Source organism: Calidris pugnax, unplaced genomic scaffold (genome assembly GCF_001431845.1).
Source record: "Calidris pugnax isolate Ruff unplaced genomic scaffold, ASM143184v1 scaffold15, whole genome shotgun sequence".
Lineage (NCBI taxonomy): Eukaryota > Metazoa > Chordata > Aves > Charadriiformes > Scolopacidae > Calidris > Calidris pugnax.
In genome coordinates this window covers 631,457-703,545 of record NW_015090774.1, presented here as the reverse complement: position 1 = coordinate 703,545, position 72,089 = coordinate 631,457, and the positions used below count along the sequence as shown (strand labels likewise).

The following is a 72,089-nucleotide window of genomic DNA, read 5'->3' as shown; positions in this document are numbered from 1 at the left end:
CAAAGATCTTGTCTCACTAAATGACTGCAGTAGGAGCAGTCCTGTACCTGAAATCAGATAAATTAATTTTAGATGGTTTTGTTTGGAATGCTACAGAGGATGATCTCCTGTGTAGTTATTTTTGTAAGCCTAGCATACGCATTTCCTAATTTTTAACAGTTTGGGTTCTTCAGTAGCCTTCTCTGAGAAGAGAAGACTCTAGGGAGACCTTATAGCGGACTTTCAGTACTTAAAGGGAGCTACAGGAGAGATGGGGAGGGACTCTTTATCAGGGAGTGAAGGGATAGGACAAGGGGTAATGGTTTTAAACTGGAAGAGGATAGATTTAGTTTAGATATCAAGAAGAAATGCTTTGCTGTGAGGATGATGAGACACTGGAACAGGTTGCCCAGAGAAGCTGTGGATATCTCATCCCTGGAAGTGTTCAAGACCAAGCTGGATGGGGCTTTATGCAACCTGGTCTAGTGGGAGGTGACCCTGCCCATGGCAGCTTGGAACCAGGTGGTCTTCAAGGTCTCTTCCAGCTCCTAACCATTCTATGAAAATGGTAATGTAATTTTGATGCTGGTGAGACTGAGGATGAAAGAGTGGCCACAGCATGGATTTTGTTTTAGAACTGCTGTAAAAGTCATATCATTTCTGAGCCCAAAATTTCTTTAATTAGAAAATCAAAAACATGACACTGCACTATCTTAAATTAACATAGCATGGGAGGTCTGGAATTAAGTATTCAGAGCTTTTCTTGACTGCTTCCATCTTTTGGGCAGTTGTTCTGATACATATCCCCAAATATGGGATATACATTAAAATTGTAATTTAAGTGTGGGTGTAGGAAATGTTTCTAAATTGTAATTTAAGTGTGGGTGTAGGAAATATTAGTCATATTAGTCATATTAGTTACCTGTTCTTAAAGTGTATAGTAGTTGGATACTTTTTTTTAATAAGATGATGCATATAGAATTCCTGACTACTTCATAACTGGTCAGAACGCTCAAAAGTGATTAAAACCTTGATATCCTATAATATTTTCAAAAATTGTCAGCAAAGGACTCTTCTGTTGCTATGACTGCATTTGTTCTACTGTAGAACACATTCTTACGTGTAAAGATTGCTTTCTTAATTTCATCTTGTTTTATTTTATGTCTCCATAGCATTTCTCATTGGGTGCTGTCCTCGTGTAGGGTTTGCAGAAAAGTATGTGTGAGTTAGGAGACAGATGACTGCCTTTTGGCTCTTAGTTGTTAGTTCCCAACAGAAAAAATGAATATTACACTGATTTTTGGGTTTATTAAGATTCTTCTTGGTTTGGGAAAGAGTTCTTCTGTTAGCAAGATCAATCACTGTGGGTTTTTTCTGGTTGGGGGTTTTTTGTCTGGTGGTTGGTTTTTTGTTTGTTTGTTTTAATTTCCTTTCAACTATTTAAACAGATATGTAATCTGGAAACTGGAAGAGTACTTTGAAGTTTTCACTCCACTCCCCTTCCAGGGAAATAACAAACTTAAGATGCCTTTGCTTCCTGCCACTCCTTTGAGATACAGAAAAGTGTTTTTATGGGACGACAGAGCACATAGCGTTGATTTATAGATTACTCTGATCACCTGACAACAAATGTCCTGTATATCAGGCTTCTTAGTGTCTCCTCTGTCTTCTCCAGAGACACTTCTCTGCACTGGAAGTGGTTCCCTCAGCTGACTCGCTTCTCTGCTTGACCTTTTATTTGTAGAGCTTCAAAGACAAGCAGGATGTCTAGTGTTTGAGAGCAGAAAGTGCCCGAGGTACTAGCTTGTGATGAAAACTGCAATAGCCTTATGTGCTTTTTCTCCTATTAATGTAACTGTTGCTGTGCTGTTCACCTTTACCAATGTAGTTCCTGCTTGCACTGTATTAATTAGATCTTTCACACTTTGATATATGTTTATTACTTTCTTCTATCTCCCTAGTCATAGCAGGTAACATGGTGCTTTAGCTGCCTGTTCGTTGGTTTTGTTTGGGTTTTTTGCTGGTGTGGGTTTTTTCGTTGTTTAATTTTTTTAGTGTCAGAGGCTTCTCTGTTAAACTGCTTTGTAGAAGAATTTTGGAAGTACCTTAATAATGGAAGCGTGATGGGTTAGTTGCACCTTTTTTGCTTTATAGTCTTTTCATTGAAGACTTGGGTATGTGAGTTGAGTCAAATTCCTTCCCTGTTCCAACAGCTCCCTGAGTATCATGTAGATTTTTGGTTTGTATTCTTACAGTGCGTTATTTCACTATTTCGGGGTTGGTTTTTTTTTTTTTTTTTTCAAAGATAATATCAAGCATTTTTGAGTCTGCTTTCCGAGGTATCTGGACTGAACTCTGGATCAAAACTATGATGCTTCGTATAAATAAGTTAAATGTAATATCCTCAGTGTTCTCATTAATCGTTTGTAATATCTCTTGGCTTTTTACAGTAGTCTAGGTTGAAAAAAGAAAAAGTTTAACTATTTACTGTGACTAGTGGTAGTTGGGAATCTGGTATAGGATATTTGGTTGCTTTTTCAGGATATTGGGTTTGGCTGACATTCAGCCGGTACCTTTTTTCCCCGTTTGCAATTCCTCTTGAGTAACTTCCATCTTTCCCCACTTGCCTTGGAGTCCCTACTTGGATAGGGCAGGGAATCTTTGGAATGAACTTGACATTAGAAAATGGCAAGTTGGCTGGTTAGTTGTCTGTTCACAACTCCATAAGCATTTGTGCAGCCTCTCTTGTATTAGTGCACTCTTTTAGTATCCGCAAAGGACAATCTGCACCAGACTGGGTCAGGCACAATACTGGTTCTCCTCTGGCTGTTGTAACCAGATAAAAAACATTTTTCCTGGCTCTTCCTTTTTTTTTTTTTTATTGCTGTTGCCAGCAATCTGTTTCCAAGGAGGAGTCTACTAAATGTGTCTGCATCACTCAGTTTCCTTTACTGAAACGAGACAGATCCTGCTAGCCGTATTTTAAGGTCACATGAACATACACTTTTAAGTTGTCTTGAATGTTTAACACAGCTCAAGATAGTGCATCCCTAGCATTGTATCCTGGTTTGTTAAGCAAACCCTTTTTTTAAAGGCACACAAGGAAATTTGTTGTCTATTGACCTAAGCTGTCCTCCCCTCCCGTTAATTGCAGGTAGTGGTGGACAAATTAGTTACTGACATGCTCTCAAGAAGTAAAATTTTAGTCCTATGTGAAGCTTATTGAATAGTTAAAATGCTGTTGATTTTAGTCTCCCACATTCTTGCTATTGCTGCTGTAAGGCAGTGTCTGTAACACGGTGTCAGATACGAAGCAGTTGGGGTAGTTGACTGTCCGGGAGTGTGGAGAATTAATGTACAGTTCCTAAGGATCTTGGTTGGAGTCCTCAAAATGAATCATTTTGGTGTTATGGCTCTTGCTTTATTGTGGAAGAAGTCTCTCAAAAGCAGTACTTCTGCAGGGGAGAAGATGTACTGTTTCAAAACAAGAAGAGAAGGCCTGTAGCATCATGCCTATCCTGTGACTGTAGGCACGTGCGTGCCAGAGGAGTTGGCACGTGGAGTCATCTTTGTGCAGAGATGATGCAGGGATTCTTTGTGTGTTTGGACTGGATCTGGGGAGTCTGTTGGTTTGGTTTGTCAGTTATTGATGAATTGATGAAACTTTCTATTCCATTGTAGACCAGGTTGAAAGCATTTTCTTAATTATTGGAAGATTTAGTATCTATAATCCACTGTTCTGACGTTTCTCTAAAGTGATTAAAAAGACATCCAAAGGGAGAATTATTTCTCTTATTCCAAGTAGCACGTTTGTAGTAAGATTAACTGAAGCTGTGGAATTTAATATAAAGAAAATTATCTCTTGTTTTATTTATTTATTTTTAAAGAGACGTTTACAGTGTTTCACCTTTATACTATAATAAATATTTCTGCTGAGGCTATTACGGGAAGATGTCTTTATTAGATGAAAAACCTGTATGTGGCTTCCAAACTTAGTACACTAACTGGAAGACCAAGCAGACTTCAGCTATGTCTTCAGTATGTATCAAAGATAATGAAGTGTTAATAAAAGAATTCACTACTCAGGCTTCCTTAGTTTGCATCTGTTAATGCTATAGAATCAATTCCCTCTGAGTTCAAGTAATTGCTTTTCCTGGTTGTGTTTCTGCCTGTTGTGTCTCTGAAAGAGAGATACTTTCAGTTTGGCGTGCTAACAGTAAGGATCTTTAGGCGTTCTTTGAGCAGTTTGAATTTTGAGTTTGGAGGCCTGGTCTTTACACAGAATTAGTACTTTTGGGGTCCAGATTTTCTAACTCTTTTGTTTTGATACATTCATAAACAAGTCTTTGTGATTGCTAACCGAACCGTGGTCTTTCTCTTGTTTGCTAATTATTTTCTTCTTTGTAATAAAGATTACTACATGAAGTGAAAAAAAAAAAGTTAACTATTAAAACAGATATACAACAGGAAGGGAACACAATAGACTAAAACTTACAGTTGTGCTACAGGGAAGGGTTTGTGTCTTGTGCTTTTTGTCTTCTAATGCTACTTTTATGGACAAGGCAGGAGAATTTTCTGTCTCCTTGCAAACCTCATTGAAATGTAGGAAAAATCAGGTGAATATAAAAGTAACAAAGATATCACACGGTGGATGAGCGTTTAGAATATAATTTTTGGTGCAGGAGGAAGGTAATGAACGATGCAATGAGTGGAAACACTTCTAGGAAGTCCCACTGTTTCGTTTAAGCTGTGCTGTGTGGCTTCCATTTATGATAGTACTGGCAGAGTGATACTAACAGGAGTTTCTGGGAGCATGATAATGAAAGAGGCTGTTTGTCATCTAACTTCTTTTTTGGCGTGTTCTTTGTACAGGTACCGTTTTATTGAGAACACCAAAAATTACTGTGTGGGAAAAGTTAATATCGGTTGAACAGTTTCAAATATAGCTTCTGAATAAATTATAAATTGTGATCTGATCTATTTGGGGAAAAATGGAGATGCTTCCGTTGTTTCCAGATATAAGCAACTGTATTTTCAAATAGGATATGCTTCTTAATATGGCAGTGTGAAATTTTTTGGGCTGTTAGGAAGCTTTTCTTAGTGGCTGTAAAATGATAAAAGATCAAGAAGAATTTTCACAAAAAAAAATGAATGGAAGAAATTAATTAGAAGAGAGAGTACATTTTAGATTGTAAATATTCTAAATAATTTTTTAAGGAAATGGGAATGAGTAAAGCCAAAGGGATCTGTCTTGCCCAATAGCAGATCTCTAGGGAAGAGTATAAGAGCAGAATAAGCATATGCCTATTCTGCTTATTCTCCAAAATGCTCTCCTAGCCTGCAGCATTTCCACCAGAGGTGTCTTTAATAGCTTTTGATGTGGTTGTGGTTTTTTTTCTTTCTTTTGTGAATTTGTTAGGCTGCTTTATGAACCATTGCATACTTCTGTGAAGTGGCAAAGAATTCCACCACTTCCCTACATGCCGAGTGAAGAATCAGCTTTTCTTTTTCTGCTTGTCACCTCACTTCTTTCATTATGACACGTAGGGACTACTGGAAAGCAAAGGATACTCTTCACTTTCTTGGTGCCGCTTGTGATTTTGCTGTCATCTGTTGTGTTGTCTTCTCCATTACATCTTTCCCAGACTGAAGAGTTCTGATCCATTTTGTTGCCCTGTAGAGGTATTTTGTACTGCGTCATTGTGCTCTTTTGTAATCTATTTCAGCTCTTCTATAGCCCTTTTGGACTTCTGGCACTATGTGAAGTATTTAAGGTATGGACAAGCTGTGGATTTATACAGGGGCTTAATGAAGCTCTCTCAACTGATAATTCTCATATCAGATTAATTTGGGGACTGTTAGTGCATGCTGAGCTCTTTCTTGAAACTTTATTATTACATTTGTGATTGGTAGTAGTCGAGTCAGAGCCCATTACTTTATAAGGTAAATTGGGATGGGTTCTGCTGCCCCCTCACCATGTGGTGTGATTCATATTTATCTGTACAGAATTTTAGCTTGTGTTATCACCCAGCTGCACGGTGCAGCTACCCAGCAAACCTTGTTGCTCTGGTTTTCATTCCTTCTTCTAGGTAACTTACTTAGAAGGCTGAGCCATTTGCCAATACGGGAAAGCTGTCTGCCTGACCTCTGCTAGTAACTCTTGATATTGGCCAACAGTTTGGCTGTACTTCACAAAGCTCGAGAGCTGAGTAGAGGAGAAGGATCTGAATTGGAAGTCCCGTTATCTGGTTTTTTTTGCTGCCAGCTGGCTGGATGTTTACGGTACATACAGCTTTGTAGCAGTTACAGTGGATGGTTACAGAATATGCGGATAAGCAGAGGAAAAAAGGATGTAAGGAAAAGATTTGGAGGCGGATTGAGGGGGCATCTCCTTTGCTTGGAGGAATGAGATGTTCCTTATTACAGAAAAAATGAATATTGGGCTCTTGGATGTTAATAAGGAGTGATGATCTTTGAGAAATGACAAATACAAGACTCTTTTTGGATAAAGAAGAGCATGGAATCAAAGTATGATCACATCTTGTCCTCCTTCCCGCCCCAACGATGAAGTTATTTCTGTGGGTTTAACTCTACAAGGCAAAGGAGGACTTTGCCTGAGTCTGTGAAACCTAGTATGTTTGTGTTATAAGGAATGTACAAAGCATGTGTTGCTGACACCTCATTGTGTTTACAAATAGAGCAACAACCAAACAAAAGGCCTGTAGGTAAGGGTTTTGAAAGCTTTATGTGGACATGAAGGTTTTGAACTGTTTGCTACTTTTATATTTTCGCTCATCTGTGCAAAAGAATGTGAACAGTTGTTATTTAGGGTACTACAACTTTAGCCTGCCACCTGCTTCACTCAAAAAAGAAGAGAAAAGAAACTAATTTTTTAGCCTTAACATTGGCTGGATTTTGCACCAGCTCCGTGGTGCTATGCACATTTGTACACATGGGGCATGCACATTCCAGCCACCTGTACTGAAAGTGAAATGCGTGTTTCATGATGATAACATTGAACTAACGAGAGACCAAGGAAGGGGATGTGGAAGCATCACTCAGTTAAAAATCACTAAAGATTTGCTCTCTCTAAAATGTTCTGTATTACTGCTGTGATTTTTGTATCTTTGTGACCTTAATATTTATTCTCCAAAGCATGAAATACACTTTATTTGATGTAAACTTCTCAGTCTTTTGTGCATATTCAAATAGAAAATAACTATTTTTCTTTATATAGGTAATAAAGCAGCTAAATGGAGTCTGAGCAGCTGTTTCATAGAGGCTACTATCGAAACAGTTACAACAGCATAACTAGTGCAAGCAGCGATGAGGAGCTTTTAGATGGAGCAGGTGTAATTATGGACTTTCAGACCTCTGAAGATGACAATCTCTTGGATGGTGATGCTTCGATTGGTAAGTTAATGTTAATTTCAGCTGAAAATTTTCTCTGGCTTGATTTTTTGTGTTGTTTTGTTTCATTTTTTTTTAATAAACAAAACTAACCCTTTTTCATAACTAAATAATGTTTCTCTTTAGTTGATCTGTCCTTCAGAGGCATGCTTTAAACCTGAAAGTGGCTATGTGCTTGCTTAACAGTTAGATTGTATGGGGTGACTTCTGATATAAGGCATATATTAATTTACTTCTGGCAAATGAGAAACTGACTGTCAAGTAGGGGAAGGATGGCCATTCTGCAGCTTCCTGGTCTTTCTTAGCTGCATCAGGATTTTGGAAGTCTTACTGTCTTCAGAATTTCTTTGGGGCAGAAATTAACAGTCTCTTTTAGTTGTTACTTCTAGAGATAAATCTATTCTGCTTGATTCAGCTTCAGATCTGTAAAAGTGTCCTGGTTTCAGCTGGGAAAGAGTTAACTTTCGTTCTAGTGATTGCTGTGAAAGGAATGTCAATAATATGTATTGGTTTTAGTTGTTGCTAAATGATGTTTACACTACTCAAGGACTTTTTTCAGCTTCCGATAGAAGCATAGACAGAACAATGAAGTGGATGATGAAATATTCCATACCATGGATGTCATGCTCAGTATATAAATGGGGATTAGCTAGGGGGCAGGAATCCACAGTCACTGCTTGGGACAGTGCCAATTCACTGGAGTGACCCATGTCGTTATTATTACTGGTATTTTTCCTTTTCTGTTGCTATTTTTATTGAACAGCCTTTATGTCAACACACAAGGTTTTTTTTCTCCATTTGCCCTCCTTTTTTTCCCCCTCTTCTTCACACCCTTCTTGCAGAGGGAAAAGACTTGTATTGTATGAGCTAGCAGCTGTGTGGATCTAGTTGTGGCTGGGGTTAAACCACAACAAAAATAAGCAAAAACCTTCTAAGTAGAGGTGTTAACACTGTAAGAGTTGAACTTTTGACTAGCTGAAAAGTTGCAAAGAAAACATTTTACTGTGAGCACAGTATCACAGTGTATCACGGAAGTGATACAAAGAGGAAAGAACTGGGAAGCTCCTCCTCTCTCTTTCTCTCTCTGTTTTCTTTTTTTTTTCTTTTTTTTTTAAATTTCACAGAATCACAGAATGATAGGTGACCCCAGAACAGGCTAACCTAGAGCAGGTTGCACAGGAACGTGTCCAGGTGGGTTTTGAATGTCTCCAGTGACAGAGACTCAACCACCTCTCTGGGCAGCTGGTTTCAGGGCTCTGCCACCCTCAAAGCGAAGAAATTCCTATGGATGGAACTTCCTATGTTCAAGTTTGTGCCTGTTACCTCTTACCCTATCACTGGGCACTGCTGAAAAGAGACTGATCCCATCCTCTTGACACCCACCCTTCAAGTTTTATAAGCCTTGATGATGTCCCCCCTCAGTATTCTCTTCAGACTGAGAAGACCCAAGTCCCTCCACCTTTCCTCATAAGAGAGATGTTCTATATAGTCCTCTATTCATCTTTGTAGCCCTTTGCTGTGCCCTCTCCAGAAGTTCCCTGTACTTGAACCGGGAAGCCCATTTTGACTTTTTTGATTAACAAAGCAGTTAATGGAATGAAAATGTTAACATTCTCTCAGCATGGTCAAAGAGGGAAGAGAAGGAGGGAAAGAAAATTATTTATGTTTAACATGGTAAACACGGTTAAATATATACTCTTGTTACTTTCTCTTATTTTTTTTTTTAAATCAAACTCAGCCTCTTGATTTTTTTTCTTTTATCATCCATTTCTCCCCAGTTACCATTCAGTTGTCTTCTGTCCCTGCAAAGTCTCCCTTCATGCATTTTCTCTTTGCCAGACCTAGCAATTGGATGTTGGCATTGTACTAGATAGTTGTGTCATATCATTATAAACATCCTTCTCATCTGTATTCCTTCTGTCTAATTAGACATGTCTTGAATGTGCAGTTAGTTAATTTGTATACCAATATAGATATTAAGAGCCAGGACACCTTCAATCTACATAAAAATTCCTTCTGCCAAAAAAAAAAAAGTTAACTATTAAAACAGATATACAACAGGAAGGGAACACAATAGACTAAAACTTACAGTTGTGCTACAGGGAAGGGTTTGTGTCTTGTGCTTTTTGTCTTCTAATGCTACTTTTATGGACAAGGCAGGAGAATTTTCTGTCTCCTTGCAAACCTCATTGAAATGTAGGAAAAATCAGGTGAATATAAAAGTAACAAAGATATCACACGGTGGATGAGCGTTTAGAATATAATTTTTGGTGCAGGAGGAAGGTAATGAACGATGCAATGAGTGGAAACACTTCTAGGAAGTCCCACTGTTTCGTTTAAGCTGTGCTGTGTGGCTTCCATTTATGATAGTACTGGCAGAGTGATACTAACAGGAGTTTCTGGGAGCATGATAATGAAAGAGGCTGTTTGTCATCTAACTTCTTTTTTGGCGTGTTCTTTGTACAGGTACCGTTTTATTGAGAACACCAAAAATTACTGTGTGGGAAAAGTTAATATCGGTTGAACAGTTTCAAATATAGCTTCTGAATAAATTATAAATTGTGATCTGATCTATTTGGGGAAAAATGGAGATGCTTCCGTTGTTTCCAGATATAAGCAACTGTATTTTCAAATAGGATATGCTTCTTAATATGGCAGTGTGAAATTTTTTGGGCTGTTAGGAAGCTTTTCTTAGTGGCTGTAAAATGATAAAAGATCAAGAAGAATTTTCACAAAAAAAAATGAATGGAAGAAATTAATTAGAAGAGAGAGTACATTTTAGATTGTAAATATTCTAAATAATTTTTTAAGGAAATGGGAATGAGTAAAGCCAAAGGGATCTGTCTTGCCCAATAGCAGATCTCTAGGGAAGAGTATAAGAGCAGAATAAGCATATGCCTATTCTGCTTATTCTCCAAAATGCTCTCCTAGCCTGCAGCATTTCCACCAGAGGTGTCTTTAATAGCTTTTGATGTGGTTGTGGTTTTTTTTCTTTCTTTTGTGAATTTGTTAGGCTGCTTTATGAACCATTGCATACTTCTGTGAAGTGGCAAAGAATTCCACCACTTCCCTACATGCCGAGTGAAGAATCAGCTTTTCTTTTTCTGCTTGTCACCTCACTTCTTTCATTATGACACGTAGGGACTACTGGAAAGCAAAGGATACTCTTCACTTTCTTGGTGCCGCTTGTGATTTTGCTGTCATCTGTTGTGTTGTCTTCTCCATTACATCTTTCCCAGACTGAAGAGTTCTGATCCATTTTGTTGCCCTGTAGAGGTATTTTGTACTGCGTCATTGTGCTCTTTTGTAATCTATTTCAGCTCTTCTATAGCCCTTTTGGACTTCTGGCACTATGTGAAGTATTTAAGGTATGGACAAGCTGTGGATTTATACAGGGGCTTAATGAAGCTCTCTCAACTGATAATTCTCATATCAGATTAATTTGGGGACTGTTAGTGCATGCTGAGCTCTTTCTTGAAACTTTATTATTACATTTGTGATTGGTAGTAGTCGAGTCAGAGCCCATTACTTTATAAGGTAAATTGGGATGGGTTCTGCTGCCCCCTCACCATGTGGTGTGATTCATATTTATCTGTACAGAATTTTAGCTTGTGTTATCACCCAGCTGCACGGTGCAGCTACCCAGCAAACCTTGTTGCTCTGGTTTTCATTCCTTCTTCTAGGTAACTTACTTAGAAGGCTGAGCCATTTGCCAATACGGGAAAGCTGTCTGCCTGACCTCTGCTAGTAACTCTTGATATTGGCCAACAGTTTGGCTGTACTTCACAAAGCTCGAGAGCTGAGTAGAGGAGAAGGATCTGAATTGGAAGTCCCGTTATCTGGTTTTTTTTGCTGCCAGCTGGCTGGATGTTTACGGTACATACAGCTTTGTAGCAGTTACAGTGGATGGTTACAGAATATGCGGATAAGCAGAGGAAAAAAGGATGTAAGGAAAAGATTTGGAGGCGGATTGAGGGGGCATCTCCTTTGCTTGGAGGAATGAGATGTTCCTTATTACAGAAAAAATGAATATTGGGCTCTTGGATGTTAATAAGGAGTGATGATCTTTGAGAAATGACAAATACAAGACTCTTTTTGGATAAAGAAGAGCATGGAATCAAAGTATGATCACATCTTGTCCTCCTTCCCGCCCCAACGATGAAGTTATTTCTGTGGGTTTAACTCTACAAGGCAAAGGAGGACTTTGCCTGAGTCTGTGAAACCTAGTATGTTTGTGTTATAAGGAATGTACAAAGCATGTGTTGCTGACACCTCATTGTGTTTACAAATAGAGCAACAACCAAACAAAAGGCCTGTAGGTAAGGGTTTTGAAAGCTTTATGTGGACATGAAGGTTTTGAACTGTTTGCTACTTTTATATTTTCGCTCATCTGTGCAAAAGAATGTGAACAGTTGTTATTTAGGGTACTACAACTTTAGCCTGCCACCTGCTTCACTCAAAAAAGAAGAGAAAAGAAACTAATTTTTTAGCCTTAACATTGGCTGGATTTTGCACCAGCTCCGTGGTGCTATGCACATTTGTACACATGGGGCATGCACATTCCAGCCACCTGTACTGAAAGTGAAATGCGTGTTTCATGATGATAACATTGAACTAACGAGAGACCAAGGAAGGGGATGTGGAAGCATCACTCAGTTAAAAATCACTAAAGATTTGCTCTCTCTAAAATGTTCTGTATTACTGCTGTGATTTTTGTATCTTTGTGACCTTAATATTTATTCTCCAAAGCATGAAATACACTTTATTTGATGTAAACTTCTCAGTCTTTTGTGCATATTCAAATAGAAAATAACTATTTTTCTTTATATAGGTAATAAAGCAGCTAAATGGAGTCTGAGCAGCTGTTTCATAGAGGCTACTATCGAAACAGTTACAACAGCATAACTAGTGCAAGCAGCGATGAGGAGCTTTTAGATGGAGCAGGTGTAATTATGGACTTTCAGACCTCTGAAGATGACAATCTCTTGGATGGTGATGCTTCGATTGGTAAGTTAATGTTAATTTCAGCTGAAAATTTTCTCTGGCTTGATTTTTTGTGTTGTTTTGTTTCATTTTTTTTTAATAAACAAAACTAACCCTTTTTCATAACTAAATAATGTTTCTCTTTAGTTGATCTGTCCTTCAGAGGCATGCTTTAAACCTGAAAGTGGCTATGTGCTTGCTTAACAGTTAGATTGTATGGGGTGACTTCTGATATAAGGCATATATTAATTTACTTCTGGCAAATGAGAAACTGACTGTCAAGTAGGGGAAGGATGGCCATTCTGCAGCTTCCTGGTCTTTCTTAGCTGCATCAGGATTTTGGAAGTCTTACTGTCTTCAGAATTTCTTTGGGGCAGAAATTAACAGTCTCTTTTAGTTGTTACTTCTAGAGATAAATCTATTCTGCTTGATTCAGCTTCAGATCTGTAAAAGTGTCCTGGTTTCAGCTGGGAAAGAGTTAACTTTCGTTCTAGTGATTGCTGTGAAAGGAATGTCAATAATATGTATTGGTTTTAGTTGTTGCTAAATGATGTTTACACTACTCAAGGACTTTTTTCAGCTTCCGATAGAAGCATAGACAGAACAATGAAGTGGATGATGAAATATTCCATACCATGGATGTCATGCTCAGTATATAAATGGGGATTAGCTAGGGGGCAGGAATCCACAGTCACTGCTTGGGACAGTGCCAATTCACTGGAGTGACCCATGTCGTTATTATTACTGGTATTTTTCCTTTTCTGTTGCTATTTTTATTGAACAGCCTTTATGTCAACACACAAGGTTTTTTTTCTCCATTTGCCCTCCTTTTTTTCCCCCTCTTCTTCACACCCTTCTTGCAGAGGGAAAAGACTTGTATTGTATGAGCTAGCAGCTGTGTGGATCTAGTTGTGGCTGGGGTTAAACCACAACAAAAATAAGCAAAAACCTTCTAAGTAGAGGTGTTAACACTGTAAGAGTTGAACTTTTGACTAGCTGAAAAGTTGCAAAGAAAACATTTTACTGTGAGCACAGTATCACAGTGTATCACGGAAGTGATACAAAGAGGAAAGAACTGGGAAGCTCCTCCTCTCTCTTTCTCTCTCTGTTTTCTTTTTTTTTTTCTTTTTTTTTTAAATTTCACAGAATCACAGAATGATAGGTGACCCCAGAACAGGCTAACCTAGAGCAGGTTGCACAGGAACGTGTCCAGGTGGGTTTTGAATGTCTCCAGTGACAGAGACTCAACCACCTCTCTGGGCAGCTGGTTTCAGGGCTCTGCCACCCTCAAAGCGAAGAAATTCCTATGGATGGAACTTCCTATGTTCAAGTTTGTGCCTGTTACCTCTTACCCTATCACTGGGCACTGCTGAAAAGAGACTGATCCCATCCTCTTGACACCCACCCTTCAAGTTTTATAAGCCTTGATGATGTCCCCCCTCAGTATTCTCTTCAGACTGAGAAGACCCAAGTCCCTCCACCTTTCCTCATAAGAGAGATGTTCTATATAGTCCTCTATTCATCTTTGTAGCCCTTTGCTGTGCCCTCTCCAGAAGTTCCCTGTACTTGAACCGGGAAGCCCATTTTGACTTTTTTGATTAACAAAGCAGTTAATGGAATGAAAATGTTAACATTCTCTCAGCATGGTCAAAGAGGGAAGAGAAGGAGGGAAAGAAAATTATTTATGTTTAACATGGTAAACACGGTTAAATATATACTCTTGTTACTTTCTCTTATTTTTTTTTTTAAATCAAACTCAGCCTCTTGATTTTTTTTCTTTTATCATCCATTTCTCCCCAGTTACCATTCAGTTGTCTTCTGTCCCTGCAAAGTCTCCCTTCATGCATTTTCTCTTTGCCAGACCTAGCAATTGGATGTTGGCATTGTACTAGATAGTTGTGTCATATCATTATAAACATCCTTCGTGCAAAAGAATGTGAACAGTTGTTATTTAGGGTACTACAACTTTAGCCTGCCACCTGCTTCACTCAAAAAAGAAGAGAAAAGAAACTAATTTTTTAGCCTTAACATTGGCTGGATTTTGCACCAGCTCCGTGGTGCTATGCACATTTGTACACATGGGGCATGCACATTCCAGCCACCTGTACTGAAAGTGAAATGCGTGTTTCATGATGATAACATTGAACTAACGAGAGACCAAGGAAGGGGATGTGGAAGCATCACTCAGTTAAAAATCACTAAAGATTTGCTCTCTCTAAAATGTTCTGTATTACTGCTGTGATTTTTGTATCTTTGTGACCTTAATATTTATTCTCCAAAGCATGAAATACACTTTATTTGATGTAAACTTCTCAGTCTTTTGTGCATATTCAAATAGAAAATAACTATTTTTCTTTATATAGGTAATAAAGCAGCTAAATGGAGTCTGAGCAGCTGTTTCATAGAGGCTACTATCGAAACAGTTACAACAGCATAACTAGTGCAAGCAGCGATGAGGAGCTTTTAGATGGAGCAGGTGTAATTATGGACTTTCAGACCTCTGAAGATGACAATCTCTTGGATGGTGATGCTTCGATTGGTAAGTTAATGTTAATTTCAGCTGAAAATTTTCTCTGGCTTGATTTTTTGTGTTGTTTTGTTTCATTTTTTTTTAATAAACAAAACTAACCCTTTTTCATAACTAAATAATGTTTCTCTTTAGTTGATCTGTCCTTCAGAGGCATGCTTTAAACCTGAAAGTGGCTATGTGCTTGCTTAACAGTTAGATTGTATGGGGTGACTTCTGATATAAGGCATATATTAATTTACTTCTGGCAAATGAGAAACTGACTGTCAAGTAGGGGAAGGATGGCCATTCTGCAGCTTCCTGGTCTTTCTTAGCTGCATCAGGATTTTGGAAGTCTTACTGTCTTCAGAATTTCTTTGGGGCAGAAATTAACAGTCTCTTTTAGTTGTTACTTCTAGAGATAAATCTATTCTGCTTGATTCAGCTTCAGATCTGTAAAAGTGTCCTGGTTTCAGCTGGGAAAGAGTTAACTTTCGTTCTAGTGATTGCTGTGAAAGGAATGTCAATAATATGTATTGGTTTTAGTTGTTGCTAAATGATGTTTACACTACTCAAGGACTTTTTTCAGCTTCCGATAGAAGCATAGACAGAACAATGAAGTGGATGATGAAATATTCCATACCATGGATGTCATGCTCAGTATATAAATGGGGATTAGCTAGGGGGCAGGAATCCACAGTCACTGCTTGGGACAGTGCCAATTCACTGGAGTGACCCATGTCGTTATTATTACTGGTATTTTTCCTTTTCTGTTGCTATTTTTATTGAACAGCCTTTATGTCAACACACAAGGTTTTTTTTCTCCATTTGCCCTCCTTTTTTTCCCCCTCTTCTTCACACCCTTCTTGCAGAGGGAAAAGACTTGTATTGTATGAGCTAGCAGCTGTGTGGATCTAGTTGTGGCTGGGGTTAAACCACAACAAAAATAAGCAAAAACCTTCTAAGTAGAGGTGTTAACACTGTAAGAGTTGAACTTTTGACTAGCTGAAAAGTTGCAAAGAAAACATTTTACTGTGAGCACAGTATCACAGTGTATCACGGAAGTGATACAAAGAGGAAAGAACTGGGAAGCTCCTCCTCTCTCTTTCTCTCTCTGTTTTCTTTTTTTTTTTCTTTTTTTTTTAAATTTCACAGAATCACAGAATGATAGGTGACCCCAGAACAGGCTAACCTAGAGCAGGTTGCACAGGAACGTGTCCAGGTGGGTTTTGAATGTCTCCAGTGACAGAGACTCAACCACCTCTCTGGGCAGCTGGTTTCAGGGCTCTGCCACCCTCAAAGCGAAGAAATTCCTATGGATGGAACTTCCTATGTTCAAGTTTGTGCCTGTTACCTCTTACCCTATCACTGGGCACTGCTGAAAAGAGACTGATCCCATCCTCTTGACACCCACCCTTCAAGTTTTATAAGCCTTGATGATGTCCCCCCTCAGTATTCTCTTCAGACTGAGAAGACCCAAGTCCCTCCACCTTTCCTCATAAGAGAGATGTTCTATATAGTCCTCTATTCATCTTTGTAGCCCTTTGCTGTGCCCTCTCCAGAAGTTCCCTGTACTTGAACCGGGAAGCCCATTTTGACTTTTTTGATTAACAAAGCAGTTAATGGAATGAAAATGTTAACATTCTCTCAGCATGGTCAAAGAGGGAAGAGAAGGAGGGAAAGAAAATTATTTATGTTTAACATGGTAAACACGGTTAAATATATACTCTTGTTACTTTCTCTTATTTTTTTTTTTAAATCAAACTCAGCCTCTTGATTTTTTTTCTTTTATCATCCATTTCTCCCCAGTTACCATTCAGTTGTCTTCTGTCCCTGCAAAGTCTCCCTTCATGCATTTTCTCTTTGCCAGACCTAGCAATTGGATGTTGGCATTGTACTAGATAGTTGTGTCATATCATTATAAACATCCTTCTCATCTGTATTCCTTCTGTCTAATTAGACATGTCTTGAATGTGCAGTTAGTTAATTTGTATACCAATATAGATATTAAGAGCCAGGACACCTTCAATCTACATAAAAATTCCTTCTGCCAAATTACCTAGAGAACACCGGAGTGATGAAGTCAAGCACTTGATAGTTAGGAAATTATTAAGTGAACAACTGGCTTCCACGTGTAATATTTTGTTCTGAGTATCTGGCACTTTTAATAAGGTGAGTGCCTTGCTTGTCTAACATAATATTTGCAACCTGTATTGAAAGTCTGAAGCTACTCTGATTATTGTTTAAATAAATCCTCTACATCATTTCAAGCTTTAAGGAGAAATAATTTTGCAGTAAAATGAATAGTTTCCAAGCCAGTGTTATGCCCCTTACTTCTTGTGAAATTAGATTTGTAAATTGAGTCCAAACAGATGAGGTGGTTGTTTTGTTTGCACTGTCACAAGCAATGCTAATTGCTGCACATGCCAGCAATCCCTATCTCATTCTAATGCTGAAGTATTAGAATGTGCATTAGAACATAAATATTAAAGTATTTTCTTTCCTGTAGTTACATTTTTTGCTAATGGTCTCTCTGCTTGCCACAGTTCTGGTCACTCAGTAAGAGGCAGCAGTAGTAACAAGCACTATTATTGTTTAAGTGAATGGTGATTTATGTCTCTCTATGCATGGAAAATATTCTCTTGTACAGTAAATCTAGTAAATATCTTAGCATTAGATCAGAGTCTGGTGCAAATTTTCTTTTCAAGGTGTCCAGAAAAATTTTAAATAAACTTACATGCAGGAGGTGAACATCTGTGTTTCTCATTCCTTAGGGCTCAGAACTTGTAACGTGGCTTTTCTTGTGTGTTTTTAATTCAGCAAATCTCATTGACAAGACCAAGCAAGCACTTTCTTGCTGGACTGCACGTGCACTTTTTGTAGTCTTCTAGCATTAACTGTTTGGTTTGTTTATTTGTTTTAATTATTATTATTTAAATATTCTTATCCTTTAATTGTCTCTGAATGTATTTTTTTTCTGTTGAGTCTAAGTACAGACAAATTCACCATACAGAATCTGGCCCACCTTCTGAGGAAGGGCAGGACCACCCTGGTAACTGGAAGATCCTGTGTTTCTCAATGCTGCAGGCCCCCCAGAGCCTGATGTGAAGACAGAGGCATTAGGACTCACTCCATGCTTTAGCTGGTGAACCCTGCCAAAATCAGGAGCCCTGTTTAAACATATAGTTTTTGTTTTAAGTCTGTAGGGCTGGAAGAATTTATGAGCCTGGTTTCTTAGCAACATGAACAAAATGGCAATAATGTATCTGTACTTAAAATGATTGCAGAAATAATGTAGTTAAATTGGAAGCTGCGTAGCTGCAGACTGTAAGCTTGGAGTACAAATGAGCACAGACATGAACCTACCCAGTCTGCATAACTTGCTATGGACAATACAGTGTTCATCATAATTTTACAGTTTATGTAATGACATATAGAATTACAGATTTTAAAAAATCAAGACCATGCAATGAAGAGGAAACAAAGGATTAAGAAATTATCTTTTTTTCTTCTTTTTGTTTGGCTAATGAAAATTGAACCATAAACTGCGCATACACCATGCAAATAAAAAGCTAACAATATGGAATTTCTAAAGTAATTATAGTCTTTCCCACTTGTTCAGAGGGCAGTAAGTTAATGGAGGAAGTCTGCTCATTTCAGTAGGGTTGGTAAGTCCCTTGGCTGTCAGGACCGCAATTCTATAAAGGCTGCACAGTACTGCTATTCACATTACCACTCATACTTAAGCACTTAACTGAGGCTTACAAAGCTATTGAGGCTGTTATTCAATGGTGAATATGCCTTCTGTTGAAAGCATGTGGAAATTGGATGACATTGGGAAAGAATACTAATGATATATACTACTTGTCTTATGTGGGAAAATCTTTTATATTACATGGGACTAAACAAGTGAATGTTAACAAGAATCCGTCTTCAGAAAGTCTTTCCACCTAGACTTTTAAGTATCCTTAATATTTAGTTGAAAGAGATTTGCCTTTTTAGTATCACCTCTGATTTGCAGTTTGAATGGGTTTGTGTAGATCCATGGGGGGGATTCACGGTTATGTTAAAAACAATGCTGTCCAACAATCTTGTTTCTCTTAACACCATCTGAAAGCATGTATGTTACCCGTCCTTCACTGTGTCATCTGAGAAGGATATAGAAATTGTGAATACGTAGTATTATCTACCAAATTAATATATAAATATATATGCATAGTATTTATATGATAATTATTATTAGAGTACATCATATGTCTGTTATGTTCACCAGTAACTATTTTCTTTGCATAAATTTCAGACTTTTAGTGGCAGCATTACGGAGAACAATAGGTATCATGAAATGGTGAATTCTTTGAGCATAGTGTGTTTTAACATGCTAAATAATTAAATTGCTCTGCATGTGGAGGCTTGGATGGCTGGCACAAAAGCCCTGCCTGGAACGGATACTGCCTGTCAGCCATGGTCAAATCTTGCTTTTGTTGCATATCAAAATTAATCTCTTTGTAGTACTGAAGTTAGTGTTTTTCCTTGTTGAACTGCTGTCTAATGAGAAATATGTGACATTATACTGATAACAGAAACATCTGTCTCATTGAAGGGAGGATGTCTTATCAGTGCTTGTATATAAATGTACTTTCATGTATGCAATCTGTGGAGATCATTTTCATCATTACTTATCTATGTCTTATTTTTAGACTGTGTGGCCTGCTTCTTGCTAGGTCAATTTAATCACATTATACTTACCATTGAGAAGCTATCAGTTCTTTAATAGTTAAGTCATATAAGCTAAGACTTACTGTTTTAAATTCTACAGGAGATCTATACTATTTAGTTTTTTAAAAAATTGTTACTCTTGGATAGTTCATTGTTTTCTATCACTTCAACAGGGGAAAAGAAGAATTCTTTCTAAACAGAAGTGAAATCTCTAGAACTGAGATATATTATCAGATTAATATTTTACTGGGGAATATGAATGAGAAGGTCTAATCTATTCTTCTCTCAGCACTGGCTTGCCTCGCCTGTCTCTAAAGTTCAAGACACAATTCTTGGCTACTGGCTGGGCTTGAAGAATGTAACAAGTCTTTTCAAAAGTTCAAACTTCTTCCTTTTATGACTCAGGGTTAGCCAACTAGCAGGTGAAACTGAGAGGTCTCTGTAATTGAACTCAGAATTGAAAGCTATTTCTATAAGCTAACTGCATCAGTTTTCACTATTTTTTTTTTTTATTTAAGTGTAGGGCAAGCTCAAGCAGGAGGTGGATTTCTGTAATGTTGTCAGACTCTGCAAATTTTTTAAGGCACTGACTGAAATCAGATGATTAAACCTTATTTGCAGTAAAAATGGTTTGCAAACAAATGATCTCACTGGTGTTTACATCTCAAGGTACTTTGATCTGTCTGTGGGAGTCTGAGTCCTGAATGAGCTTGGTGTTCTTTTCAATAGCTATAGCAATTCCTGATTCAGTTGAAGGAGCTTAGTTGCTTATATTGTGACTTCAGTGTGGAGACAGTTTACAGTCTGGCATATGGTGTTAGAATAAAATTGGCAATAGTTAACCTTAATATGACAACCTGTAAACTGGTAATTCAAAAGCTGCTGCTGCAGCCGCTACTATCTCCTTGCAGTGATAGCAGCACCACTAGAAAAAAGCGTATGCCAACAGGTCATGGTGTAAAACACTGCAGCTCTCTGCTCGTCCCCGTGAGGTGGAGTCCTTTGCCTAAAGAGAGGGATCAAAACACTCCATTTTCACCACTCTAAATATATTTAAAATATGATGTAGTGAACTAATAATATGGCATTATTTGAGGAATGGAATGTAATTTTCAGCAAGTGCAGGTTGTTCTGTATAATAAATAAATTTGTACCACATCAGAGATTAATTGTTCAAGCCAGATCCAGATAGTTAACTTTTCTAACAACACATGAATGCCCTTTCACATGTACACTTGTTTCTATTTAGCTATCACGGCTTATAAAGAAAAGAAAGAATAGAAAGTTAATAATAAAATAATTTATTTCCTGCATAAAGAACTTAAGTTCCTGTTACGTTCTTTATGCGCGGAAATTTCATTAACAGATTCTTCCTGTTGTCCACAGCTGATAGGAAGAAGTGTCTTCAAAGTCATTTTGCACCAGTGGCATTGTTTGTTTTGCATCCATGTGCTATAAAACTGACTTGACTGAAGAGTCATTATGACAGTTTGACATATCTCTTTCCTAAGTTATATATAACCTATCTTCCAAGTGAGCAATATTTGCATTAAAGGGCTCATTGTTCTTCTTAAGGAATATATTTGCTCTCAAATGATGCCATACAAATTGAAGCATGAGATAATGTGACTCTGATCACAATGGCAAACATAAGGCACAGCTAGTTTATTTTAAATAGTTAAATTGCCAGTAACTGGTTATAATTTACCTCTTTTCTCTTAGGTTGTAGCTACAGCTGTAGACATTCTGCTTGTGCTCCATACTACTAATGCAGCTGAACACAGAATATCTGACAATACAGAACCATGTTTTCTTTTACTTTTTTTATTAGCAATGCATGAAATTAATTTTTGTCCATCTATCTGGGACACAAGTTGCTATACGTTATGTTTACATGGATGACTGGGCTAATTAACAAAGTTCTTTTATCAGGGATTTCAAAATTCCTGGCAGAAAACAAAAAGAAATAAATATAATTGACTGGAGGATTCTTAAGTTAAGTAGAAAAAATGTTTTATCTTACTTACTGGACATCATTATTGAATGAGTGAGTTGTAGGTGTTTGAAATGTCTTTTGCATCTTATCTGTGTATCGTGACAGTGATTTTTCTGAACTCTGATCTGTTTTTTTAAAAAACTTTATTAAAATTCACTTGATACTGTTTTAATTGAACAGTCTGTAATGATGTTACAGGGTTAGTCTGGATTGGTGTGGCGCTAGACTTTGGGGGGTGGAAATCATGGCAGTATATATGTAGAGTTTCAGAAACCAATTAGTTCCTTGTTCTCTTAAATGTTTAAAATGAAATAGTGACCATTTCAATTTCTCATTAATTCCATGGTTAGTTATTTGCTGACTTGTTTATAGGATAGGAGAATTGTGTTGGTTTTAGAACTGAACGTTACCAAGAATCCTCAAATAGTCTCACTGGTCTTTCCTGCTAAAGTTGTGTTTACAAAATTTGTTTTCATCTTCCAAAACACACAAGCATTTGCATTTCCAGCCTGATACTCTGGAATATGATGAATCATAATACTAGTAATTCGTTCTTTCCATCTTCCTGATATTACATAATCTTGTTGGTTTCCTTCTGCAGCTCTGCTGAAGTGCTTAAAGCACCCTGGCTTTCTTACCAGATGCTGCTGAGGCAGCTATTACTGATTTGACAGCCTGGTGCAGTGTATGTATAAGTATGTCCTTCTCCCTTGCATGTTGTGGGAATTGTGTAAGATGAAGGAATGAAAGCAGAGGAAATGTGATGGCATACATGTAGGTAGAAAGAAGAGTTGGAAGCATACAATAAAATAATTAAGTCTAATATGACTGTAAAGTCCTTAGGTACTAAATAAACAATTGTCACTACAGCTTTAATAATACTTCATTGATTCATTTTCCCTTTTATTTGTTCTCTCAATTCAGCCAAAGTAGATACAGTTTTAACCAAATTGATGTCAGGCTGTACTCTTGCTTTCTGCCTTTGAGAATATTCTTGCTTACCAGCTAATAAATGCATTTTGAAGTGAAAGCTTTTTGTCTGCTTGGATTAGACAGAAATGTTATTCTGGAAGACGTTATCATGATGTACCTGAAACAGAAGAACAGCTGTACTGGGTCAAACCACAAATCCACCTAGCTCAGCTTCCTGATAGGGGTCAAAAGGCAGCACTTAAGGAAGGATAAGAATGGAGTGAGTAAGTGATAGTTCCTCTGAGTACTTGTACAGCAGGTTTGTGTGGCTGAGGGCCTCTTTCAACTGTGTGGTGGCTGTTTTAGAGTTTTGGTCCTTATCACTGGATTTTTCTTCCACTGACTTTTTCTTGAAGCAATTCTTTAGCGTTCATACTGTCGTTTGGCAAGCTCTAACAGCTTAGCTACTTTTTATGTGAAGAACCACCTTCTTTTCTTTATTTTGAACCTAAATCCAAGTCTACATACTGCTGAGAGCAGCTATAACTGCTAGAGTAATGCCTAGGCTAACTCCAGCCTATGTGTCTTAGCATGAACTGACACACGGACTTCCTTGTCGCTCATCCTTGTGCAGTATAAATGCTTCTGCTTTTTGTTGTTGCTGTTGACAGTTGCAGCTGTGAAAAATCTTTCTGGTGATAAATAGGGGGTTCAGGACATTCTTTCTGCTGGTACATAGAGGTTAAAGGGGTTCTTATTGAAATGAAACTGCTGTTGCTATGAAAAGATTTTATATGAAACTAGGACAGGGTGACCTGTAACTAGGATGGCTTGATTGTCTTGCTCAATACACAAATGCACATGATCTGATAAATACTGTGATACGTGCCAACACACATACTCTGATAAGGCCATATACGCGTAGAAACTAACAGGGATTAGCACATAGACTGGGACAGGTGATAGTCCCTCTTCCGCTTTGAAGAGGAGAGAGGAAAGAATCATGCATTAAAATTCCAAGTTTCCCACCAAAAAAGCTGCATCAGAGCAGTGATTTTAATCACAGAAAATCAGTGAGCAGGTATATTTATAAATCGCCAGTGAGAGGTATCAAACTGTTTAAAGTTCATGTTTTGCTACACCTATATACAATATATCCTCATAAGCGAAAATTTCTTGTTGTCCTTGCCCTTGTCATTTGTAGCAGTCTTGATCCTCTAAAACGGTAACTATCTTAAGAGCTCTTTTATTGGAAGAGAAGGTGAAAATTTTATTTCCATTGCTATTTACTTCTTTTTCTCCTCAGTTCTCTCTTTTCCAGGTTAAGAAGTTCTGGTTTTCTCAGCTGGACCTTGCAGCTATCCCAGGCTTTGGATCCTTTTTAGTGCCCCTTTCTGAACCTATTGAAATATCTGTAACTTAAGGGGAGGGATCAGAACTTCATACAGCATTTGGAAGATGAGCATGTCATGGAAATAGAGTAGCAAGTCTCATTCTTACCACTACTAAGAATTGAGCTTGTAGTTTCGTGGAATTCAAATATGCCTGGAATAGTACAGTTCATTCTTACCACTACTAAGAATTGAGCTTGTAGTTTCGTGGAATTCAAATGGAATAGTACAGCATTATCTGTTAACAACATATAAAATTGCTGTTGGCACTGTGTTCACACACCTGATGTATGACTGGAAAAAATGTAATATTCTTGAAGATAGAAAGTAAGCTTAATGTATATGGCATATCTATGGAGGAATACATGTTGGTCCTATAATTTTATCCCCTGTACATACTTTGAACAGTAAGTTGGAAATAGTGGCCAAAAATAAACAACCCTAAAACAGAATAAGGGTAATCTAGCAGATAAAACCTAGTTCCTTATATGCGCTTAGGTAAGAGGGAAACCAGAATGATCTCAGTAGCAGAATTTTGGCTAGTCCTAGACAAGGGAGAAGTAAACTTTAGGAAAGCTGCTAAGTAAGCCAGGATCACTTCCTACTAAGGATGGCAAATCTTATTGTTGATGAGTTCTAACAACAGTTTTAGCAGATTGGAGCATGAGGAAAGGACATGTATGCAGAAGTGAAAATGCAGCAGGACTTTCTTTCTTAGTAAAAGCCTAAGCTGTAAAGAAAAAGAACAGAAAAAAGATAGAAAGTAGTTAAGAGTCTCTTAGAGAATCAGAGAAAGCAACTTGTTTGCAGAAAATAGCCTGCTTTTCTTTCCAAGTCCTCCTTGCGTGATAGTACAGTAAAAGCAGATGTTGTAAATGTCAATGCAATGCTGACCAATTAAAAAAAAGAAGGAAAACAAAGGTAAAAAATCCACCTCTCACAGCTGATAGCCATATGTAGTCTGTTGATGTCAAGGATTTTCTTCCAGCATCATGTGCTCATAGATCAAGAAGAGTGTGATGGATGACCCCAGAAAGAAGTGAAAAGAAAACTGAAGAGAGTTATATTGCCTTCAATGTTTTGGGCCAAGATGTCAAAGCAGTCTTTAGGGAACAAACACTTGGGTTTTTTCCTGTTTGTTTTTGGTCTTAGGTGTTAACATTATATCACAATTTCTTTATTTCCCTTTTTTTTTCTGTCTGTTTCTTTCTTCTCCTGCCCAAAAGTTTTGCATGGCAGTGGGGAGCGTTTACTGGTGTTTCACTGATTGGAAGTGAAGGTTCAGCTGCCCTGGAGGGAAGTCAGTCTCAGAATTGATTACACAACATGCTTGCGGCTATATGACCTGTTCCACTGCATTCTGTTTGCTGTTTGGCTTTGCCTTCAATTACTGTCTTCCCTGTCTGGACAGTGAGTAAAAGCACCACTGGAAATTATATGGTACTGTAGGAGAATAATTCAAGAACCTGTGGTTGGCCAGTGAAAAAGCAAGCTTATTAAGCTAGATCCTGGAATATAAAGTGATCTCTTCTGGGTGAAATGATTGTGAGAAAAATTAAGTAACTAATTTGTGGGAAACAAACAATTAGTAAAAAAGAAACCGTGATTAAGAAGGTTTTTTTTTTTTCTGTATGATGCAAATAGAAAAGAATCGGATTTTGTATTACTGCTAAGCACATTCTTCTGGGTTTTTTTTACTCCTGTTTTATTTAAACTCCATCTGCCTTGAACTAGTCAGCAGCATATGTTATAAATTTGTTTTCTTCTGCTTTTACATTGTATTTGGTCTAAATTTTTTCCTGCTATTGTCTGTCTGCCTCATTGAGGCTTTTGATGAGGTGGCAATGGAAACAGCTTAATGGAGTCTTCTGTAGATAGTTTGGTACAGAGCTGGGAGCATTTTGCTAACAGTGCTGTGATCAAGCACAGAGTCCGATATAGTGCTGACGAATGAAGTTTGGGAGTCAGTAATTTAAGATATTAAAAATACTTTTTATTTTCTGTGTATTAATTTGAAGCTAGGTATAACTGAACTTTTTTTCCTCTCTTTTTTATTTATTTTTCTGTGATTACATCTTTGAGTTATTTCATCCAGGACTATGTCTGGGTACCGGAACTGGGAGAAGGATGTTTGTCCTTCTTTTATTGTCTTTAGTGCTCCCACTGCTGGCTCTGCGTGACCCAGATGAGAAAGTTGTATGATTTTATGCAGAATGAACCAAGACTAAAGGGGCTGCAAGATCAATAAACTGAGACAAGTTACCTATGAGAAGTCAAGCTGGTAGAGGGATTACACTTGGGTTTAATTTGGCCACATGGATTGAGAAAAAGGGTAAATGAAAGAAGAAATTGGAAAAAAGGCAGGAGGATAAAGCTGGAAAGAAAAGGAATGGAAGGACATTACTAATGGGACACAGTAGGTTTTGAGACACTTTGTATATTCTTTGGGCACCTTGTTGTAAATGGATACTTCCAGGCCCAACCTTCAACTGAGGGTGCATACGAGTGAAATTATTTTCAGAGTAGTTGGAGAAGGTAGCTGTTTTGAGGAGTGCACTATTATGTAGCATTTTTCAAGAGAACATTATCTTCTAGCTCCGCTGAAGGAGAAGGTTTAGTTTTGAATAATAATAGGAAAGAAAATGACAGTTAAGAGTCACCAAAATCTTTTGCATCAGTCACACTAGCATTTACAATTATCAGACACATTTTTGGCATCTCTTGTTACTTTACTGAAATCATTCAGCATCCCCGGTCTTACATTTGGAATTTTATAAAAGACATAATTTTAATTTTCGTTATCTGGTCAATGAAATTATATATTCTATCATCAAAATAAACCAGGTAATTGAAGAAATTGAGAGAATAAGTTTGGTTTATATGTAATAAGGTGCTTGGCTATCTTCCTTAAAGCTAGCTTACTTTTTAATATGAAATAGTGGAAGAATGCTTCGGAGTTAAGGTCCTCCCTCCAACCCTGGGTGAGCAGGCCCTCATACCTCTCTGATACTCCCCTTCTTTTCATTGGCCTTGTTCTGTCACCTCAAAATACCTTTCCCTGGGTGTATCCAATTTGTCTAACCTTTGACATGTTTTTATATTTTTAGGTACTTTATCTTGAATGTGTTTCTTCCCTCCCTAAAAGGGAAAAGATAAGGTGTAGAGGTAGGGTTAAGGTGTCTTTCTTCATTTTCAGTATGCTTTAAAGGTGTGTCACACATATATACACTGTGATACTTCTAGAACAATGGACTTCTAGCCCTTTTCTGCAAAGACAGATGCATCTAAATGATGGTTAACACTGTGCCTGTTGAGAGCAATGGGAGCACTCAGATGTGTGAGGTTATTTGGGCATGGAGGATTTCTGGGATTGAGGCCTTAGTCTATAATTACTCTGATGAAATCTCCTTGGAAGTAAGCTGCTGTACAAACCTGCTGCTTACATAGGAGCTATTCTGTGTACTAAATAGGCCATTTTTAGGGGTTCTCAGTTACTGAAAATAAGGCTATTGTAAAACTAAGTTTAGACATCACAACAAGTCTTTATAATGTTATGTGCTCTGTATTACCTAAAATACCTGGTTACCTAGAGACACCATTTCACTAACTACAATTCTAAAATTTGCTGAACTTCACAACAGAAATAACTGTCATACTCTTTTGAATATAAAATTACCAGGCAGTTACAGTCAGACACTATTTCAAGCCAGGTAGAAAAAGAGTAATTTGGAAAGATGGAATTGTATAGATTTTTAGATATTAAAAAATGACTGGCTTAACTAGGTCAGGTTAGCATGTATAGTATCTTGTGCTCTGTCTTGCTTAAGAAAAAACAAACCACCAAACACTTTTCATTGTGTTATAGGAAAGGAAATGTACACAGTGGCAGGGTAATGAACAATGAGAACACAAGCTGCTGGTAATTGAGAAGGGAAAATGACTGCTCTGCTTTTTAAGACTAGACAAAGAACAAACTGTATTTGGCAGCCAGTCTATAAGCAGTGACCTTGGAAGAGCTATTACAGTTTAATATTAGGTAGACTCTTGAAATTTTATATAGCAAATATGAAGTTGTAACTGTTTTACACCGCAGACTTCTTGTCATTATTTTCCCTTGTATCTAAAGTTTATCAGATATGCCCTCCAACTAGTCAGGCCCTTCAACTTTTCCAACTTGGACTGCATTTTAGACTTGTGTAGAAATTTTGCATGTGCCTTTGTCCAGTGAATAAGTTCAGGCCAGCAAATTAGCCATTTGTTTGCTGTAATCGATTTTCATTATCAGTTCTAAGACGTTCCAGGCCTTCATCAAACTCCTAAACTAGTGGTAATCTTCCAGACCATGTTAATACAAGGCCTTTATATCCTTTATTTCATATTCTTTAAAATACAGAGTTGAATTTATAGTGTTGTCTTCTATAATTGACATAATAAATGCACTAACAGCTTATTCTGTAATAATTCTTCCTTCAGGTTACAAAAATTGTTGTCGTATTTCTTTCTGCTGTGAATGACTTTTTATTTAGAGCCTTAAGATAAGATTACAGGTTTCTTTCCAGGTGCTGTTGAAGTAAGGAGTTGAGAATGCTCAGGAATTTCTGGTTTACTTCTTAAGTCAAAGTAACGTGGATAATTTGAAGTTCAGAGGTGCTTAGGTTTGTTTTTTCACAGGCAAAAATAAGTGGTGAGAATGCGTAATGGCTCTGAAAGTCACACTTTTGGATGTTCAAGATCTTAAAGATGCAGTTGTTCTTGTTGAAAAGGTGATTGTAGGAGGCTAATTGTCAGAAAGCATTTCTTTGCACAGATGACAGCAAATGGAGATGTCTCTTTAGCTCAGTAGAAGACACCAGTATTTTAGAACTGAGTGTCTGTGGCTCGAGGGTTCCCTTTGTTTTGAAGATCAGAGAGTCTATAAGGTTTTAAAATAAATTTTGCTATATGCTCCTATCTTTGGGTTTTTTCTTCTTTGTTCTCACTTGTTTTGCCACCTATAGAGATACCAGCATTTTCTCAGTGTTTGTATTGGTGCCATATTTTTCAGATTTCACATATTGACAGGTCTGTGAAGTAAATTCAATACTTCTTTATGTTCTACTCTGTGCTCAAAAAGATCATTTACGGTACACAGCTTGTAACGCTGGCTTTGGCTTATAAAATAAATAACTTCCTTAAGAACATACAAGGAAAATTATTTAAGAAACTAGTGCATTTGAAAACTAAAATAATTGTCTGTCTGTTACACTTGGAGAAGTGAAAAGGCATACATCGTAACATTAATTCCTTTCCTTGTGTCCTGTGACAGCTGAACTGAAGCCGGGCCTTGGTGTTACAGGGAAGTGTCAACAGTCTCAGTCACTTCACCGAGACCCCTCAGTTACGTAAATGGTGTGTTTGTGTGTATGCACATACTTCTGTAGAAGATACATTAAAGTCTTACGCTGAGGCAGTACAGCTACTGACTTGCATGGCCATTTTCAGCTCTTGAGAGCATATTTTTTTCCTTTCATGTAGTTTGACAAAAATTAATCCCTGCAACTTAAGTAATAGTGTAGTTAATGTATTACACATTTTACTGAAGCAGAACACTTAAAATGACTGAGAATAATAGATCAGGGAACAATAATTTTCTATTACCTGCCGGAGGGGAAAAACAATATGCACATCTTACATAAGTATTTCATTACAACTGAACTAGCAATGGAAATCTCATGTAAAACAGTTTTCTTATCTGTAATCGCAAGATGGGACCAGTACAAGATCATACAGTAAACATAAATTAATTCATGGATATGATATATAATAACATCTGTTTCAAATGCAAGCAATAATGTAGTCAGTTTACGATTTCCTGTCTTGGGATACTGATTATTTGAAGTGCTTGGGTTTCTCAAAGCTGTAGCAGTGACTGTGGGATGCTGTATCACATGAACGCCTTGGTTGGCATTCATGGGGGTTGTTGCCTGGTTTGAGTCTGTGACTTCTAAGGGACTTGGAGTATTTTGTCAATATGTAGTGTAACGCAAGCTTAAGTACGGACCTATGTTTAGTACATTTGCTTTTTTCCCCTCCGGAGCTTTTTGTTATGAATAGGGATATTATGTGGTTGTAATACCGGAATAATCATCACAAAAAAAATTGGAGGCATCAGACCATTTTAGTGAGATATGTATCTTGCTTTAATGTTTTTGATTTCATGTGTTCCAATCTGACGTTTGCTTCTGTAGAACTGAAAGTTCTCCAACGTGAATGTGGGGAGAGCAAGCCCCCCCCCCATCTCCTCCCGGAGCAGAGCGCTTGGCTTGGCGCAGGTGACGTTGTTCTTCCTCGGTGGCAATCGTTTCCAGGTTTGAAAAGAATAAAGAAAATTACCGGGAGATAGACTTCCTCACCGCCGGGTAATACAGGGATTGGGATCTTCTGTGTCCCTTCCAAACAAAATGTGGTGGCAGCTGTTTGAAAAGCTCCGGGAGGGCGGACGAAGTCAGTCCGAGCCTCTCCCGTGTGTTCAGCTCCACGCACCGCCGTGAAGGTTTGCCGGTTCACCCGAGCCGGTGAAACCCACCCCCGCTTCACTTGTTGAAGCGGCCGGCGGTTGTGGCAGCTTCACGTGTGCGAGTGAACTTCTTCCGTCGTCGCTCGTACGCGTGTCCCCACCACGGTCCCCTCTGACGCGGCGGGGCGGGGGCGGAGCGGGGCTCAGGCCCCGGGCGCCCTCTCGGGGGTACCTCCCGGTGAGTTACAAACGGGCTCTTCTCTCCGCCCCGTCAGCAGTTAAATACGTGACTCCGCTCTCCCGTGTTGACGACACAGCCCGCGGGACCGCGCAACCCCCGATCCCCCCCCACAGGTAGCGGGGCCGCGCCCGGGGCCGCCCCGCGGGGCCGCGCCCGCCCAGCCCCCGGCAGCGGCTGCGGCCGCCCCGCGCTGACATCAGCGGCGGGCACAGCCCGGTCCTGCGCCAAGGCGGCGGCGGCGGCAGCGGCGCGCAGGCCGGATCCCGGTCAAACATGGCAGCGTCCCCCGCGGCCGCCCTTGTGTAAGCGATGCCGCGGCCCTTCTGAGGCGGCGAGGCGGGCTGCGGCGTCCATGGAGGTCTCTTCGGATCCGTATCTGCCCTACGATGGCGGGGGAGGCGACGGCATTCCGCTCAGGGAGTTGCATAAACGAGGTAACGCCGAACGGCCGTGCGAGCCAGTCGTTTGCCTGCCTGGCTGTGGGAGAGCGCTGCGCCGGCTTAGAGCAGGGTGTAAAGGCTCGTTAATTACCGCAGTGCTTTGTTGGGCCAGGCTGGTGCCTTTGCCGGGAGGAGGATCGGGTCCTGGCTGGCTCCCGGGCTGTCAGGGATTGTTGTCGCTGTGGGCAGATTAGTCCTGCCTCACATCTCATCGGCTTGTGACTCCATCTTCGATATGTGGCAGCCTTTCTTATTTTAAATAGAACCATCTCGTGCGCACAAAAAAAAAAGACCCCCAAAATCGTGGTTGTGACTGACCATGACCAAGTCGGCAAGAGTTAATTAAAGAGGCTATTTTCGAGCCTTTCGCTAACTTGAATAGGAACAGTGTTTGTCTGGCTTTGAAGTTTCCGTACGTGCTTTGAGACTTGACTCTTTGTTGACGTCTTTGATATGTGAAGGGAAAGCTCTACAACTGGCATATGTCAGTTACCCCAGTATTGATGAGCTCTTAAGAAACCGGAGCTTTGTGGTAGGTTCTTTACACTGTTGTTCGCAAGGAAGCAGATCTAAAAAGAAAACACTGTTATCAGTGTTCAGGGGAAAAAAATCTTTTGAGTTTGCCTTTTGTTTCTTACTGCAAATTTAAAGCAGAATACATTCTATAAAGGTTTGGTTTTGTACTGAGAGAAGTTGTAGTAGGAATAAATTAAAGTTATGCCTTCAAATTGTGAGGATATAAGTCTTTTTTTTTTCTTGATTGGATTTGATGGTTACACTTCAGTATTTAAAATCAGTAAACATGGCAAATTCTCACTTTAGTTCTGTTTAAATTGGCTGATCTAAAATTAGAAAGTTATCAACATCTATGGCTGCTGGTGATGGCATTAGAGAGGAGGTAGGCTGAGAATAAAGATATGATTAACGTAAGATGATTTCTTTTTCTCTCCATGTTAATTTATTGTTTTACCTTGCCTTGTAAACTCTTATTTCTATAAATATATAGATTAGGTCACACTTTTCTATGTTCTACTGGTTTTATCTGTGTTTTAGCAGGGTTATTTGTTATCTTTCTATGATCCTTAGGATATTTTTCAGCATATGTTAAGAATATCAACAAGTTCTAATGTGGTTTAGAGTATTTTAAGCAAGCAAATTTTTCTCTGCCCAGATTATTATTATTATTATTATTATCTGAGTCCGATTTTAGAATCACTTCTGAGAGATTGAATTTTCTTAGAAAATTTGCAGGGTGTGAACTGGGGATCTTATCAATATATATAAATACCTGAGGGGAAGGTACAAAGAAGACTGAACCAGGTTCTTTTCAGTGGTGCACAGTGACAGGACCAGTGGTAATGGGCACAAACTGAAACATAGGAGGTTCAGAAGGTTTCCTCATAACATCAGGAAACAGTTTTTTATTGTGAGGATGACTGAGCACTGGAACAGGTTGCCCAGAGAGGTTGTGAAATCTCCTTCCTTGGAGATATTCAAAAGCTGTCTGGACATGGTCCTGAGAAACCAGCTGTTGTTGGCCCTCCTTGAGCAGAGGCATTGGACCAGATGACCTCCAGAAGTTTCTTCCAACTTCTTCACCATTCTGTAAGCATAGATTAGTAAATAGTTTTAAAGGTGAAAACTGCAAAACAGCTTTATTATTACACTTTCAAACTTTGCAAATTGTGGTTAGATATTGAAACCTGATCAGCTGTAAATTCTTGGAAATTACCAAATTTTAGTTGATTCTTACAATACAACAAGTAGAGATATTTGCAGTGCAAAATGGCATATTGTGATTAAATATACAGTTTACAAATATTGGAATGAAAACAGTCAAGGGTTCAACTAGGTGTTCCCCTTGTGGTGATGCCACTTGGAGTATTCCCAGTTGTGACTTGTCACTTTTTGCAGTTTCACTGAATTCCAATATGGCTTGTACTTTCTATATTCTAATACTGTATTTCAGAATCAGTGTTACTGGTGCTTCTTTGGTTTGCTACAGTGAGTTTTTGTTTAAAAAACAAACAAGCAAAACCCCAACAGTGTTACCGTAATCTCCTGCAAATCTTAATTTGTCAAGTGCATATGACTCATAAGAAAATTGAGTCTCCAGACCAGTTTGTTCCACAGATTTAATCAAAATTTGTGTGTATTTCCTGCTGATTTCCAATACCACACTAATCTGTTGTTATCATCTAGCTATCAAATTGAGGCTTAAAATGCTAACAGGCAAACCCAGAAATTTAAAGTAAATTCTTGAAATTTCTTTATTATCTGTGAGTATAGAAAAGGATACTACCAAGATTTTTTTTCCTCTCATGTAGATTTCAGAGCACTGTAATAACAACCTAGAGAAAATGGATAAAGCTATTTTGAGATAATGCTTAATTGTTAAAGCCTGTGGAATTTTTTCCCTTATTCGCTTACTGACAGCTCTTCTGTCCTGCAGAGTAATGTTCACGTCATGCAAAACTGCTTTGTAACATCAAAGCATTTGTTGCACTAATTGACTGCAGTGTCTCACCCAAAGTGGCTCTACCCCAGCAATGGTGAAATGACTGTTTAAATCATTAGGGGTCTTTGAGGTTTAATCTCATCAATGAGATGAAATACAAAGTATTATAATACATTATTATTAAAAGCCTGACCTGTTGGTTTGCATTAAGAAGATGGTGTGGCTTTTTTAAAATGCAAATATGCTGTGAAACCATCAAATTGAAAGATTTTAAAATAAATATGGATTAATTGTGTTTATCTTTTAATATTGATTACTTATCATTATCTCTTTGAGAAGAATACAGATATTATTGAATATTTCTTATCAAGACTTCCTTAAACTTGCTCTGTTCTGAGACTTCTCTTTATGTGGTACTAAATGCATTGTTTCCAACCTCCTTATCCTCCCTGATAAACTGAAATAAAACGGCAAGAATACAGTTCACTTCCACTCTCTTCTCTCGTAACCAAAAGGGTTAAAATTACCACTACTCTGCTCAGAAGGGGTTTTTAAGTCCTGATTTAGGATTGCATATATGATAAGTAGCTGACATGTACGCTTTCTCATAAGAATTTGTTATATAGGAAACCATATGCTGGAATATATGTTGTGTAAATAAATTGTGTTGCTCAGTTCTTTGCTCTTGTATTTATTTTTTCTATCATTATTGCTAGCTGGACCCACTTTGAAAGTTCTAAATTATCAGTATCTTGCTTGTCTTCCAGCCACTCACAGACATGCTCACACTCTTTGATTCCCCTCTTCCCTTTTTTTTTTTTTTTTTCCCTAAATAAGCATTCATTTTACCATTCTTTAAAAATTTGAGATATGAGCAATAGCAGTACATTGATAGTAGCCAGGCTGCCAGCAGCAAGATTTGAGCCTCAGCAAGCACTAGAGTCGTTAACTCGCTTTTATTTGTTACGTATACATAAGCACATCATAGATTTTAGATTTTGGAAGTCCTCAAGCAAAATCAATTAAATGCTGTACCACTAATAATCTATTTGAGTCAGTAGCCACGAGATGTGAAAATTACGTATATAAAGAGCACACCAAATTTACTCATAACTTAGTTCTAGTAAACCTAATCTTTTTTTGAGAGACAAAATAACTCACAATTTCATTTACTGGGCACCAACCATCACTGCATGTAGGTACAGTTCCTAGTGCTTAGACTGTGCTATTAACAGCAACAGGGAAGAAACTTCTTCCTCTCCCCCCAGCCCCACATACCCGTTCACCTGTTATGATAAGTTGTGGGGCAGAGAACATTTAATAATATCCTCAGAAGAGTTTGGGTCAGATGCATTCTGAGCCAGTGGTGATTTACCACTTAGATCCTCGAAGTGGTAAAAGTTATACTTTTGTATTTGAGGCTGCAATTCTGCTTATGGGCCTCTTGTGTTTAAGAATTAGTAGATAAATTAAAAGCTGTTAGAGACTGAAATTCTTACAATAACCTTTGAAGTAAATGGGCGTGAAAGTTGTGTACACACGCTCAGAGCTAGAGTTGACCCTGAAATTTTATTGGTAACAGAATAATAAAATTAATTTTTAGGCTGATTACAAGCTCATTACAGAAAATGTGATCAAGATGATTATAGTTGTTTAACGTTGAGAAAAAAGCATTACTTGGCGAAACTTAACATGGCTGCAGCACTGAATTTCTGCTGCACTTTGTTTTAAGGTTCCTAGTGTAAAAAGGGGATAAGGATTTTTAATTACAAGTTTAGCATGTTTGACTTGGGTGGTTAACAGAAAGTACCGTGAGGTGTAACTCCAGGCAGTTAGTTACACATCACCTGTCTGCCTGTGCTGTATGACTGATAAGGTTCTCTATTAAGCATGCATCTCTCAATTTTGGAAATAATTTTGAGATGTACTATTATCTGAGATAGTAGAAAGCTTGTGAACAAACCAAGATTAAGCCTTTCTTGGGCCTCAATGTGGCCTGATTAGGATAATCATATTAGCAGAATTATTATTTTTGTTGCATCCTGTCTTTTCCCTCCAAAACAAGGTATAAGTAGGTAGCTCTTACATACATGCAGCAGCAGTGCTTGGAAATCTTAATTATCTAAATTTCTGCTGTTCTGACTCATATTGCCTTGGTCATTGCTAGGTGATAGATTACTTCCATTTTGTAATGTTTGCTTTATCTGACTTCGTATGTTTTTATTTTTTTTTATTTTTCTCATCCCCCTGCACAGTTGTAAATTTAGTAGTAGGGATCCCCAGGGCTTCACTTGTGTATCTGAAGTCCCTACGTGTTACAGATAGAACAAAATAAATTTAGTCCTTTTTTTTTTTAATTATGCTATACATATTGAGCAATACTTGACCTCCTCACTGCCTCCTTAGTTTCCTGTGCGTTTGCAGGAGATGCAAGTCTTCAAAAGTCTTGATTTCACTCTGAGGTGCTGCTATTCAGCTTTCATTTAACTCCTACTTTTTAAAAGGTTATTTTTAAACCCAGATATTGTTTTGACAGAAGAAATGGAAAGAAGGGGATTATCACTCAGTACTTCGGTAAAGCATTTTATTTCTTTTCCCTGTTCTTCAAATCTGGTTCAGAGTCTTCCTGTTGCCCACCTATTGGATTTTTTCAAGCTGATTTTTTTCAGTTAGTGTATATATAGTTTTGTCATTTTTGTATGCATTTTGACAGTAACGCAGAGATCGATTTGTGCTTTTAAGCTTTTGATGCAGTTTAGAAGAGCCAACTGAAGAAACAGGCTGAAAATTCATTGTTACACACAAAGGGGAACATATTACTTGATTATAGAGACTTTAACAACATTGATCGTCAACAGTAGGGAATGATAGCACTCTGGCACAGCGTGCTGTGCTTCTGATGCTGAAATTTAAAAATTACTTCTAGCCAGGAAAAGACAATAGTGCCTAATGACTCTTCTTGAGTGGTTACAGACGAATTTAAATAACTGATGATTGTTTCTTGTCTTTTTTTTAAATTGAAAGCTTCATATTTTGGGCTCTGAATATGGAGACAGAAAGAAGCTCAGGCATTAACACGTGTCCCGTGTATACAAATCTTCTTTGTTACAAGTGTAAGTGATCCTTGTGGCGTGCGTTGCATCAGGGTGCTCCCCCGCCTCCAGTCCCCTTGCCATCTAATACCCAAGGACACACGGGTGAAGCAAAGCCTTGGATTAGTATCTGGCCTCCGGAAAGCTCCGGCCCCTGCTGATTTTAGCACTCAGCAGGTTTGGATGGTCATGTCAGGGAGAGCTTATTCCAGCCTTACTTGTAAACTGATTAGCTTCATTTACACTCAACAGAGCTGCATTTTTAATTTTCCCCCCTTCTTTCATGCTGCTTGGAGTAGCAGAAAGGAAAGCCATTGCACTGCTGTCAGCCAGAGGGGCAGCTGCTGAGGGCAATACCGTGTCCTTGTGCTCCCTCTTGAAAAAGGGATGTGTGAGCAGCAGCAAACGAGTGCGTTCTTGCTGTAAGACTTAGCAATTATGTAGCTTGTAGAGAAATACCTTTGAGAAATTGGCTCCTATTATTGCTTTGCCATTGACTCCAATATTGACATAGTTTATCTGTTGTTGTATTCACAACTCGGAAATGTTTTTAAATGTAGCCACCTTTGGGAGTTTTGAGCTCTGTGAAATGGATGTTACTGTATAGTGTCTGGATATTAATATTTATATAGAAGTTTTGAATTGTTTCCAGCAGAAAGACGTAATTAAAATCTAACAAGACCCCAAGGGTACATTTATATATTTCAGTATAACTAGCCTGACAGCTTGTTGCTGTGGAAAGGGGTGAACTTGCTCATCATTCCCTATCTCTTCTCTCCGTTCTTGCTCTTGCACTGTCTCTATTTCTTGTCTGACAGCACAGAAGCTTGATTCCACTTCTGTGTAATGGCAGATCTTTTTGTTGTTAGTTTTGTCTGCTTAGTTGGATTAGCATGATTACTTGGTTTACTGTGCAGTTGGATCAAAGGGTGATGAGTGGATCCAAGGGTGACAATGGGAGTGTATGACCAAGAATGGGAGGGAGAAATAGGGGGAGCAAGATCTCCTGCTTGGATGGCAGCAGTCTGCTAGGTCAGCTCAGCCTTATTGCGTAGTTATGTCCTGAGAGTTATGTCTCATTTCATAAAATGGAGTAAGCAGATATATGCTCAGTTTGAGACAGGGTTGTATTGAGACAGTGACCTGCATTCGGAAGATGTCTATCATATGCTGTATAGCATAGAGAAGGGGTCTCAAACTTTATCATTAAATTGGTCCCTTTTTAACTCTGTTAGCCACCCTCTTGAGCCTGTTCATGTCCAAGTTCTATACCTTATTCTCTATGGAGGCTAAAGCTGTGTGGCTTTGTTCTGTAGATGATACTGGCTTATTGGCCAGATGGTTTCACGTGGTGGGTGACCACATAAAAATCTACTGTGCACCCTTTGATTAACCAGGATGCAGCATTTGCCTTAAATCTTGATGAAGGTGGTGAGACACTGGAAGGGAAGTCATGGATGGCCCATCCCTGGAAGTGTCTAAGGCCAGGCTGGATGGGACTTTGAGCAACCTGGTCTGGTGGGAGGTGTCCCTGCCCATGGCAAGGGGGTTGGAACTCGATGATCTTTAAGGTCCCTTCCAACCCAAACCATTCTATGATTCTGTGTTTCTCTTTTTATATTTATAAGAAAAGAGTGAACACTACACACAAGGAAAGAGTCAAGAATGACTGTTGAACAGTTTGGCAGGCATCAGGATCTTCAAGTATGTTCCAAAACCCCTTTCTTGTGTGAAACTGCGTTTAGATATCTGTGAAGCACTAGCTCTCTCATTTTTTTAATTCAAGGTGTTTTAAGTGTACTTTCAGTGGGATTTTTAAATCACAGAGTGTAGAAACTGGAACCCACTGCCTCCCGGGAAGAGAGAACACCAAGAAGTGAGAACCCAGGTCCACTGGCTCTTCATTTCTTTGTACCAGGGGGAGGGGGAGGATAGTGGGACCCTGAAGATCTCCATGATCTACTTTGTTCCTTCACTGGAGACTTGTTCCAAGAGATCTGTGAAGTGAAAAATGTAACAGCGTATCAATGTTGGCAACTCATGTTTTGATTTGTTAGTATTGTAAAATGTATTATCTTGAAAATTTTTGAACTGTACCATAGTGAATAGTCAGTAACGGTGTGCTTGTGTTTTAAAGACATTAGTCCTTGCAGACGTGATCTTTTTCTTTTTAAATTAATTAGTTAAAAATTTACTAGGTATCTTTCTTTAAAAAACTGTGACTTTCATCAGCTGTTTGTTGCCCAAGGTTGCTTTCAAATCTGAAAGAAATCAACTGAGTTGCAAAGGGACACAGGAGTAGGGCATCACTACTAGAGGAGGAGAGGCAGCCTTTGAAAATGCTACGTGTAGCACCTGAAAAATGCTGTGTGTAATCTACATAAATCAGCTTTTTGTCATGTTTATCATAGTTCCAACATCAATCCAGATTGAAGACTGTTCGTATGAGGCACATGTATAGAATATGAAAGAAGAGATATTCCTTGCCTCAGAGGGAACATAAGGCAAGGAGGACTCTCTAATGTATAAAACAACTTGTGTGAGTGTAGCAAAATATTAGTTCTGTAATTTCTTTGTTCCTGCTTTACATCAGGAGGTACTAGCTAAGCAGGAGGCTGGATCAGTGTTGGGAGCTAACAGCCATTCAGTATAGCTTCATGTTCAGAGGGTAATGAAGGAGAGTGGTATGGTAAGAGACTGCTTTTTATATCAGGTAAGGTGTCCTCTCAAGCAGTTTTGGATTGTATTTTTTTCATTCTCATTTAAAAAAAACCAACAAACCACAAAACAATCCCCCCGTTTCTTCAGAGATGAGAACTACTTTTATGGTGTTGGAATTTACTTCTCTAACTCCAGTTTTGTCCATTTAGCATTTTTGTTTGTTTTTGCTGTACATCATTCCAATCAGGTGTCCCAAAGTACAGTGTTTTATTGTTAACCTTAATGCTTATTACAGGGTTTTTCTTTCAACATGATGCAATATTATTTATTATTTTGTTGGGGTTTTTTTGTAACAACTTCACTTGAAGCAGCTCTTCAGCACTACCAACGCTCATTGCTGAGAAAGGATTGTGCTGAAGGCTTAGAATTACATGTGTGGAAGGACAGCAAAAATCAGCTGCCTTCCTGGAAGGTAGTTCAGGCAAGACCTATGGTGACTGAATCACCTAAAAGAGACAATTTCCTTTCTCTGCAGAATCATGTTGCTTTTATTGTCTAGAAGTTTACTGTCTGCAGACTTGCGGTCTGTGCTTGCAGCAGCTCACTAGTTATGTGTTGAGAGTACAGGATTGTTAAAGATGCTGTTGGAGAAGACCGTGCTCGTAAAGGGATGCCAGCTACCTTAGTTTTGCAAGGTATGGAAGGATTGTGTTGAATTTGCTTTGTAAGGTTTCCTGTGAGGTGTATTGAGCCTCTGAGAGGATCAGTTTATTACTATTTGCCTCCCTGTAGTAACATGGGTTAGTTTGGACTAACACTAATAATAAAAATTCTGCCTCCCACTTTTACCATCTGCTTCCTGGTCTAATAAAGCCTTAGGCAAACTCATATGTAACACAAAGAAGGCTTTACTTTGTTCACAGCTGCAGAATGGCTCAAGTGTGTACACATGGAAATTGGAGGTGTTCTATTATAGGTAGAAGCTGTGCCTATATACCTGGTGGGCTAAGGACTTATTGTGATTTTTACAGAATCACAGAATCTTCATGGTTGGAAGGGACCTTTGACATCATTGAGTCCAACCACAAAAAAAAAAAAAAAAAAAAAAGGCAAACCAAACCAAAAAAACCCTAACACCACACCACACCCACCCACAAACAGACACAAACCAACAATCCCTGGCACTAGAGCATGCCCTGAAGAGCCATATCTACATGTTTCTTAAATACCTCCAGGGATGACGACTCCACCAACTCCCTGGGCAGGCTGTTCCAGTGCCTGACCACCCTCCCATAAAGTAATTCTTCCTAATATCTAATCTAAACCTCCCCTGCCACACTTTAGACCATTTCCTCTGGTCCTGTCATTATTCACTTTCAGACACATTATTCAAGACTAAGGCTGCTTATATTTTGATGAAAGCACTTGCATTGAGTTGTAGCCTGAGATAATCTAGAAACCTGAAGATTGGTGAAAAAGGGGAAGATGAAGGGGAAATACTTTGTGAACACTGGTAATGTCCAGAAGGCTACACTTGCTAAATGCTACAATTTATCAGAGTAATGATGATTTTCTGCTTGGATGTTAGGATATTGTGATGAAAAATCGATATTATGGTAAGGATTTTATCAAAACCTATTCAGTTTAAAATAAATTCAATAACATTTCGATGAAACTGGCAATGAATGATGAGAATTTGCATGTGTTTATGCTGATGAGAATCATTATCGTCATAGCTGGAAGGAGCATTTTACGGTGTGAAATGCTAGAGAGGGAAGGGAAGAAAGGGCAGTGGAAGTTTGGAAAAGTGTTGAGTATCAGCAAAGGTATATTTCTGTAAATTCTCCTTTAGAATAGTTATGAGCTACATAGATCATAATACTTACTGGAGAATGTCCTCTCCCACTGCTATCTTATCCTACATACAGAGCGTCAGATTTTGTACAGCTGTCCTCTTCAAGGTCCTCTATAGGTTCTACCACATGCTAATGTAGAGTATCACTGCTGCCTTTTTCTCACTTGGTACAAGAGTCTATGCAGCTGCCTCAGGCGTTCATGGCAGCTGTCTTCAACAAAACCACTTTTTTCAGTTTCACATCTCATCCTGTGTTACCTTCCCTGTCATACAATCATCATTTACATTCCAATGTTTGGTGTACCAGCAAATGCTGGCAAAGTAGGAGCCTGACATATTTTCAGTGGGATTTTTATTGTATCCAGGCAATGACCATTCTTTGTGGTTTACTCCAAGTCCTGCTTGGGGTCTGGTACAGTGAGGGTGCCTTCCCTGATGGCATCCCTGGAGAGAATTCCAATTCAGCACCTTGTGATATACATAAAATCATCTGTTACTGTTTGTGATACATTTATAATTCTCAACTCTCCTTTGCCTTGTGTGGCATAGCATTGCGTGCTCCTTATATAGCTATACCAAGCTATAGCTTCATATATAGCAGGGCATAAAACCACCTCCCCCGGGGCAAAGGCAAGCTTTTGTCCTACCGTGATCACTCAGTGTCAGGACACTGCTTGATCACATTGTTGCTTTGTCAGAGATTAATAATTAAACTGTGGCTGAATTTATGCCACCTTGCTTTGCGAAGGAGCTTAATTTCATGCAAAAATGACATTTTCATCATGTATTCTTTTAGTTTTGAGACCTAAACTAATGATTACAGTGTGAATTTTGTTACTGTCTCTTCCACAAGATTGGCTTGCCCTTTCAGCTAGACACACCATGTATCTTACACTTCCTTTCTAGTTATAAGAATTGGAAATGGCAGGAGAATTGAATCCCTTATCCTAAAGCAAGGTGTTCACAATCACCGCTATTAGCAAATCTGATTTAATTTGTTGTTGTTAGCCTTTTATTAATGGAAGCATAGGTAATGCTTCTTTACATCTGCTTTAAGAGAGACTAGCAGCAGCTCTGGGAAGAGATTTACAGGGTTTAGCTATGGTGAATAGATGAGGGAGAGTTTAATATGGCATAGACTGGGGATAAAACCAGTTTTGAGAAAGATTATAGCCAGGCCAGCATGAGAGAATGGTATTGGCATTGCTGAGGAGTTGTGTCCCACATTTGCATTCACTTCTTTTACTTTAAGATTTTTTTTAATTAAAAAAAAAATTAATCTTTTTATATAATTTTATAGAATTTTAAGCTTTTCTATATGTAATGAATAGTACTTCGTGTGTTTTGAAAATCTTAGATTGCATTTTGTCTTGATAGGATTTTTGTATTACTTTCTTGCGTGTTGTCTTTCACCACTAGGAAATTGTCTAAATTATGCACTGATTATGCACTGCAGGCATAAACGAAGCCTCTCAAGCAATAGAGGGCTGAGGCACACCTTCGGGTCTGAGTATAATGTCAGGTGTCACACTGCTGCTGCTAGAGCTCAGACTTCACAAATTTAAAGGGAAAAAATTTACTTATGTATAAATCTAACTGTCGGTTGTTGGTGCAAGCTGGGGCTGGTGAACTCGGCATTTGGAGCATTTGGAAATTTACACGTAGGCTCTTTGAAGACCGTATATTATTATTTTTTTTATAGAAGTTGGAAACTTCTGCTGACAACACCAAGAAGCTGAGCCTGAAATTAAAAAAAATCAACTCAAAACCCCTAAGAAAACCCAACTCAACCCCCTCCCCGCCTGGTTAACCATCCCAGTGTCAGTCTAGTGAAAAGAGTTCTAGTCCCTGCCTGAACTGCTAGAAGTCTTGGCTATTATCTTTAAGAATAGAGATTACTGTGGTATGCCATATGCTGTTAGCCAAATTATTTCGTTCTTAGTCAAACAAGTGAGAGTAATCGCTCTTTAAGCCATTGTCTTAATTGACCTCATTATAAATGTTCCTATTATAGCAGTTAATGTTACAGAAGCAGTTTGTGTTGAATGGGCAAATGATGGCCATACTATACTTAGGCAACCATCCAACAGAAAATTATACTTAGGGTCTGTAAACATATTGCAGGAACTCAAAAAAAGCCAAGATATTACAGAACTGGTGGCATTTGAAAGCTTAAAGCAATAAAACCTTCTTGCTCACTTGTGAAGAGGGAAGAATTCTCAGTACTCTCCTTGCTTTTCTGATCACTGAAAGAAATACTGTTGGGGATGTTGCTATCCCTTCTGCAAGCTGTTTCTGAATGAACTAGCTGGTTTTTACAAATTAGTAGACAGAATTTTGTTTATATAGTTTTTCCAGCTTTTCATCACTGAGGGCTGTTCTGTGAGTTACCTGAAATACATAATTTTTTAAAAAAATTTGCTTGGCTTGCTGCTACTTTTTAGCTGCACTGATAATCTGTTGATAATGTATTTTAGATTTGGTTTAGACATGAAGGAGAGAATAGCAATCAATGGTATGTGTATTTAAAAATAACTGGTGACTTACGGAAGTGTTGTGAACTTTATATCTAATCATCTAGTTTTGTTTTCTTACAGTCAAATTTTCCTCTTGTAGCTCATAAACTGAAATAGATTTCAAGTTCAATTTGTGTCGAAGGTGCTCATTTTTTCCACTTTGTTCTACTGAACTTTCTCTGGACTCTGCACACTAAACAGAACAACAATTTGAGTACTTCATTCATATTTAACCAAGGGAAATACAAAGTGACTAATAGGCAAATTTAGCCTACAGATGAGTGACAGAAAAAAATAGTGACACGCAACATTGACAGTCCTAAATGAAAGCAAAATATGCAAATTATAGGAGGGGTCTTAATTATTTGTTCAGAAATTGTATATGCTGTAGTTATGAATGCTTCGCTTATTGTAGAATTAATTAATTCCTGTCTTTTCTCTGACACAGGAACTCATTATACAATGACAAATGGAGGAACTATCAACAGTTCAACACATTTACTGGATCTTCTGGATGAACCAATTCCCGGAGTAGGAACATACGATGACTTCCATACCATTGACTGGGTTCGAGAGAAGTGCAAAGACAGAGAAAGGCATAGACGGGTACTTGAGATAAATAATAATACTTAGAAAATAATTTTTGGTGGTTGTTGAAATTAAGGTCTGATCTAGTAACACATAAAATATGTGCCTACTTTAAATTTGTAAGCAGTTACATCAGCTAGAACTACTTGAATGCTATTACAGAAGCACCGTTGCATTGATACCTGCAGTCCAGCTCAGTATTTTAACTTGGGAAGGAAACAGTAATTTAATAGAGTGGGAGTAGTTCTCTGTCACCCAAGTGACATTTTAACAATACTGCCTTTTTGCATCCTGGTTTATTTAAGGCTATTTTCCAGGGTAGATCTATTTGTAATAGTACAATAGTGCTTATAGTGGTACTTGTACAGAAACATGAGCACTTATATATATTGCTTTTATACTGATGCCAGTGTATTTGTGCTACTCCTACGTAGTGCTGCTGTTGTTTGGATTATGGAAAGTGAAAATTCTCATATCTAAAACACTTATATCAGCATATATATGCTTAACAAAAAAGTAGTCTAAATATGTATGGAAAATGTCCTTTCCACAGAACTTGCTCTTCTCTGTTGACTTCTTCAGAAGCTCTTCAAAGTTCAGGCTGTTCATTTTTATCAGTGGGCTCTGCAATGAGTTCTTTCCTGAAATGGACTCAAGTTGTATTAGTCAGCAACGTGCTAGATCGTGTCATTCATGTAATGGACTTCTTTAATAGCATTTTAGGAGGAAGTATGCTATTTACAGCTTTACTGCCAAACTTTTGGGATACTTACATTAATTAGCCTTAAAACAGAACAGATTTGGAGATGTGGTTTCTCCTAAAATATTTTTAACTGATTAAAATTAATAGTTAAAAATTAATTGTAGTTGTACGGAGGTGTCAAGGGAGAGGTTCCTTCCTGTACAACATTGTAGTGTTACTCTGCTTTCTTTGGAAATGCCATTTTTGACTTTCTGGAAGCAAATGTAGGATGTATATGCTGATTTACTTTGACATGGTTAAAAAAAATAATCTTACACTAGTTTAAAAACCAAAGCATCCACAACCGCACTCTCTAGTGCTTTTTTAAGGAAAAGAAATCCTTGGACAGTGAATCTGAGAACACATACCTTGTTTGGATGCTTTTAATGAAAAGTAAGAAGGTGTTTTCTGTGGAATGCTTTATTTCATAATTTGATGTCTAAGCAGTAATTAACACAATGCCATCTTTACACTGCCGATGTATAGGTTAGTGTCTAGTGGATATGCCATCGGATAGAACACTGGGCTGACCGAATCCTGGCAAGGCAGATCACACCTGGAAATAGATTATCTAGGGTGAAGTCTCACAGCTGTTTCTCATTTTAATGTCTGAGACCAGAAAAGCCAGACAAGACAGTTCACAATTTATAAATACAGCCTGAATGATAGGAGACTGGCCGTGTCATCAAATATGTAGGAAGGAGTGAATACTAGTTCATGGGGGTTTTGAAAGACATGCTACTGTAGAAACAACTTTTTTAATAAAAAAAAAAAGGTTGAGAATCTCATAAATGTAGAGGAAAGTATAAAATATATTTATTCGCTGCTTCAGGCGTGAAATTTTTTTCTAGATTTCCGTGTCTAGTATTGTGCTTTCTAGGTTTGTGGTTGGGATTTTTTTTTTCCAGTTGGTTTTCTTTTTTGCTGTTTGTTGCACAGACTTTATCCCTCCTTTTACAGTATGAAAAAAATCATATGAATAGGATCCAATTAAATAATCATAAAATAAATTACGCACAAATTTCAGCAAAGTGCCCAAAGTAAATAAGGCTGAACTAAGAATGACTATTTTTTCAATACAACAACTTTAGGTGTCATTAGTAATAGTTGTCTAGAAGTATTATAGGGTAGTATCCAGTTTTTAGTTTTGTTTTATCTTTCTGTGGTTTTTAGTCTAAAGATAAAAGAAAGCTGTTGATATTTAAAATAGAAGTTTAGCAACTTGAATTATATGGAGTAGCTTATCAGTAGTACACTAAAAGCTTATTTGAGGTACAACAAAAAATAATTAAGATTTAGGAGAGAAATAATTACAATTAAATTTTTTAGACTCTGTCAGTTGTTTGATGTCTGAATAACCAAGCTGATTATCTATGTAAAGCACTAAATACAAGGCAAATGCCTGTAGTTTCAAGAGAGGGGATATTTGCCTGCAGCTTGCATCGTGCAGTTTGTACATCATACTGTTTTTTTCTCCTATTCATATTCCAGAAACACACACAAGTGTACATAATGATTTCTCTTTGCAGATTAACAGCAAGAAGAAAGAATCAGCATGGGAGATGACAAAAAGTTTGTACGATGCATGGTCAGGATGGCTAGTAGTCACACTAACTGGTCTGGCATCAGGTAAATTGAAAAACAGGGGATTTCTTTCTATATGTTTGTCAGCAAGTGTAGTTACTGTGCTTTTCACTTGTGTGTTATCCACCAGCCTGGGTAAGAGCTGGTTCAGACTGCGACTGTAATTCCGTGAGGGAAGGGAAAGGTTGATTATCTTGATTTGAGGGGAGGGTTTACTAATCAAACAGAAAACAAAATCCTCACTAATTTAGTGAGAGTTTCTCAGTGTTATTGAACTTCCACCTACTAAATTGTCAATGTTCTTTCATCCTGTGATTGAGATTTTCCTTTTCTGTGAAATTTTGCTTTTTTTCCTGTAAGATTTCTTGTGAAAGTGTATTACTTGATTGTGCTAGATGGGTTTTCTGCTATGAATTTGGGTTTGGTTGTTGGTTGGTTTTTGGTTTTTTTTTGCTAGGAACTTTACTGGACCCATTAGCTTATTCCATATGAACCAAAAAGTAGCTCCTGGTATGTGTATAGTTTTAGTAAACACACCTGCTTGTAAAGCATGTGTATATACTTGAGCAAAGTCTAGCTATATGTTTATGCCATACCTTTCTAGAGGTTGTTACACAGAAATCATTAGCTTTAATGGGTGGAGTTTGGTGGCCCCTAATTCAACTCTGTCTTTTCTTTTTAACGTATTTTAGGATGAGTTTTAGAGCTAAAATCATCTGGTAGTTTGTTGCCCCACTGTCATGTGGTGCTGCTTTCTATCAGCATAGTTTGGAGGCACCAAAATGTGCAGGAGTGAGAAAGCACAAACTTTGTGCCCAGTTTTTCCAAAATAAGTATTTCAGAAGGAGATATTAGATTAAATGTTAGGGAAATTAGATTAGTTGCAGAGTATGGCTATGCCTGTTAAAAAGGCATGGTAACTGTATAATTACTACTTCGATATATACATAATCACTTTCACAAATCACATATAAATTAATATATATGCAAAGCTTGTAGCATGTTTATCTACCTCTGAATGTACAAACTGGGAGTATATAATCACTGGAAATTGCCTGTGATAATTTGGGTGGGACTGTGCAGTGTTGTATTTCCACCCCCCAAGCTGCTGTGTATAATAAAGTTGCTTTACTCTCTGAGCAACAGAGAGAGCAAATTCTGGCCATGAACATTCCTAGGTTTTTCCATTTTGATTGCTCTCTGTTGTGTGTGTCTAGTGAATCTTAAATGGTACAGCCTTGATTTCAGTCACAGGAAGATCTTATGTTTATGTATTTTCATTAGCATGGTTTAAATTTAGTTCTACTGAAATACTGCCTTTGACTTTGGTTGGCCCAGAATCTCAAACTGAGGATCTGTCAGATTAGTAAATATAAATTAGTAAATCTGAGGTAATTCTCTACTACTGACTTACACAAGTAAATTGTGTCTGTCTCTAGACAGCTATTTCTAGTAGTGATTAATACCTTAAAAATATTAAATTATAACTAATTAACAGTTGTACGTGTTCACAATAATACTGACTTTACGAGTAGTTCTTCGGTATTCTGCTACCATGAAAAACGGTTTTGCTTTTGTAAAATAAAGGGGTTTTAAAATTCATCAAATCCTTTGAAACCATTTCCTAAGTAATGCCTATTTTTCAAGGACTCTTCAGCAAGTTTTCTGCATGTAGTTACAATACACAATCCCTTTTAAGCTTTGAGTTTGTGAACTGCTTAGTACCTATGCTTCCTGTTACTTGCAGTAGGAATTTTAAATGATTACCATGTTAGAGAATTGAGTCATTTTATATATGGATTGATTACGTGAATGTCATCAGGGTATATTTGGTGTTTAATTTATGTTGTTCTAAAACTGTTGTTGACAGGGTAAGAATTATTTTCTCCAAATATGCTGTTCTGTACAAAACGTAGTAGAATAGTTCCTGAGTTCTCTGAGGCATGGCAAGGTAATTTTGTCAGAAGGTCTACTGTAATTTTCATTACAAAAATATATTTTTAGAGCTTTAGACTCTAAACTTCCTAATTTCAGTGGACTGTTAGAAAACTGTGGCTTAGGAAAAAAAAAATTAAAAGATGCATTTAACTTGGGAAATATGCAAGGTACTAGATTCTTCAGCAAATACTCATCTTACCATATTGCAGATAGGATATATTCCTGGAAATCAGTAATATTTTAAATGTCTATTTCTTTAGGTTTTCTGTAATTTCAATTTACATCAATTAATACCAGCACATTTCTTCATTTTAGATGTGTGTGTTAATCCCGTTTACCAGAATATTAATACAAAGCTATTTCTACAACAGGGGCACTGGCAGGATTAATTGACATTGCTGCTGACTGGATGACTGATTTAAAAGAAGGCATTTGCCTTAGTGCTTTGTGGTTTAACCACGAACAGTGTTGTTGGGGTTCAAATGAGACCACATTTGAAGAGCGAGATAAATGTCCGCAGTGGAAAACATGGGCAGAACTAATAATTGGGCAAGCGGAAGTAAGTATGTACCCATTCTTTGATGGTCGTGCTCAACAGCCAAACTGAACATGGGGAAAAAATAATGGTCTTAAGGTTAGGGTACTAAACAAAGATTTGGGTTGTACTGTCTGCTCCATTTTTTCAGCATTTGAATTGATTAATAAGGTTATACTGTAATAACTGTGCATTTCATGCACTGCAAGGGGGCTTGGAGTGTTGCAGATGTAAGGAAGTTACGGGAGTCTAGAACTTAATACATCAGAATTTCTATTCTTGATCATAGCTATACATAAAGAAGTGAAAATGGAATTTGTGGTGTTCTCTGACAAATAAGAATAGATTGGTCTTATTTTTTCTACCACAATTTTTTTTAACTAAAAATATTTACTCAGTATTCAGTAGATTTTAGCAGCTAATAGCTACTGAAAAAAACCACCTGTGCTTTGTTTTATTTTTTCATTTTAAGGTGAAGTGTTAGAACATTTTCTCCCTTGTATAACCCAGTCTTTGCGGATGTGTGGATATTGTGACAGATATTGGCTTTTCAAACAAAAGTCTCTCTTTCTTGGCTTGGTAATAGTTACTTGTCCCTCAAAATGTGTGCATTAAGTGTATTTGCAAGGAGGAGTATTTTTGGGTTATTTTAAGTAGTGATTTTGCTCCTACATCAAATTGATATTCTGACTGTTTGTTTTTTTCTTTTAGGGTCCAGGTTCATACATAATGAACTACATAATGTATATTTTCTGGGCTTTGAGCTTTGCCTTCTTAGCAGTTTCTCTGGTGAAGGTGTTTGCTCCTTATGCCTGTGGCTCGGGGATACCTGAGGTGAGGTCTAACTAATAAATACCTTCTAGATGTTTTACTTCAATGTGAAAATTCCTGCTGCCCTAGAGGGTCAGGGGGAGGGCAAAAGGGAGCAGAGCACCCTTTGACTTTCATGAAATGCATTAATACAAGTATTCAAATTGAAATAATGTAATTGTGCAAATTTCTTGCTGAGAAAAATACCTCAAATTTTAGAGAATCTCTTGAGTTTGTAGAATTTGCTGCGTGCTTCTGGCTGGATGTTTTAAAGAAGCATTTAGCTTAAGAGCACAGACTTCTGAAGAGTGATTTCCAGCTCTTCCCCTAGTACCCACCCTCCCTGCAGTGATAAGAGAGTGGTGGTTCAAGAACACGGGTCTTTTGATACAGCAATTGATCTTTTGTTGCACTGGCTTTAATTGCCTTAACTAGCACAAACCATCAGTCAGTCACAAAGTAAGATGTGTGATACCCTCAAAACCTCATTGTTTTTTACAACTGCCATCTCCTACTATACACAGAATAGAAGGGAAAAACCCAAAGTCAAACCCAAAGTCTGGTCAGTCTCACCTCTCCAGTCATTCTGGAACTATTTCTTGATGTATGTGTCTTGTGGAAGTTGAAGGACAGATCCTGCCTCCAAATAAGCCTGGAGTAGTTCTGTGCTATTATTCCAGAAGAGATTTCATCCTAAATTGGTTACCAAATTTAGCTAACCTTTACTTTCTAGACACAGCTGCCCAGTGTTTTGTGTGCATCCTATTTATAGAGATGTTGTTCTTTCCTATGATAACTATATTATTTCCTATATTTGGGCATATTTCCCAGGCTAATAATATGACACTGCTAGGCAAAGTAACACCTTAGGCAAGTGGCACATCTTTTCTACTGGAAAAAGGCTGATTTTTTACATCTTTATATGAAGGAATCTACTGTCAAATTTTTATGTAGAGATGGTAAAACACAAGGAGAAAACAGAGAAGGGTAAAATTGGCACAAATGTGATATTGCTACAATAGATGACCTTGAGTATAGTTTTTGCAGGTTTATTTTTCCTTTGGGAGTTTTCTGAATTTCACATGATAATGTACATCATAAACCAATGAATGCAATCTCTGAAGGCATTGCAGATTAATTTTCTACTAAATATCATTGATAATGTTGTTGTATGTTATTGTCCAGTGTTTTAGAGTTAAGTTGCAAATGGAAAGCTTCTGGCAACTAAATGGATTCAATGTAGCAATCTGAATAATACATGTTTTAAAGTGTGATAAAGTTAGTAATTTGAAAAGGATATTTTTGAAGTTATGCAGCTAAAATGATAAATTATTTGTTTTCTGAGAAAAGCAGAATACTGTAACAGATACTAATTTTTCTTTCTTCCAGATAAAAACTATTTTGAGTGGCTTCATCATCAGAGGTTACTTGGGGAAGTGGACTTTGATGATAAAAACAATTACTTTGGTGTTGGCTGTCGCATCAGGTTTGAGTTTAGGAAAAGAAGGTCCCTTGGTACATGTTGCCTGCTGCTGTGGGAATATTTTTTCCTACCTCTTTCCAAAGTACAGCACAAATGAAGCTAAAAAAAGAGAGGTAGGTTCTTCTAAAAAACATTTCTAGAATGTATTGAATATCCATGCTTAAAACTGATTTGTTTAAAGGATGGTATTTGTTCTCTCAGTATTTAGGCTTGGATTATCAATAGTTATTTATTGTGTTAAGGACAATGTGTTATCCATAGCATTCTCCAAGGTAAATTATTTCCATGTCAGAGTAAGTTTGTGTTTGTCCCACCTCAGAGACCGTTTGATTTTACATAAATTCTTTCTGTTCTTGGCTCTACATTTTGGTAATTGATGGGTGCCTTCAGTTGTAAAGAGAGCAGAGGACCCGTGAACAAAGTATTCCTGGAAAAGGGCTGGTGACAGCAGTGTTTCTGTTCGACTTCAGTTTGTTGTTGGTGGTGAGAGTGTGGTGGGTTAGCCTTGGTGCTCACCAAGCCGCTCTCTCACACCTCTTCCTCAGCAAGACAGCAGGGGAAAGCAAGATGAAAAGCGCATAGGTCAAGATAAGGACAGGAAAACCACTCACCAATTACCTTTAAGGGCAAAACAAACTAAACTTGAGGCAGATTACTGTGTTGCCAGTTAATAACAACAGAGTAGGGTAGTGAGAAATAAAAAACAAAACTAAAACCACCTTGCCCCCACTCTCCGTTCTTCCCAGGCTCAACTTCAGTCCTGACTCTGCTATCCCAAAGCAGCACAAGGGAGCGGAGAATGGGGGCTGCAGCCAGTTTGTAATGCTTTGTCTCTGCTGCTACTTTCTCCTCATGCTCTTTGCCTGCTCCAGTGTGAGGTCCCACCCATGGGGGACAATTTCAAGCTCCTTAAGCATGGGTCCTTTCCACAGGGTGCAGTCATTCAAGAACAGGCTGCCCGAGCCTGGATCCCCCACAGGCTGCAGTTCCTGCTAGAAAACCTGCTCTGGCATGGGCTCTTCGTGGGCTGCAGCTTCCTTCAGGGCACATCCACCCGCTTCGGTGTGGGTTCCTCTGCAGGGTGCAGATGTATTCTGCCACAGTCCTCCATGGGCTGCAGGGGAACAACCTGCATCACCCTGGTCTTCTGCACGTGCTGCAGGGGAATCTCTGCTCTGGTGCGAGCAGCTCCTCCCCCTCCATCTTCACTGACCTTGGTGTCTGCAGGGCTGTTTCACATTTTTCTCACTCCTCTCTCTCACAGCTGCTGTGAAGTGTTTTTAACACTTTCTTAAGTATTTTATCACAGAGGCACCATCAGCATCACTGACAGGCTCAGCTTTGGGCAGTGGTGGGGCCATTTTGGAGCTGGCTGGAACTGGCTCAGTTGGACGTGGGGGCAGCCTCTGGTGTCTTCTTACAGAAGCCTCCCCAGCAGCCCCCCCTGCGACCAAAGCCTTGTCATGTAAACCCAATAGAGAGCACCATGCTAAAGAAAGCAGTTATAGTCAGAGAGTAGCTCCATCCTAGGTGCAGAATCTGGCATGTTGACTTGTTAAATGCAATCCCAGTAGATTGAAGCATTTGGCAGTGATTATCTAGATTCCTCTACAAGGCCTTCTGTCCCTCAAAAAAGTCAACAGCACTTCCCAGTTTGGTATCAGTAAACTTGCTAATGGCGCATTCAACTCCTGCATCCAAATTGTTGATAAATAAATTGAACAGAACTGGCCCTAGAATTGAACTCTGAGGAGCACTGCTGGTGACCATTTGCCAGCCAGATGTAGCCCCGTTCACTCCAACCCTCTCAGTCATTCAGCCATTTCTTCACCTAGTGCACCATGAACGTGCTTATCCCATAGCTGGACAACTTGTCCAGAAGGATGCTGTGTATCAAAAGCCTTACTAATCCAGAAAAACTGCACCCACCATCTTCCCTTCATCCACTAGGCAGGTCACCTTATTGTAGAAGGATAGCAAATTAGTTAAGCAGTTATATTAGTTAATATAAAATTAGTTAAACAAATCAGTTCCTTTTGTGAACCATGTCGACTGTGCCTGATGATTGCATTATTCTTTAAATGCCTTTCATTAGCAGCCAGTATAATCTTCCTAATTTTTCCAGGAACTGAGGTTAAGCTAACAGGTCTGTAGTTCCTGGGTCTTCCCTTATTCCAATTTACAAGAAGGATGTAACACTGGCTACTGTCCAGTCTGCAGGGACCTCCCCAGACTCACAAGACCTTTGGTAGAGAGTTGAGAGGGATCCTGCCATCACACTCAATAGCTCCTTCAGTACTCTGGGATGAATCCCATTAGACCACATGGACTTGTGAACTTTTCAGCTGATACAGCTGTTCCATACAATTTCAGTGTCTACAAACAGAATGTCACCATTCTGGTCCTCCAACTCGGAGAACGGGGCAGTCAAAGGTCTATCAGCATTATTAATGACTGAGGCAAAAAAATGCATTGAGCTGCCTCCACTTTTTCCTCATCCCTATTAGTCGGATGGCCATCCTCAACAAGTATCAGTCTAATGTTTTCTTTAGGCCTCCTCTTGCTATTGACATACATAAAATGTCCTCCTTGTTATCTGACGCAATACTCGCCAGTTTAAGCTCTAACTGAGTTTTGGTCTTTGGTGTATTCTTCATAGAGGAACCCCAGCTGTGTAATCTTCCTGCCAAGCCTGGCTTTGTTTCCAGGGATCATACAATTTCTTTTCCTCTTGAGCTCCACAAGCAGTTCCCTGTTCAGCCAAGCTGGTCTTCTGCCCCACTTGCTTGACTTAGGACCCAGTGGAATTGCCTGTTCTAGCACAGAGAAAGCTTAATACAATTCCTTGAAAATGAGGCATCAGCAGTCTCATACTGAGGCATAGACTCCTTCGGGTGCTTCGCTGGGGAGGCTTTGAGCTGCGTCCTTGGCTTCATCATGGCTAGCACCTGGGTGGTGGCTGCTGTGGTCACTGGCCACATCTTACGAGCATTGTGATACACTTACTTGATGCTTTTCTGTTAGCAACTCTGTGTGTCCTTGATAGAGACACAGAAGAAACTGATAACTGTAATGAGATTCTGTTCTTCATGTTTAAAGCATGTCACAGGCTGCTAAAAACCCCCTCACCCTTATTCTTTTCCAGGTGTTGTCAGCTGCCTCAGCAGCAGGAGTATCGGTAGCCTTTGGTGCCCCAATTGGTGGAGTCCTTTTTAGTCTGGAGGAGGTATGTCAAGAGATGGCACTGAAGGATTAAAAAATATCTTTTAGCATGAATAGTCTCGGATTCCTTTAGGCTGCGGAGTCTTTCCTAAGAAGAAAATTATTTTTGGACGCACATTTCAAAGTCAAGAGTCCTGTTACCAGCAAACTCCTAAAGATATTTTTTTCTTTTCTTTGGATGAATGCCAGCTTTGCTTTATTCTCAGTTATATTTTTCTGGAGAAGAGCTGAGTTGGTTAATAATTACAGTTTACGTACAGATAAAGATACAGCAGTTTTTCATTCTAGGACTGTATTCTAAAAAAAAAAGTAAAAATCAGGCTCTTTTTTTCATTTTGAAAGAAGCTTTAGAAACTTATTTGACAGTTTTGTGAAGTAATTTTTTAAACATTACTTTTCTTGAAGTTTCAGACACTAAACACAATTGAATACTTGAATTATTAAAAAGGCAAATTTGCTATAAAACTGACCTCTAAGGCAACCAAACTTGCTATTCGCCAAGAAATATTTTGTATTAAATTACTTTTTATTAGTTGTTTTGAAACTACATAGGAATGTTATTTAGATCATTAGCATTTTCAAAGAAAACAAAAAATCTAAAAATTTCTGAATTGAAAGAAGGAAGCAAAATATTGTTTCATGTATAATTTTGCTGTATCGTTAGGGTATTTTGAGGAATTCCTTAGTGGCCAAAAAAAATCTAGAAAAGCTCAGAAGAAAACTGTCTTGAAATTCAACCAGGCTATGTGGGGCTTAAATATGAAATTGCATGTTCTGTTTTGAGGATTTTTTAAAAATATTTTAATCATACTTCATAAAAATAACACATCTGCCAGAAACCTTTCCGTGTAGGTTGAATGGAGATGAAACAGTATTGGCAGGAAATTGGAGAGAGCAGCTAATACATGGTCTGGTTTTAAGGAATGCTGGAAAGAGATACTTAGGAACAGAGAAGCTTTTAGACATAAATTACTCTGTTATTTCCCAATAGTCTTAGAACAGCGGTGGTTTCAATACTGCTTTATATTGACTTTAAAACTGATATAAGTATGAATTGTTGTAGAGCTTTTTAAGAAAGTAATATGTGCTGGAGCACCAGTGCTCTAAATGACAGGAATAAAGCTGATAATGTAAGAGTACTTTTTTTTAGCATATACCAATTGAACAGCAGTACTGTAACACGTGCATAAAACAGTCTTTCCAATATTTTTAATAGAATCACTAATAATTCTCTTGTGTTGCCTTTTGCAGGTCAGTTACTATTTCCCACTGAAAACTTTATGGAGATCATTTTTTGCTGCGTTAGTAGCTGCGTTTGTTTTAAGGTCCATCAATCCTTTTGGTAATAGCCGCCTAGTTCTTTTTTATGTGGAATATCACACTCCTTGGTACCTTTTTGAACTGCTTCCTTTTATTCTTCTGGGAGTATTTGGTGGGCTCTGGGGAGCATTTTTCATCCGAGCAAACATCGCATGGTGTCGTCGACGCAAATCTACGAAATTTGGGAAGTATCCTGTCCTGGAGGTTATTATTGTTGCAGCAATAACAGCTGTCATTGCATTTCCTAATCCATATACAAGGCTAAACACCAGTGAGCTTATCAAAGAGCTCTTCACGGACTGTGGGCCGTTAGAATCCTCCTCCCTCTGTGACTACAGAAATGATATGAATGCGAGCAAAATAGTTGATGATATTCCTGACCGTCCAGCAGGCACTGGAGTCTATTCAGCTATATGGCAGTTGTGTTTAGCACTCATATTTAAAATAATCATGACAGTCTTCACCTTTGGTATCAAGGTAAGTGTGAATGCAGCGGCTACATCATCTGCTGTGATTATTTAATTATTGCCTTTCTCATTTTCCATCTATCAAAGCTAGCAGCTTTGTTTATAGAAATTTTCATGCGCAGTTCTTTTATAAAGGGTCTTTTTACTGTTGATTAATAAGCAAGTCTTGTAGAAAACAATATTAAGTTTAATTAAATTCAAACTAGCCCTTTGTTCAGCTGAATAGAATCGTGCTAAATTTAATAGGGAGCAGTAGCTGTGTGGGTGGATGGTTGTTTATATGGGCCTGATTAAGCAATAAGGATGATTCTAAAATTTCCAAGAGCTAAGTTTAGCCGAATTCAAACATAACCACTCAGGTTCCCTAGTCCTGTTACACAGAAGAAAAGACTGTACCTCTTGAACAACTTGTAGTGGTTTTTTTAATCCCCTCTCCTAATTTAGGCCATAAATGTAATTACTGAAGACTGTCAAATGGAGCCAATGGTGATTTCTTTCCTGACATTGCCAGTATTGCATGTCACTACTAAAAAGCAAGCTTTCTTCATGTGACCATAATGGGAATTTCTCCTCCATTACAAAGCAGCATAATTTTTGTCTTTCCTGGTGATTTTTAAAATCTGTTTTGGAGCTCTCTCTGGCTTCCATCCAACCTGTGGCTGTTTTCTGAATGACATATAACTGTCATTACTCTATAACATGACCACTCCCATTTGTTCTATCTACTTACTGTAGTTCACTTACAACTAGGGCTCTGCCCTTCTAAGCATTATAACATTCCTTACCATTCATGTGTTTGTGTGCATCTGCCTCCTCCTCATGGGATTGTCACCACAAGATCACACTTTAGGTATCAAAATTCGCTAGATTAGAGAAGGGTAGAGTTTACACTTCATTTGGTTTTGGTTCATTTTCTCATAACTTCAGCATCTACAATTTGGTGGGAATATTTTTGTGAAGTTGTAAGAATATATTTATCACTGTGTCAATAGGCAAGGAGTCGTGCTGCTGTCATTGATGGGACTGTGCTACATCCATTTCTCTGAAGCTCTAAAGCATATGGCTGGTTAGAATGTCAGCCAGTATCTGGAGAAGAGGATGTCACTTTAATGTTGTATTTATTTACGTTTTAAGCTTTATTTCTATGAAAGGAGAGAAAATTCAGAAGTAAAACAAACAAACAAAAAGTCTACTTTGTCATTTACATCATTGTTAAGGATGCTCCTGGTCTGTTTCTGGAGCTGTAGCCGTAATCAGACACAGGTCTGCCCCACAGGGACTGTTTTCCTGGAGGTAAGCAAAGTGATGTGGCTGCTGCCCGTGGGGCCTGCTGATTCCTGCGACTCTTACTGCCAGGAACAAGGAGCTGATATGGCACTGGTTTGATTTTTTGGGGTGTTTTTTTTGTTTGGTTGGTTTTCTTGGTTTTTTGGCTGGGTTTCTTTTTGTTTGGTTGCTTGCTTTGGGGTTTTTTGTTTCGGGCTTTTGTACGTATTCTGTACTGCTTATTATCAGTAGACTCATTTCTGTATCTAAACGTTGATGTTCCTCAGTTGGGGTGGGATTACAGCTTTGCCTCAGAACCTGGCTGGCATACAAATGAAGAAGTGGGAAGTTGCACCCATATCTTAATTCCTTGCTTGTTTGAAAGATGATACATGTGGCACAGAACAAATCATTTCCTTTGCAGTATAATTTGAGTTAGGCTGGCATGCACTTGAGAAGAAAGCTGAGACAAGGTAGAACCTAACTTTTTTTTCCTTGCTCCTTCTCAGTGAAGGTGCCTCTCCACTTTGTGACTCGTGATTCAGGGGCATATGCTAATGAATGCAGCTGTAAAATCATAATTACACTTAGACTTGTAGCCATTATCCATGTGTGATGGAAAGAAAAGAATCGTAGAATGGTTAGAGTTGGAAGGGACCTTAAAGATCATCGAGTTCCAACCCCCCTGCCATGGGCAGGGACACCTCCCACCAGACCAGGTTGCTCAAAGCCCCATCCAGCCTGGCCTTGAACACTTCCAGGGATGGGGCATCCACAGCTTCTCTGGGCAACCTGTTCCAGTGTCTCACCACTCTCACAGTAAAGAATTTCCTTCTAGTATCTAATCTAAATCTCCCTTCTTTCAGTTTAAAACCATTACCCCTCATCCTGTCACTCCACTCCCTGATAGAGAGTCCCTCCCCATCTCTCCTGCAGGCCCCCTTCAGGTACTGGAAGGTCATTATAAGGTCTCCCTGGAGCCTTCTTTTCTCCAGGCTGAACAACCACAACTCCCTCAGCCTGTCTCCATAGCAGAGGTGCTCCAGTCCTCCGATCATTTTTGTGGCCCTAGAAGGAACCAGATGCAGAAAAAGTTATGTTAACAAAGGGCCAGAAACAATTTGGATATAATTTCCATGTAGAGACTGAATTTCTGTGGCATACTGCTGTAGCAGACTAGGCTGACACACTTTCAAAGATTTATTCAATTAGTTTAATATCTGAAATATTATTTTTTTAGGGTGCTGTTTCACTGTTCACCAAGAAAGAATTTCATTCAGGAAAAAATTGGATTTTAACAGTTAGAGTGGGGTTTAGACGCATGATTAATTATGGGAAATAACAGTAGTGGTACAAATGCACAATTTAGATATTTCACTAAAAACATAGTATTGAATAGTTACCTCTATCAACACTGAAATATTAGGTAATTCAGGATGGGAATGATGGATTATTAAATTTTTGTCCCAAAAACTTTGTGTTTGGAAGCCAACAACACAGGTTTTCTATGTTTTTTGTCCTTAGTTTGTCTGTCAGAAATCATCTTTGCAACCATAGATATTGGCAATAGAATAATAATAGATTCTGAAATACTGTTCTGCACCAGCTGTTGGATTCCGTGGGAAAATCTATAGTTTGAAATTGCACAATACTGATATTTCACAGCTGTACAGTGAAAAAAAATTAAATCATGTGTCCTGTTACACCAAGAGTGCAATTTTTTAATGAAGTTATTTCGACAAGATGGGTTTAGGTGCATTTAGACAAAAAGTAAAAATTCTACTGTCTATTCGTAGTCAGATCTGTACCTCAGTCACAGCAGAAAATATTTTTAATACTAACAACCGCTGTGAGGAGAAGCAGCAGGCATTTCCAGTTTAATGAGACATTTAGACACGGTATGTTTTTTGGAAAAAAGTTTAGCTTCCTAAGGAGGAGAAAAGGTACATAACAGCAGCTTCTCAAATGAACCCTCACTCCTTACGAAGCTGCTGATAAAAGCAAGACTTGCAATATTTTACTAGGCTATGTTGGTATGACAAGGCTGCGTGGCCTTTTCAGGTTTTAGTTGATAACAGAAAAACAGTTTAAATAACTAAAATTACTGTAAGAACTCTTTTTTTTTTCAGTAATGTGTTACCTGCTTTTTGCAGTGGGAGTTGTCCTGCCTTTTTCTCTTTTAGTGTATACAGCATTCTATATACACTCCTTTGTATGGGAAACTGCAATATAATAAGCAAAGCCTCTTTCAAAAATCACCTGTTTAGCTGGCCACCTAATTTATAGCAGTACTAGGAAGCAGTTTGGGACACAGTCCCATGTGCAAAGCTTGTTTAGTGAGTGAGTGTTGACTCAGAGGAACGTGAAGTAATAAGGGAGATGGGAAATAGGAAAACTCAGTACGAGCAGCACAGCTCAGCTTGGACACACATATGGTAAGAATTGTGCTGTTGGCACTGAGAGTCTAGTTTGTGGTCCTGTACTGGTGATAGATTTGCTCTTAAATACAGTAAAATATAAGTAGGTGCGCTCATAAAATAGATTCAGCCAACCAGGTTGATCAGAGATACCAATAGCATTGTTTTAAGTTTCACTAACCTTGCAATGTCAATTTACATGTTTTTAAATGACAATTTGAGCGTTTGCATCTCTTTTGGCAAAAAAAAAGCCAAAACAGACTACTTGTAAAATGGTGCATCAGGTATGTTCCCATCAGCGTGACAGGAGTCGTGGTTTTGTTGCAGGTGCCATCTGGGCTGTTCATACCCAGCATGGCCATCGGAGCGATAGCGGGAAGGATCGTAGGAATCGCGGTGGAGCAGCTGGCGTACTACCATCACGACTGGTTCATCTTCAAGGAGTGGTGTGAAGTTGGAGCCGACTGCATCACACCTGGTCTTTACGCCATGGTTGGTGCTGCTGCGTGCTTAGGTAACTAAAATATAACAAAGTGAATAAGTATCTGATTTATTGTATGTTTCCAAAATAATGATTAAAAATTAAGGGAGATAGAAACATGCAGTTTTGGAACACCTTTTTTACATGTTTTCTCTCTCTTCAGAATAATACATTCACATACGCAAGACTGTGTAGAGATACTCCTTGTGACTGAGGAATAACGTGACACTTAAATTGACTGTATGATAATAATAAGAAGAATTTAAATAGGAGTGTTTGCTTTCTCTTTTTGGCACCAAGAGGTGTCATTGCTACATCAGTTTCTTGAAATATATAAAGTAGAGAATTTGCCAAGTCAAGTACCATTGCAGTTACTACAAGGAGGTGATGTCATCAGCTGCCACATCTACGTGAATTGCAAAAAATCTTCTTGAAATTCATAATCCAAACAAAACTTTCAGAGGTGTCTGATGATTTGGGGACTCCAGCTTGAGGTATTTTTGACAAGTCTGATTTATAAAATGTTGAAAATCAGCTTCATGGACTTGGGCACCTAAACTAGGAGAGGTTTTTTGAAGGCCTTGTCTTGCCCTGGCTCATAACTTCATTGCCTTGGAAATTAAACTTAAAAGCTGTTAGTACAGATTCTGCAAAAAGTAGACCTTCTCCTTATGGAAAAGCACATTTGATTGACCAGATGAACTACTGGTAAAAATTTAGGTTTTGGAGAGAATGTTTTGTTTTTTAATAGCTCAACTTGAATCAGTTTTGAATGCATTGAAAGAAAGACCATATTCTTTTATTGAATGAAGATATGGCATCAGAAACGTTGGTCGAAAAAACATCTTGAATACTAACAAAAGAGAAATATAAGCCCCGTCTTCTCCTGTTGTCCAAAAAAGAGATTTCTTTTCATCAGCTCAGAATTCTTTTCAGCTTTTATGATTCAGCAACAGCAATAAATCCGTAATCTTTTGGAAAACAGCTGTTGAATTTCTACCTGTGACTTCCCTGCATTACTTCCATGCTTTTTCCACATTCTTATCTGACTGGATTTCCTTGCAGTTCGCAGTATTTTAACCTAGGTGTGGTGTGGAGAAATGCATAGTTTTATTTTTAGTTTACATGAAATAACAGCACATATTTTTCAAATCCATTTATTCTCTCACTTTCTAGAAATTTTCCCTAATGCTTTTTTACTTCTAAAAGTTCTGTGTTCATTTTTCCGGTCTGCTCCTGTTTGTGCTACACAGGCTGATGTTTGTCAGGTGACCTTTAATGGAAAATTTATGTTTGTAGCTCTCAGTAGGAAGGCAGGAAATTCTAAATTCATCATTATCTGATACTAGAATGTTACTGGCTACCATTTTTCTTGCAGGTGGTGTGACGAGGATGACTGTGTCCCTGGTAGTTATTGTCTTTGAGCTAACGGGAGGGCTGGAATATATTGTGCCCCTAATGGCTGCGGTGATGACCAGTAAGTGGGTAGGAGATGCCTTTGGGAGGGAAGGCATCTACGAGGCACACATCCGACTGAATGGATATCCTTTCTTGGATGCAAAGGAAGAATTTACTCACACAACACTGGCTGCCGATGTTATGAGACCTCGAAGAAGCGATCCACCTCTAGCCGTTCTGACACAGGATAATATGACAGTGGAAGACATAGAAAACTTGATCAACGAAACCAGCTATAATGGTTTTCCTGTTATTATGTCAAAAGAATCGCAGAGACTAGTGGGCTTTGCTCTAAGAAGAGATTTAACTATTGCAATAGGTAATTATCTTCCAATAGTGCATGATTATGTATGTGAATTTAAATGATTCTGTAGCTTAAAACAGAATTTACTCTGTGTGTTTCTAGGCTTATTTCAGGTTCAGATACCTTACATAGGCTCTCTGGTCCTTTATTGAAGTATGTTATTATCTTCAATAGTAGGCTCTGAAATGGGGAAAATGTTAACCTGTCTGTCATAAAAAACCAAAGTTGTCATACTGAAGTAGGCCAAAACATCGTCTAGTCAGTATTTTTGTTTGTTTTAGGCTTTTGCTAGTATCTCTTTTCCTCAAGTGACACTACACTAACATTATTCTTCAAAATTAAGTAATTTTTATTTTAGAGCAGCAGGATTCTGTGAGAATTAGTGTCCTAGTAATTTTTAAATTTAAATGCATGTCATGCTTCTCTCTGACAGTATGTTATTTACTGTTGTTATAACAACTAAGATTGTAATATGGAGAGATAAGCAAAATATTAATTTAGCTTTCTGTTTTTCAATTTGTTTGTGTAATGGCAAATTTGGCCTTGGGCACATGAGCACACAAGCCCTGTTTGTGCCTTCTTTCTCTGAGTGAGTAGTAGAACTTGTGTGATACCAGTGCTTTGTGCACTGGCCAGAAATATTCTCTGGATTTTGAGGACAGTGTCATAACCAAAGGAAAAAAAAAATCATTGTTATGTAAGAAAATGTTACAAAACTGTAACAGTCAGTGCATGAAATTGTTGATGGAAGTAGTGTCTTAAACTACTTTTTTTTTTCCATTATTCATACAATTGTACATTGACAAGTATCTCTTTAACAAAGACAATTGAGAAAGAGACACAAAAGTTACCCAAACCTTTTTTTTTAAAAATGTTTTGTGAACACAACACTGTTTACTTCAGTACAACTTTTGCCTGCAGTCTCAATACTATGTATACTCTAGTACTACACTATACAGGATGTATAGGAACATCCAAAACTAGGATATAATTATAGACATCATACTGGTTTAAGCTTGTGTTTACTTAAGAGTAAATGAGGGAATAGCAGAATATTCTTCTAATAATACACTTTCACAGGTAAGACTCATTTCAGCTGCTGAAATTGCAGAGTGCAAGTTGCTTAGTGTTGGATTTTGGCTGGCTTAAGATAGTTTGGGGTACATGGGGGGATGCTGTTGTCACCAAGGTGATGAGGAAATGAAAAGGAGGAGATCCAGTTCACAAAAAGCTAAATAAATTCATTATAAACAAGAAGACAACATTTTCTGTGTGATCAGGTATGAGTTCTTTTGTCAAACCAACAGTAATTACAGTAATTGCAGTCATGACAGGAGCTGTCAATTGAGGTTGGCTTTCCCCTTGGCAGTTTCTTCAGCAGGCATCGATGTGCTTCCTGCGTGGTATTTTATTAAGCCTTTCCACCTCTTTATAGTAAATGAAAGTTATTTATTGGAGTGAGAAAGGTAGTAGCTGAAGAGTGGCTAAAGCTGTCTGGTAGGTGGCTTTTGTGATTTCTGCACAAACACTTCTTAGGGACGAAGTGGGCTGTGGAAACACATCAAAATAGCACGTATCAGAATATCAGTGTCTGGAGAATAACATCAGGTGGTGGTGGTTGATCTGTCTGTTTGCACTAAATTATCTTACTCCAAGAATGTAAATTCTTCCTCCTCTGCTGTTTCCCCCCTCCCCTCTTTGTCTTAAAGAAAGTGCTAGAAAGAAGCAGGAGGGGATTGTTGGCAGCTCCAGGGTCTGTTTTGCCCAGCACACCCCGTCGCTCCCAGCCGAAAGCCCTCGGCCTCTGAAGCTCAGAAGCATTCTTGACATGAGCCCTTTCACCGTGACAGACCACACACCGATGGAGATAGTGGTGGATATTTTCCGGAAGCTGGGTCTGAGGCAGTGCCTTGTCACACACAACGGGTGAGTAAAGCAGCAGCAACGCTCTTCATTTTGTTAGACACAGTAATTTTTGCTTCCAGGAGCAGAGTATTTGAACCAGGATATGTTCCAGGGGCGCTTGAACCCATAAGTTTGGTGCTGCAACTGAGGACTCTTAGCTGTTAAGAAAGTGCTGTGCTGTGGCACCTCTCTTAAATTCTTACTCCTCCTCCCTTGTATTCCAAATAAGCCATCAGGTGATTTCAGGCATTTTAAGATACTCAGTTAAAAATTAGCTCTTATTCAGCAAGAATTAGGTGTGCAACTGCATGTGGAGGAGATACAGTGTGTCTCGCAGAAGTTTAGTGGTGTGTGGTGCACAGTCTAAGGCCTGTATTTCCTCATTCTTACGTATGTATGGTCTGGCAACGTGCAGTGTGTCAGCTATTGGATATCTACCAATATCTGGCTTCATAAAAAGTAAGGGAGAAAATGATCCAGTCGGTATCTCCTCTTCTGGAGTTTACTGATGGGGATTACCACCAAGCTCTTGTTTCTGGAATACTAACAACTAAATAACTGCTAATAGTTCTGGAACTTCAGTCTGCAACTTTTGTTTCTACATTTCAAAATATTTCGAGAAAGTAATTTTAAGATTTAGAACGATTGTAAAAGAGACTATAGGCAGTTGTCATGTGATTACCCACTAAATAAATCAGCCCTAGGCACGGAAACATAAATGTTCATTATAATTGCCTCTTATCTAAACTATTCATTTTTTTTTTACATGATCTTTTTTCTGCGTAGCTGTTCCTTTAACATTCTGCTTTCCTGTATCTCTTGCGTTAAACACTTGGCACACAACATTGCAGCTCCTGCCATAGTATCTTGCTTTCTCTTTAGCACGTCTCTTAAGGCACCTGGGGAGTGAAACACTGTTTGCTAATCCGCTTTGTGTAGGATCGGTGTCCATGGGACAAAACCCAAGAAACCTGAAATATGGGTGGGACTTTCTTTGTTTTGCTGTGAGCAAAAGGACTGCTGCTATAAGTGGCAAAAATTTAAATACCACATTGGTTTCCAATTTTATTTTCTCAGATGTATTTAAAAACAAATTTATTTTAAATGTTCTGCTTTCTTTTCTTCAATGCATCCCTGTATTGAATGGCAAGTAGATGTTTTCAGAGACGTAAATGACTTTAAAAACCTTTCTCTGATGGGGAAAGGACGTCATGATCTGACCTGGAAGTTGGTGCAGGCATGTGATTATTCTTGCTTTTGGGAGGGAAATTTGAATTGATCAAACTTCAATGAGAAATATTTACTATGTTGGGTTTTTTTCTTAGTTTCTGTTGGGGTTGAGTGCTCAAACACTGACATTGATAAAACTGACTCTTAAGAAAGCTTAATTGTGTAAAGCTATGTCAACCTATACCATAATTTTAAAACTATTTTATGATAAAGTAGCCGCAGCAAATATGGATGGCTTTAATAATTTACTGTTTTCAGACATTCGTATTTGTTGTCCTACTTCAATTTACAAACTTGGGATATTCCATAAGCACAGTGTACATCACAAGAAGATCAGACAGTAATTACTAGTACTGGTGGTATTCAGCTGCGTGTAGCCATGGGCACATCAAGGACTAAGCTACATTTTGGCAAGTTTCCTGCAAATTGAATGTACCCACCTAAAGACACACATCAACTTACTGGTTCCAATCCCGATTGGAATGTGCAGAAGTTGGTGATGATGCCAAACATAGAGAGATCTAAAGATTGAGCCTCACTCTTCCTAATTTTACCAGAATATCCATTCCAATGAGTTGTTCTTCATTTATACTGTCACAAATGAGAAATTTGCCTGAACTTGTCTGTTTCTAGGGACACCAGATAACCCTGCATTACAGCGCAGCCTCACACCTCAATTGCTATGACTTTACACAGCTATTACTTTGTTCATCTACTGTGGCTTGTTAACATGTGAATAATTATCTATATGTCTGATGAAAAATAACTATTAAACAAAGGAAACTAGCTAGATTTTAGCTTCAGTGCCTCTAAAACCTGAAGAGATGTGCTTCCCTGACCTGTACTTGATATGAGAAACATACTGCTTCGGGGTGGTTGAAGATCCCATTGTGTTCAGCATTTTGGGAGAAAAAGTAAAAAGGCAATGTCTGGGAAAGGGTACTGACTTTCAAATCACTTTTCATTTAATTATCTCATTAGCTTTCCTGCAACCATTCTTTTTTCTTTTTTTTCTTTTTTTCTTTCTTTCTTTTTAGTTTTGCTCTACTCTAATCCTTTTTCATTATTATTAGAATTTTTTTTTTATTTAATTTCACACACAGTTATTAGCATAACATGATCTGTTTCAGGATTGTCTTGGGGATCATCACAAAGAAGAACATATTAGAGCATCTCGAGCAACTAAAGCAGCACGTCGAACCCTTGGTGATTAGATATATCAGATCTCATAATTAGACACATTAGAAGTCAGGAAGCATGAAACTTGTGAACTGTTCAGGGCTTTTATGACAACAATGAAATCATCTTATGCTAAAAATTTGTATTCAACCATAAAACAATATGTCCAAAATCCTTTTGTAGAAATTAAGCTGTTGATATGGACGTACCGTTAGTCACAACATTAAAGGAAAGTAAAGAGACCTTGTGATATTTTTGTTCTTGAGCTGACTTAGATCCATCCGGTTGATCTGCTGCTTTCCCCGGGCGGGCAAGCACGCAGCAAGCAGTACTTTCTCCTTGCCTAATGCAAATTAAGATTTTCTTATATGCCAATTTCCTTTTCTGAGCTTGACAGCTTTAAATCGCTGTTAAATAGAAAAGTATCACGTCTTTTGAGAAGCAAAGCCAAGCATGTTTTTAATGTATCGCAGCATTAGATCTTCCCTATAATCCCCCTTTATCAACATGACTTTTATCAAAGTCATTTTTAGTAAAGTCCTGTAATTTTATGGGAAGTCCTGTGATTCTGCTGCTGTTACCTACAGCAATTCCTGTACTCCTTTGTAAAACGTCCGGTGACACCCTAAGCCACTGCGTGGCACGCTGCTATGTCGACTGTTGACTGCAGAATCTAGATATTGTTTTAACTGTGATGTTGTGAACTAACCTTAGATTAGATGGTAGACTTTGCCTTAATTTGGACATGGGTTGCTAGTTACATCTCTACTAAAGATACCCACCAAGTTTAGCTGCTTATGTGCAAAACATGCTAATTATGTTCTCATTTTATGCTAATATTTCACAAGTATTTCATGCGTCCTTTAATAAGAGAAAACAAAATGTACTAACCAGAATAACAAGGGCAGCAGCTCATTCATTCTGCTCTTCGCTTCTCCTGTGATATTATCCTTTTGGACAGCCTCACCCTTTCTGATATTTCACAGAGTTATAATTCTAAAAGCCATGAAGATGCTGTCATAAGAGCACAGTATCTAAATTGGAAAATGAAAATTTTATTATTCGCTTTATTATTTTCTAAAGCTGTGAACTCCAAAAACCAGTTAACTGTTGTTTCTTTTTCAAAAGCTTCATGGCCAATACGGTGTGCTCCTATGAATACATTCAGCCTGAGCCAGTGCGTCAGACTGGAAGGATCCTTACGATTTAAAAATGGAGGGGAGTTTGATTTGCTGTTAGGATTTGGTGCCATCAAGTGGTATGTCCCTCCTGATGGCTAGGTTGGAACACGCTTCCCTTATGAAATGGGATCAATATCACTCCTTTTTCATACCTCTTTTTTCTTTGTCCCTCTTTGTTACTTTTTTGTTGGCATACGCTAATCAAAATTTCATTTTTGTAGAAACAAAAAGTTAAATAAAAATTGTCACGGGCTCTACTTGTATTACTTGTATTTCATTAAAATGGACTAGAGCTGTCAGAGACCATCCGATGTGGTGTCTCAGCATTGCTGTCTTTTAACAAACCGGTGGTTCCTCCAGATTTTGATGAATAAAATGTTTTTGTTTAAATAAGAAAATCAGGCTGTTGACTTTTGCTCTACTTATTCCTGTCAACAAAAAGGACTTGGCTACAGCTTTGTTCTGCTTTTATTATTTTCCTGCTTGGATTAATATCGATCTCCCATTTATCCTTTCCAGGCGCCTCCTTGGCATTATAACAAAAAAAGATATCCTCCGTCATATGGCCCAGACGGCAAACCAAGACCCCGCCTCAATAATGTTCAACTGAAACCCATAGCTGAGGAGAGAGAGGAAACTGAAGAGGAGGTTCATTTGTTGAATAGCACAACACTTTAGTCTGGGGAACACGGCTAAAATCAGAGACGAGAGCTGGGTGTTTGCGTAACGGTGCTGCTGGCAGTCGGGAGCCGGTCTGGGGGAGTGGATGTGGCCGGGAGGAGCTGATGGGACGTGGGAAGGGAGAGCTGCCGTCCTGCACTGGATGCGTCCCGAGACGTCAGGTCTGCCATGATAGTGCAGTGGGGGAGCCCTGCCGGGTGGCACCATTCTCCAGCCCCAGCCTGGTACTTCAGCATTGAAGAGATGTGTTACTAGTCCCTGTTTCTGGAGGGATCGTTCCGAATCGAGCCATCTTACGGAGACTTGAAAGGTCTTGCCCTTTTTACCATGGAAAACTGTTGTGTTAACTCACGAAACGTGTTAATTATTATACGCCACCTTTCTACATTCCAGAAGAGCTTTATTTCTCTCTCTCCTGAGCCGTAACAAAGCCTCTTTAAAATCGGTGTGCCCTTTTGCAGCAGTTGTTTCTCATATTGAGATGTACTGTGAGTTACCGAGGTTCGATCACAAGAAGGGAGGTTTTTCTTGTGCCATTAAACATGTAAGTTTGTACATCATGAAATGCTTGGGGCCGTACGGATCCACTGCGACGACAAAACCAGACCCAACAGGTAACACCTTGCAAGAACCGCGTGAGACTTCTGTCACCCCGTGTGCTGTCACCATACGAGAAAGAGTAAAACCAGACGAAACTAGCGTTTCCAAGGAAAATACTGTTTTTGCTGCAGAAAATATCAATAATGTGACCCGGTCTTATGCAATTTTTGTATTATTGAAAACACTATGATATATACCAATGTTGTGCAGTATAAGGAAAAATACTGCTGTTCTACTAGTTAAGAGCTGGAACAATTCTGTATACGTGTATCTGGTAAAAACTGCATGCTACAACACTGGAGATCTTTTTTCCCCCCCTGTAAAATTTGAGAACGGTCGTTTTTATTTTTTCTTCTCCACAAAAGACGTTCCACTGCTGACATGGTAGGAAGAAATGTAACTCATAACTTGCACTAAATGTATATTATTTTTCTTGAAGTTTTACCATTCTTTATTTATATTTGTATGGATTAAAAAAAATATTAAATATGAATCAGTTACTATCTCACATAACTACCTTTTTAATGTGATTTTATAGAATAATTCATAATCCTCTGCAAGGAATGGAGGATTAGCAAATGTTTACAACTAGATGAAGGGTTTAAACAAAAGGATTTCTTTATGATCCAACATTCATATAAGATCATTTTCAAATATAACTTTCACTGCCATTACCTTGAGATTTCCTTTTTCCTTTACTAGCAGAAAACTGGAAAAGTAATATTAAAATTTTATTTTAAAAAACTGCAGGGTTTAAAAAAATAATAGTAAGAAAGCAACTATAAGTATTAGATTGCTTTTAACTCTTTTTTTCTTTTTTTCCTAAGTATATAGAGGTGTAAATGCTCTGTAGCCACAGAAGATGAGCAGCAGGGCAGAATTGAATCCAGTACTTGAAACTTTGGCAGGATTTTGAAATTCAGCAGCAACACACAGTAGCAGTGAACTGACAGATCCCTAACTTCTGTACTTTTTTCTCTCTAGTCCCTAGATTAATTTGTTTCAGATTCATTTTATCAAGCCACCACAAACACACACAGAGGAACAAAAGGCAATGTGCTCTAAGCATAAAGTTGGGAGGAAAAAAGTTTAAGAAATCTGGCTGACAAAAATCATGCTTTAGAATAGGGATTTAGATAAAACTTCCTTCTTTTAACAATTATGCCTACAAGACTTCAAAAATATAGATGGTGAAAGACTAAATTAATAATCCTAACTATCTCTAAGGCATTCATCACAGTTACCTCAAACGTCTTTATTCGTACTCAGGATGATTTTATCTTAAGTACAAGAACATACTGAAATGAAATTCTGGTACTTCTGGCGAGCTCCAAAATAATGCCTGTGCTTATGTGCTCTGCTGAATTTTTACTGATTTTTCTGAGTATAAAACTGCATCTACATCTCATCATCTCTGGCAGCAACTGGAACCAGTAGAAAGCAACCTGTGCCAGTGGGCTCATGGTGATCAGCCCCTGTATTAAAAACAGGTTTAGAACTGAAACAGGGAACTGGGGCTGTTAAGAGGGGAGTGTTGCAGCAACCACCTGTGTTCTTCCACGAGGAGTCAGCACTCCTGGCTCAAAGCTTGTTCTGTTGAGTTGCATAAACATGAAGAAACTTACAAAGAGCTGGATTTGGGCCATTTATAGAAGGCAGCTCTGGAAGTTGTCTGTGATGCTGATTCCTGATACCTAGGGGGTTTTTTTGAGTGGAAGAACAGGAACACACTACACATCTAAAAATTGCTTTAACTCAGTTTGAAACCTGTGCCATTTCTGATGTTCTCGTAAACCACCGCTGTGTGCACTGTATTAACTTGCACCTAATTCTACAGACTCTACTGTCTGAATTAAAATACAGTTCACACCCCTGCTGTGTTTTATCATGTCAGTAGGGGTCCTGAGCGCATTACGCATCTCCGTTTCTTCTTCGTACCTGCTAAGTTTCCCCTGGTGACATTTAAAATGTCTTCTGGTAAACATACATTAGAGGTTCTGATAATGAAGAACGTGTGCCTGTCCTGTGCAACAAAAGTTTTCTAACGTAAAACTTCCAGCGCCTTACTCAAGTTACCAATCTGAAAAAATAAATATAAATGTGGTGAATGGGAGGGGGAAAGTGTCAGCATTTTTTTTTTTTTCCCAGGCAATTCAGTTACTGGTCCATGAAGAATGCATTCTTTGTTAATCTGTGATGTTGCCTAGAGCTGTATTTAATATTGATCTTAATGTTTTTATTTATAATAGTGTGGTAGAGCTGCATATCATTACAGTAAAAATTCTGATTACTGTGATGATTTAATCAAACATTAAAAACTTCTGTATGACCATTTCTTGTTCTGTCATGTTTTCTCATTGTTACCACAAACAGCAGGTCTTGATTTTTGTATTTCTTTTCCCTGAGAGAAAATTAACAGCTAGGAATTTTATGTGCAAAATTACAAAACTAGTATGCAGGTAACAAAGAAAAGAATGCATTTTAGGAGGAGATGCAGTCCTTGTATTAGTCTAGTATTTGGCTACAACTCAGTAGCCAAATCAGCCCAAACAGGTCAGTGTTAATGGGTTGGGTTTTTTTCCAAAAGAGAAGTTTTAAAAATTAAGTTGTATGATTATAGAATAGTTGGCTTCCTGATTGAAGAGAATTAAGAGCGTGTGACGCTTTTACTGTCTGAAAGCCAAGATTACATAGTTTCTACACAGTACATTTTTAGTACCTCTGCTTTAGGAAAGAAAAAATGGCTAGACTCATCATTAATGATGTACCGCACTTTGTTGTTTTGTTGTTGTTTTTTTTTCCAATTGGTGTAAGAGTTTTCCTTCTCAATTAGAGGTTAACAGATAAGAGTAGAAAACCCATACTAAGGTCCCCATTTTCACAGCTTTGAAGTTCATATTTAAATAACAATGTAAAGGTGGATACTTTTTTGTTACTTGTATGATTTACAGGGCATTACTATGAGGGTCTCTTCTGCTTGAAACCTAAAAACTGAGGGCCAATGAGACAGTTTTCAAGAAAGTACCTCTTTTTTATGTATAAAACA

General features: G+C 38.3%; 1 protein-coding gene across 4 annotated transcripts; it reads left to right on the top strand.

The window, feature by feature from the left end:
* The first annotated feature begins 14,739 nt into the window (after window positions 1–14,739).
* Window positions 14,740–71,377, top strand: CLCN3 (chloride channel, voltage-sensitive 3). 4 transcript variants are annotated; one of them, XM_014943720.1, is made up of 13 exons: window positions 14,740–14,911; window positions 44,101–44,258; window positions 46,512–46,611; window positions 48,876–49,063; window positions 49,751–49,873; window positions 51,239–51,445; window positions 54,478–54,558; window positions 55,806–56,351; window positions 60,352–60,538; window positions 61,884–62,282; window positions 63,977–64,193; window positions 66,533–66,608; window positions 68,282–71,377. In XM_014943720.1, exons 1-13 carry the CDS (start codon window positions 14,752–14,754, stop codon window positions 68,438–68,440), a joined length of 2,601 nt encoding a protein of 866 aa, XP_014799206.1. In that variant the 5' UTR covers window positions 14,740–14,751; the 3' UTR covers window positions 68,441–71,377. The 4 variants fall into 4 exon arrangements, with proteins under 4 accessions (XP_014799206.1, XP_014799220.1, XP_014799214.1 ...); XM_014943728.1 differs by lacking the exon at window positions 14,740–14,911 and adding an exon at window positions 30,830–31,064; XM_014943734.1 differs by lacking the exon at window positions 66,533–66,608.
* The last annotated feature ends 712 nt before the right edge of the window (window positions 71,378–72,089 follow it).

What these genes read in the sequence shown, in the direction of transcription:
- CLCN3 (XM_014943720.1), top strand. Translation starts at nt 14,752, where the DNA reads ATGGAGTCTGAGCAGCTGTTTCATAGAGGCTACTATCGAAACAGTTAC. An exon ending in ACAGAGAAAGGCATAGACGG is followed by an intron (nt 44,259 to 46,511) that starts GTACTTGAGATA and finishes TTCTCTTTGCAG; the next exon opens with ATTAACAGCAAGAAGAAAGA. An exon ending in AGATTTAACTATTGCAATAG is followed by an intron (nt 62,283 to 63,976) that starts GTAATTATCTTC and finishes TTTGTCTTAAAG; the next exon opens with AAAGTGCTAGAAAGAAGCAG.